We start from the raw sequence: 72,089 nt of genomic DNA, 5'->3' as shown, positions 1-72,089 counted from the left end.
CCCTCATATGTGCAGTGTGTATTGTGTGTGTGTGTGTGTGTGTGTGTGTGTGTGTGTGTGTGTGTGTGTGTAACATGAAAGAAGGAGATTACTTGAGAAACATAAAGACAGCATCAGGAAGGAAAAGGGTGGAACAAACAGACAAAAAGGTCAATGGGGTATAGGCTAATGTGATTGAAAAACATAATGTATATGTATGTGTATTAGTTACTTTTCTGTTGCTGTGATAAACACCAAGCCAAGGAAACTTAAAGAAGAAACAGTTTAGTTTGGCTTATCAGTCCACAAGGATAAAAGTCTCATGATGGGGAAACATGTCAGCAACCAAGCATAGTGGCAGGATTAAGAAGCTGGGAGCTCACATCCTTAACCACAAGTATGAAGCTAAGAGAGTGACATTGAACTGATGGAGGCTTTTAAACTCAAAATCTTGCCCCCAGTGATATACATCCTCCAACAAGACCACATCTCTTACACATCCTTAGACAGCATCATCAATTAATGACAAGTGTTCCAATATTTAATCTTATGGGGGACATTCTCATTCAAATCACTACACTATGAAAATGTTAAAATGAAACCTAATATTTTACTGATGGATGAATATACACTAATAAAATAACAAGTTGAAGACAAGTCTCAGAAGCTGAGAACATAAGGAATTTGAGTCACTTGTACCAACAGGGTGTCTGATTCCAAGCTGAAGAACTGAGGCTGGAGACTCATTGCAAAGTACCAGCAGGCCTCTGCCCTATGGTTCTGCAGGTCCATGAAGAGCAGAGAACACCTTCACATCTTGTGTGTCATGTACCTCAGGAGGGTGCAGAGGATGCCATGATAAGGGATGGTAGGTTCATGTGGGGGTGGTAATCCCAGAGTATGTAAAGATACACTAAATTCTCTACACATAAACTTGGAACATCTCTTCAAATCCCCAGGGGAGATAGAAAAATTCACGAACTGGGTGAGCTTATACTCATAACTTGTTTCAGCTCTTATAGAAACAGGAGGCTGATGTTCAGTCACAAATATAAAGCTGTATTTCTTTATGATGTGGAAGTTGTTGCCCATGAATTAGATGGCATCTTAGTTAGATCAGGGGAATTTGCTCATGGCTTTAGATTTCACTTGGAAAAGCAGAGGAGAAATTTCAGAGGAGTTGTCACATTGCTATGTCCTTCTAGTTGTCACTTAGCTTCTGTTTAGAATATAGGACAAAGAAAAGTCCACATGGCCTTATGAATTTACTACTGAGAAGGCAGAAAATATCATACAATAAGTATGCTGTGGAAAACATCTCACTCCTGAGTTCATTTCAGTGGGAAATCCTTCTCACTGCTTTGTTTGACTGTACTAATGTCTCCTGCTATGGTTTGGATATGAAGTGTCCCACCAAAGATTCATAAACTGAAGCCATATCTCCTGGTGCTACTATGAGAGATGTTGAAAACATTAGTAGTTGGGTTCCAGCTAAAGAAAGCAGAGAAGGTCCTTATATATCTTGTCCCTGGCACACCTTCCTTCTTCTGTTGGCCTTGAGGTGAGCATCCTCTGCATAGGCTACCACTGTCCTAGTATTGTTCCTCATCTTGGAACCAGAAACACAGAGTGAGTGCTTGCTGAACACTCTGGAACTGAGAGTCAAACTAAATTTCTGCCCATTTAGGTTGTTTATGCCAAGTATTTTGTCACAGATGAAAAATCTAATGGACACAGGTCCACATCTTTAGAACCTATCTCCTGTTCTGATTAACCAGCTGAAAATAAAAACTGATCTTACTAGCTATTCATTTGAATGTTTCCCTAAAATCATCTTGGGAACTGACCCCATCTTCTAACTGAATGACCTCTCACTTACTCTTTACATTTAAAAAGAAGATTTTTTAAATTTATATGTATGTATGTGCGCCTGAGTAAGTTTATGTGCATCATGTGCATGCAGGTTCCTCTAGTGTGTGTTGAATCTCCAGGAACTAGAGTTTTGGTAGTTGCAGTCACCTAATGCAAGTGCTTGGAATCAAACTCAGGCCCTCTGCAAATCAGTAAGTTCTCTACAGTCTCTTAACCACTGAGCAATCTCTTCATCCCCCTGCCTCTCACTCAAGGTGTCAGACAGTTCTGTCTGTCAGGTGTTAACAGAGTGTTAGATATGGAACTCACTTAGGCCTTTCAGATGAGTTAGTAATGATAAGGAAATTGAGACCCTAGTAGAAAAAGTTATTTCTTAAGGGTCACCTATCAAGTAAGATGGTAGAAATTGAGCGTGGAAAGACCAAGTGCTCATTGCCTCTATCTGTGGAATGTAGCAGTCACACTTGTATTTGAAGTAGGTGGTCTTATTCTAAGAACTTATTTATTGAACTATTTATCTGTCTAAAGTCAAAGGAATACTTAAGTTTAACTCACAAATCATAGATTAATCAGCCAATCCATTACAGGCCCAGACTTTCAAACAGAAGTAAGTTTTTTTGTACGTGGTTTTGGTGTGTCATGAAAAGAGGGGCATAATCAAAAAATGGTGGAGTCTTTGAAGGAAAGACCCTGAACTGCATGAGTATTGAGTCTTTGCACACTCCCTAGGGTACTCCCATCCTTGCCACTGAATCTTAGAGGTATAGAAAGGCATGTAAACCCTCCAAGTGTCACTCAAGTAGATAACACACACTGCAGGATGGACCTGTTTCTCTAACCCAGGTAATGCCACATAAAGAGGACTTCTCAGATAGGCAAACCCTCTGCCACTGAAAATTGCTTACCAGTGGTGACAATAATCAATACCTCAAGACTTTTCTCAGGTCTGTCCAACCCTTGTTATATAAACAACACTACTGTACTGAAAGAGATCCCATGGAACATGGTCAGTGATGCAGAGGCAGACATCAGTCCACCAACAGCATTTCTCAGCTGACATCTTTGCCAGCTTCTCCAACTCAGCCAAGGCAACTTTACATCCACAGCCCAACTCATGCATCCAGTAGAGATGTCTGGATCCTTTTCATTTCTGTGGCACAGAGAAGCTCAACCTAGTGTAGAATAAACTCACAAGGGATTGTGATGCAGGGTCCACATGCACAGAGTATCCAGCAGCTAGTCTACAGTTCACTGTGAGAATATCCAGAACTGACAGGGGTCATGCATGCTAACTGAGGAAGGAGACTGATACAGCCAGATGACAAGGACAACATTTCATCAGAGGCCAAGAGCTGGATTGATCATAGAAAATGCTTGGGAAGGAGAGGAGAAACTCTTACACCTCCAGCTGTTGCCTCCTCCCTTGAAGACCTTCACCAAGAAGTGGGACGAGTACTCAGGCCACATCAGGACAAGAAAAAAGCCTCAAGATGTTAATCATAAAAGCTGATATTTAATCTACTTAGATACATCAGTGATGTAATTTAAAGGTGAACTAGCCATCTCTGAACCTGTTGGATATACTCCTTTCAGCTTAGTTAAGACTCAGGTAACAAGGAGGACCCTAAGAGGGACACATGGAATGCCCTGGGAAGGGGAAATAGATAAGATCTCCTGAGTAAACTGGCTGGTGGTGAGGTGTGAGAATGAGGGTAGGGGATAGAGGATGGGAGCATGGGGGAATGGGATGGTCAAACTGGAACAGGGATGGAGTGGGAGAGCAATGAGGGAGATATCTTGTTAGAGGGAGACATCATGGGGATAGGGTGCTGTGGATGTCTTTCTGTATGCTGTGAATATGTGTTGCTCTGATTGGTTGATAAATAAAGCCATTTGGCCTATGGCAAGGCAGCTTAGGGGCAGGTGGGAAATTCAAAGAGAGAGACAGGAAGAAGGAGAGAGGAGAAGCCAGTGAGCCGCCCAAGGAGCAACATGTAATGGGACACAGGTAAAGCCATGGAACATGTGGTGATACATAGATTAATAGTTATGAGTTAATTTAAGATATAAGAGCTAGTTAGCAAAAGGCTTGAGCCATGGCCATATAGTTCATAAATAATATAAGCCTCTGTGTGTTTATTTGGGTCTGAGCAGCTGTGGACTGGGCAGGACACAGAAAAACTTCCAACTACAATAGGGAGAAACCTAGTGCAAGGGAAGTTCCCAGGAATCCACAGGGATGACCCCAGCTTACACTACTAGCAGTAGTGGAGAGGGTGCCTGAACTGGCCTACCCCAGTGATCAGATTGGTGAATGCCCTAACTGTCATCATAGAGCCTTCATCCAATAACTGATGGAAGCAGATGCAAAGAGCCACAGCCAAGCACTAGTCCAAGCTCTGGAAGTCCAGTTGATGAGAGGGAAGAGAGATTCTATGAGCAAGGGGCATCAAGACTATGATGGGGAAACTTGCAGATTCAACTGAACCAAGCTAGTGGGAACTCATGAACTGTGGATTGACAGCTGTGGAGCCTGAATGGGACTGGACTGGACTCTCTACAGGGGTGAGACAGTTGTGTAGCTTAGTCTATTTGAGGGGCCCCTGACAGTGGGAATAGTATCTATCCCTGGTGCATGAACTGGCTTTTTGGAGCCCATTGCTGATGGTGGGACACCTTGCACAGCCTTGATGCAGGGGGAGGGACTTGGACCTGCCTCAGCTGAATGTGCTAGGCTTTGCTGACTCCCCATGGGAGGCCATACCTTTTCAGAGGAGGGGGTGGGGGATAGCCTGGGAGAGAAGGCTAGGTGGGGGAGCTGGAGGAGGGATGGGGGGAAATCTGTGGTTGGTATGTGGAATGAATAAAAAAATTCTTAATTAAAAAAATAAAAACAAATAAAATTTAAAGTGAAAAGAAAAAAAAGGGCTCTAGCTTCTTACAAAAATCAGTGAGTCCTGCTGTGGATGATTGATTGATAAATAAAGTACTGATTGGCCAGTAGCCAGGCAGGAAGTATAGGCAGGACAAAAGGAGAGGAGAATTCTGGGAAGTAGAAGGCTGAAGAAGAGAGACACTGCCAGCCGCTGTGATGAGTACCAACATGTAAGATACTGGTAAGCCACAAGCCATGTGGCAAGGTATAGATTTATAGAAATGGGTTAATTTAAGATGTAAGAACTAGATAACAAGAAGCCTGCCACGGCCGTACAGTTTGTAAGCAATATAAATCTCTGTGTGTTTACTCGGTTGGGTCTGAGCAGCTGCGGTACTGGCGGGTGAGAGAGATTTGTCCTGACCATGGGCCAGGCTGGACTGGAGAAAACTTCAGCTACAGAGTCCTCCTTCTTCCAAGTCCTCCCTCCTTCCTTGGTTCCCAAATTTGGCTCCTTGCTCCTTCAACTTTAGCCTTGATCAGGCATTTTGTCCAGGGCCTTTGATACATTGACCTCTCTCTCCCCCAGTAAGTTCCAGGCATGTTCGTCTGTCTTAGAACTCTCTATGCCCTTGCCTGGGCTGGGCTGCTTAATTCCCACAGATCTTATAGATCTTTGAATGTCACTTCCTCTGAGGAAATGTTCCTTCTAGCTTGCTTTTGATTGATGTATGTCTCCCACATACAACACAAACACAGGCAGAACCCACTTGTGAATGTTTGGTGTCAAGATTCCCACCCCTTCTCACTTCACCATCCAACTCCCTCTGAAAGGATGGACATGAAAGAAGAACAACAAACAAACAAAAAAAGCACAGATGGGCAAGGGTACAAACTGAACCAAGGTGGGAGAGTGCGACCCATAGTGACTACTCTGGAGGCCTGTAGTGGCCTGTTAATTTTTTGACCCAGCATAGAGGTATGCTGTGCCACATGGAGTAGAGAGGAGGCAGGGCCCCAGCAGGGCTTTGATATGGTGGGGATAGCACCCTGCCTCCTAATTCACTCATGCACAGCTTCTTCTTGCAACAGAGTCAAGTCACTGCCTTATAGAGATAGAAGGCCACCCTGTTCAACAGAGAGGTAAGTCAGTGAGCACAGCAGGCCTAGGCTGGGAGCACCATGTAACAGGATGTACAGACTCTCTTTTTATCAGTGCTTTTCAGTAAGGTTGTAGCAAAGGGCCCTAAAAAAAGACGGGCAGCAGGCACTCCTCCCTCAACACCACCTGAGACTCGAACACTGTTCAGCCCACTTTCCTTCTACTTCCTGTCCCAAACCACCCCCCACCCCTGCCTTGCCTTGGCTTACTTCCCTAGACTCTGCACTTCATTAATTCCTTATCACCTGTCTCTAAATTCTAATCTAGGACTTTGTGAGGACAACTAATTAAAGTCAGAAGGTTCTTAAAAGGAGGAATTGACCTGCAATTCAGCCATTTCTCTAAACAGGATCAATCTTCAGATTCCTGGTCATGAAGAACTATATTTAAAAAAAAGAAAGTAAGTATGTCTGGTCAATCAGCAATCTGGATGTTCCGTACACTTATGCAGCTTCATTTAGCTGTTTATGGATCTTAATTGCACACCCTGGTTACCACCTGAGAAAAGCGTGCCTGACAGTGGCACACATGGGAATTGCAGCTTGTTTGAGGAATTTGTCGCTGTAGGGGGAAAAAAAAAAGCAAGAAAGAATTCATCTACTATCTAGTTTTCAGTGCCAAAGAAGGTCTCTGCTGCCTAAGTGAGCAAGGATGCCTATAGCTTCCAGTCCCCCACCCCACCCCACACACACACCCCTCATTAACCTGTCAGGAAGACTCACAAAGCTGAAAAGATGCCCCTCCCCTACCATGTGTACATGGAAGAATGGGGTAGGGCTGTGGTCAGCTGTCAGGCATGCTGATTTAGGAGCTCTGACATCATCCAGCCTGCTGTACAGACAAGAAAGCAGGGTCCTGAGAGACACGGCTAGTTCAGTCTTGATGAGTCTGGTTCACTGTACAACCACAACTGAAATTTAGGGCCAGTGAGGTCCAGGCAGCGTTCTGCTCAACACAAGCTGTTACCTTCCAGGAAAACTTTTCACACTCCCCATCTCTTCCGGACTGGTTCAGGTATCTATTTTCTAATCTCTTCTAAGGAAACTCCAGCATCTTCTCAGTCACTTTTGCAAAGAGAACAAAGAGAAAGAAAGATTTCCCCTGAGTTCGTGAGAAATACAAGGTGACAGGGAATACAAGACTGAAAGCATTTGTATGAAAGGGGACACGTAGCTCTCACTGAGCTGGCCATACCCATCAATGACTTTTACCTTCTCACACATATTAGCTCCTTCATAAAAAACATATCCCAGGCTTAAGAAGGTCAAGGGATTTCTCTACTCTCACAAAGATGGAGGTTAAGTTTGTGCAAAAAAAGAGAAAAAAAAGTTCAAATTAATTTGAATTCATTGAACCAAGCAGTGTAACTTGATTCTTGTTCTTCATAAAGATTTATGGGAGTGTTAACCTTTCAGGTGTCCTTAGCCAAGATCTGGAGGAGATGCAGATCATGGGACAAAAGAGAAGCATATGGCCAGTGTGCATGGTGAATGAGAGCTCCCTGTTATGGTAAAGAAGCGTGCAGTGGTTTTTCTGGCTCCTCTGCAGGAAAGTGGTGGAAGCTCCCTGGCCATCATTTTTTTTCTTCGTCACTACAATGGGCATAGCAATATCTACCATCCATAAATGAGAGGAATCTTGAATTAATTTATACAACTTTCTGGAAATATGCCAAGAACCTTAGCTTCTATAGCACTTGCTAAATGATGTCGACCATCGGGAATGTTAGTGATGTTTACTGGTGAAGATGCTGCTGTGACTGCAGTGCTAATGCAAAGTAACGTGACTCTGCCTGGTCCAAGGTTCATCCGCTACTCAGAAATGCCAAACTGGGGCTACTGGCTCCCTGGGGAAATTTTGGCGGACATTTCTGGTGGTCTTACTGTGGAGGGTATCTCATGAGTGGGTCCCAAAAATTCTCTTTAATATGCTAGACTAGACAGGAAACACCCACAATCAGTTATTCAGCCCCTGGTGTCAACAACATTCAATTTGAGAAGCCCTGATGTGGGAGGATATAAACACCACACAATGGGAACAAAAGATCAGAGCTTTCTCACTCTGTAGATTCCTCCTTTTAAAACTCATCTTTTAAAAAAGTCATATTATTGTGAACTCACAAATAAAAAAAAATCCCATAGCTAGATTAAGATATCCACTCAACACTTGCCCAGTCTTTTCCATGTATCTAAGTGAATTTCTGCACATTTAGAAGGGACATTCTGAAGCTATGGAGATTCAGTTAGGGTTTTACATTCTCACTTTAGTTGCATTTTCATGAATTTATCCACTGATTACTTAACACACATCCTTCAACCACTGTCTTGAGCTGAGAAGGACCTGAACCCTAAAGGAAGAGGAGAGACTCCAATGTTAGAACCATGATGAGATCACTCCTGAATATCAGCACCCAAGGTTTTGAACTTCCCTGTCTCTTGCAGGATAACCTGGTGCAGCCAATTCTCTGCATTCTCAAGTTCTCAACTAGAAACAATCCCCTTGTTTGGGGAGATGTGCCACAGGGTATCTCAGTGGTTCAGCTTTGTTTGGCTGAGCCTCTGCTCTGAGACTGGATGAACACAAGAAGGAGGGGTAGAAGGGTGAGAGGAGGAGAGTACCAATAAATGAAAGAATAATGGAACATTGATCAGCTCTTTACCACAGCGGGGGAGCTGCCTTGCTGAGCCCCAGAGCTGTCAGGCAGAGCCGCTCAACTGCCTGGATGGATTGTCCCATTTAGCATCCATCAGTAACTCTGCCAGAAAGGAAGAGGCACCACAGTGATTGCGTGTGGGTCTAGCAATCTTGGGTTACTATTGGGAAAGCTGGTGCCCTTTTCCCTCCACCAGAGCTAGCTGGAAACTGCATACTCCAGCAAGTGGTTTACTTTCTATAGGAGGAGGTGTTGGTTGGAGGGAGATCATGGAGAAAGGAATGGTCCCTGAGAAATTTCTGCTGCTGTTCTTACCCACAAACCTGGAGTACAGGGCTCAGACACGGGGCACATGCCCTTCCCAAGTTCCAAATGTCTCCAATAGGGAAGGGCTCAGTCTAGTAGCAAAATCTTTTTTTAGAATTCCCTTGGAAGACTTTTGAGTTTTCTTTCAAAGAAGTGAAGGATTTTTCTTTTCATATTTTCTTATTAAGAGATTTTCTATTCATTTTATATACCAACCACAGATTCCCCTGTCCTCCCTCCTTCCATCCCCAAGCCTTCCTCTCCAACCCACCCCCTATTCCTACCTCCTCCAAGGCAAGGTCTCCCATGGGGAGTCAGCAGAGCCTGGTACATTCAGTTGAGGCAGGTCAAAGCCCCTCCTCCCTGCACCAAGGCTTGTGGTGGTATTGTGTTTCCCAAAATATTGTGTACCTTAATAAACTTATCTGGGGTCAGAGAACAGACAGCCACTAGATACAGAGGCTAGAAAATGGTGGCACTCACGCCTTTAATCCTAGCATTCCAGAGACAGAAATCCTTCTGGATCTCTGTGAGTTCAAGGCCGCATTGGAAACAGCCAGGCATGGTGACTCACGCTTTTAATCCCAGAAAGCAGCCTTTAATCCCAGGGAGTGGTGGTAGAAAGCAGAAAGGTTTAAAGGCGTGAGGACCAGAAACTAGAAGCATTTGGCTGGTTAAGCTTTTAGCCGGTTAAGCTTCAGGCTTTTGAGCAGCAGTTCAGCTGAGAGCCATTGGGATGAGGACACAGAAGCTTCCAATCTGAGGAAACAAGACCAGCTGAGAAGTTGGCCAGGTGAGGTTAGCTGTGGCTTGTTCTGTCTCTCTGATCTTCCAGTGTTCACCCCAATAACTGGCCTCAGGTTTGATTTTATTAATAAGAACTGTTAAGATTCATGCTACAAAGGCTGAACAAAGTGTCTCACCATAGACACTGGGCTCCAAAAAGCCCACTCATGCACCGGGGACAGATCCTGATCCCACTGCCTGGGGACCCCCTAAACAGTTCAAGCTAAACAACTGTCTTGTTTATCCAGAGGAATTAGTCCAGTACCATGGGGACTTTTCAGCTATTGGTCCACAGTTCATGTGTTTCCACTAGTTTAGCTAGTTGTCTCTGTACTTTTTCTAAGCACACATGCTCAACTATGTTCATAGCAGAAGCATTTGTAATAGCCAGAACCTGGAAACAACCTAGATGCCCCTCAACTGAAGAATGGATAAAGAAAATGTGGTACATATACACAATGGAGAACTACTTAGCAGTAAAAAACAATGACATCATGAGGTTTGCAGGCAAATGGAACTAGAAAATATCATCCTGAGTGAGGTAACCCAGACTCAGAAGGAAAAACATGGTATGTACTTCCTGTAAATGGATACTAGATGTAAAGCAAAGGATAACCAGACTGCAACCCACAGCTCCATGGAGGCTGACTAGTAAAAAGGACCCTAGAAAGGACACATGGATCGCCCAGCAATGGAGAAATGGATGAGATCTACACGAGGATTTTTCTTTAAACGTGAAGTGCTGTGAACTTTTCTGAGTGAGGCCTGTGTGTATGATGAGCCATGAAGATTTGAAATCACTCATCATAGGCCAAGTCCTAGGCTTCCAAGGGTAGACATCAGAGTATGCTTGCAGGGAGGGCCTTCATGAGCACAAACAAAAATGAAGGGTAAAAGTGTAATGGAAAATTAGGCACTACAGGAAGCTGGCTGCTGAACCCACCCAAAGGGGAGCACTTTGTAGACAGGATTGAATTCTTAATCACAGCTTGGTATCAGAGTCATACACTACACCACACCTACACACATCTGAAAGGAAGAAAACACAAGTGCCCAGCAGTTTCTAGGAATGATATTTGTATCACTCACAGCCTTTGTTAAGCAGATGATGGAGGAGGAGAGGGAGAAGTCAGGGTAGAGCTGAACTACTGTACAAGAGAAAGAAAGGAAAAGTAAGAAAGAGGAGATTATGGTGCTGGGATAGGGTTGGAGGGTAGCAGAAAACATGAAATAATGGGTGAGAGTTGCCATGTCCACACTTTCCTGAGTCTCCCTGTTACAATTCAGTAAACAGATGGTGCTGCTGCTTTGGGAAAAGGGCTTGCCTTTAGGAGCTGTAAGGTTGATCCAGGCTCAACTGAGTACTCTCAAAGCAGCCTTATCCATTTAGGCTTCACGGAGAGAGAACATTCCTTTTTGTCCTTCACTCACAGAATAATCTTCCTGATTTAAACCCATAAAGTGATGGACTGCCAGATACAAGATCACATGTGACACCAACCCAAACCTCTTCTATACTGTTGTTTTTATTCTCACCCCCTTCCAAATTCATCATTCTATTGTACCCTTTGAGGAGGTGCATAATTCAAGGGAGACTGGACAGAGAATTCCAGTTACAATTCTGAATCTACACCGGATTTTCTCTTCAACCAAAGCCTAGTTGGTATTCAGTAGAAACTTTGAGTTTAGTGTTTGACATAATTTAATAGTATGCATTAATGACTGTAATTTTCCCCTGTAGTCAAGATACTAAGAAAACGAGGGGTGCCTCATTTACATCACACAGACTAGTAACCAGGGCAGACACACAAACTATGTATGGTGAAGAACAAAAATTGGGGAGGGCCATTCAAGGACCCTCAATACACACAGTACTCCACAGTTTGGAAAGGTGTCTGTTACACTTTCTCAGGCTGACAGCATTAATATGTAGTAATATTGCCCCATTATATGGAAACTGAAGCCAAGATCTAACAGGGATCATATCTGGGAGTCGGGAAATGAAAATTTTAAGTTTAATTTTTAAAAATGTATTACAGATATTTCCACCAAAGCTCTGTCAGAAATATATACACCATTCAGGGGATTAGGTAGTTTTTGTTGTTTGCTAATTTTGCTTTTTGATTTTTGTTTTGTTTCCTAAAACAGAGTCCCAAGGGACCTCAAACCGTGAGCCTCCTCAGTGGTGGGATCACAGGTGAGCACCCAGTGGCATCATTGTGAAGGAAAAAAAATCTGAGTTTTGATGTTCTTGTTTTCATCCATGGGGAGGCCTGGCATTAGGAAGTCATGAGATTGGGGGTGCTGGAGAGATGGCTCAGCAGTTAAGAGTACATACTAACCTCCCAGAAGATACAAGTTAAATTCTCAGCACACACATCAGATGGCTCACAACCACCTGTAACTCCAGCTCCAAGAAGATCTCAAATTTCCAGCCACTACAGACACCTGCACTCATGTGCACATAATTAAAAATAATAAAATATCATAATAAAAATAAATTTAAAAAAGAAGTTGTGGGTAATAATTTCCAGTTACAATGAGAATGTTAATTCCACAGCACAACCCACTTCCTCAGTATATTATTTTACCCCAGTTAATGAAAACATACTTACCTATGTTTACCTTCTGAAGTATACATTTTTAGAGGCACATGTGAATGCATGTGTGTTTGCACTTGTGTGAGTCTATGTGTGCATAAGATGTATTAGTACACATTGTGTGCCTTAGTGGTCAGGCACGTGTGGGTGCCTGCACTCAAGTGGGTGTACATCTGTATGCTCCTGAATGCATGTGTGAGTACACATAAGTACATAAGTCTGTGAGTGATTTTATGAGTATGTGTGAAAGTGAAAGAATGTGTATTCATGTGAGTGCATACATTCATGTGTGTTCCAATGTGTATGAATCTGTATGCATGCATGCATGTGATGCTATTGAGGTATAAGCACAAGTGCATGTGAGTGTGCATGTGTGTGTACACCTGTATATAAATCTCTGAATGTGCACATCTGTGTATGTATGCATACATGCAAGAATGCATTGTGTTTATATGCTCAAGTGTGTGTTTGCATGAGGTATTTACATGCATGTGTGTGCAAGTACATATGGGTTTGTGTACATGTGCATGAATGTGAGAAAAATCATGTATATGTGTATGAATATGTACACATTTTGTTTACAGGGGTGGACATATTAGTGTATTATGCATGTGAGTGTGCATATATGTCGGTGTGTATTTGTGTACATGTGTGTATCCATGTGTGTCTTGTGTGAAAGTATATATGTATTTCTCTGTGTATACATGGACAGATTTGTGCATTCGGTCTTGAATCTATGTACGTCTGTATGTGGGTTAATTATTAATTATCATTAATTCATTAGTAATGTGTGTATGTGTAGCATGTATGTATACAACTTACACCTGCATAAGCACATGTTTTTTGCCTATGTGTGCATGTGTATGCATATGTGTTTTTACTGGTATATTTTACAAGTTCCCATGAGCACATGTGTGCAATACACCACAAGCAAGCATATAAACATGATTTGATAATGTGCACATGCACATGTTTATGTATAGATATGTGAACAAACCTATGTGTACATTTGTGCACATTTGTTATCATGTCCAGGTTTGTATGTCAGAATGCATGTACTGTTCACACAGACTAGTGTGTGTATGTGCATATGGGCATTTGTGTGTGTGTGTTAACACAGTATTGTATGTGTCTCTATGCTTTTTGCATTCATCTGTGTATATATGCATGTGTATTATTGTATGGTTTTGAGTGTATGTTTATTTATGTGTGTACTTCTCTGTGTAGGTTGTTTGAATTGGTGTTTTTATATGCTTATCAGTGTGTATGCATTTTTGCACACATGCACAGGTGCATGTTTGTATAGGAGTGTGCATGAACATGTGCTATGGGATGACCCTTCTGCACCCTGTGAATATGCATTACTCTCATTGGTTAATAATAAAGCTGTTTGGCCTATGGCAATGCAGGATAAAGTTAGGCAGGACAATCAAACTGAGAACTCAGATGGAGAGAGCAGTGTTGGGAGAGATGCAAGTGAGCTGCCCAAGAAGCAAGATGCCAGAGGATAGGTAAAGCCACAGACATGTGGCAATACATAGATGAATAGAAATGGGTTAATTTAAACATAAGAGCTAGTTACAAATAAGCCTGAGCTAATGGCAGAGCATTTTCTAATTAATAAGCTTTTGTGTGTTTATTTGGGACCAGGCAGTCAGAAGAGAAAAGCTCCGTCTATATATGGTGCCCAATGTGGAGCATGTAATCCACCTAAAGCCTGAGAAAGCTTTAAAAAAGGTTCTAGACACACAAAAACAGAGCCAAGGGTAGCATCATAGTTCATATTTATCATGCAGGCCACAGTGCAGAGACGCACCCCCTGGCTGTGGCATGTCGGCTTGAGCTGCAGCATGGCGAATTCCTGCAGTCTCACATGGGCAGTCCAAGCATGTGCTGTGTGGCAGGCTTAGGGTTTTTGCTCATATAGACAAAAAGGATTAGAGATACACAGAAAGGACAGATTCAGACAAAAAGGCCTCTAAATGGGTCACAGTTTGTTTAAAAAAATATGCATAGGCTTGGGAGAGAGAAGAGAAAGGGTAGAAACAGTTGTAGATTAAAAAAATGATTTAAAAATAATAATAAAGTCCTTAAAAAGGGAATAGAGTAGCAAAAATTTATGATAAGCCACATAAAGATGGGAAATACACAGAGAATCCGGATTCTATATTTGATTGTGGTGTCTTTGGATTTTTTTTTTTGACTGTTAATGGGTGAACGGTAACTGCTGAGAGACATTTGGTTGTGAAAGCTACTAAATTAAACCAACCTATATATTTTAAAAATGTCTTGACTCCAAAATTTAAGTCAAAAGGTATGTCACTTTGGAAGAGAGGTGTTTTTGTCTCCACAGGAATGAGAGGCTATGGATTCATTTTGGGATAAGAAAAATCAGGTTTGATTGAGGAAGACCTCCTGAAATTGTTACTACAGACATGAGAAAATAAACCTAAAGTAAATACAAGACACATAACATATATTTTACCTGCTCAAACATAAAACAAAAAAATTATCTTTGCCTGGCTTGTGTACAATGCACAATGTATATTTACATTAATACAGATATGTACATTACCTTTAAAAGTTCATGTATTTTCAGAACAAGGGAACCAGACACCAGTAAAAACAGCCCAGTTGATCCAACATCCAAAACAGCTTCAAGGCTGCTGACTGAGATGATCTAGCCTCACAGAATATTCCAGCTAAGACTTAACAATTATCCTGATTTTCTCAGGGTCCCTCAAAGATTACCAGTGCCCACCAATCAAGAGGAAGTAGTATAGAAAACTTTGCCCACATTCCCAAAATATTGGTTATAAATGTTTGTTTTCATTTAAGGGGAGTTGGCTACAAATTGTTATTGGTCATAGTCAATCTCTTTCTAAAAGAAGAAAGGGGGGATATGGTATAGAAATGATGGGGAAAGGGTAGATTACTATTATGGGAAAAAGGGTAGATTATTGAATCTACTTTAATCCACAAAACAACTGTTAATCTTACATATTTTACATTGCTATGGATTCTAGTTTATTGATACAAATTTAAAATTATTTCTGTTATGTTTAAGGTATTGTGTTTATGCAGCTTAATTAAAAATGTAATGTATAATTAAAAAATACAGATTAGTAGTCATCTATAATAGTCAAACTTTTAGTCATGTTAGGTATGTTTTCAACGTCATACACACACACACACACACACACAAACACATATATATGATCTTCACACACTTCAAAGACCTACAGTATATGGTATTTAAAATGTCTAGTAACCTAAGGCTTTTCATGACAGTGAGACATGTCTGCTTCTGGCAGCAGCTATTACTTCAAAGAGGATAACGTGAATTGAAGAAACTCCATATGACATTTGTTTTCTTTACACCAAAAGCTAACCATGTGGGCAAAGAAACTGCCCTTGTCTCAGTTGCTGACAGATAATGTCTAAACTGGACAAGCAGGATGCAAAAAAAGTGACTGCCAAACTTTTCCAGGACAAGGAAGGACAGTCCTTCAGAATTCCTGCTTCACAGGAAAGTCTGTCAGATATTCTAGGCCTGTAGGCTGAAGATGGATGCCCCAACATTACAGAGGAACCATAGATGACTGTCCAGGCAGCCTGATGTCCCTGTCATTAGGTAACATTACATGCTTCTAGAATCTTTGATGGAGTTGAAGACAAAATAGTTATAGTTATAGTTTTCCTTAGTGATAATAGAAAGTAAATTAGATATAAAACTTTGGACTCACCAAGATAGGATGGATAATTGAGTATTTTCTCTGATTTTATCAAATATAAATAGACTAGCTATTGCAACTATAATTCTTAATTGATAACTGTTTTGTTATATGTAATTTTACTATGTTAAAGTTAAAACCTTCCTTTTTGATTGGACAGAAAAGGGGAAGTGCTGTGGATGTATTTCTCTTTGCTATGAATATGCGTTGCCCTCATTGGTTGATAATGAAGCTGTTTGGCCTGTTGCAAGGCAGGGTGAGATTAGGCAGACCAATCAAACTGAGGACTGGGATGAAGGAGGGTGGAGTTGGGAGAGACATGAGAGAGCTGCCCAAGAAAGAAGATGTCAGAAAACTGGTAAGTCATGGCCACATGGCAATACATAAATGAACAGAAATGGGTTAATTTAAAAATAAGAGCTAATTAATAATAAACCTGAGTCATCGGCCAAGTATTCTGTAATTAATGTAAACTTTTGTGTATTTATTTGGGACCAGGCAATTAAGACAGAAAAGCTCCACTTCCATTTATAGTCATACATTTGTGGGTTTGCATATGTGATGGGAATGCCGTTCTGTATGCTGTGAATGTGTTACTCTGATTGGTTGATAAATAAAATGCTGATTGGCCAGTAGCCAGGCAGGAAGTATGAGTGGGGCAAGTAGATGAGGAGAATTCTGGGAAGAGGAAGGTTGAGTCAGGAGACGCCAGCCCGCCGTCCAGGGAGCAGCATGTAATGACACACAGGTAAAGCCATGGAACACGTGGTGACATATAGATTAACAGAAATGGGCTGAGTTTAAGTATTAGAGCTAGTCAGTAGTAAGCCTGAGCTAATGGCTGAGCAGTTTTAATTACTATAAGCCTCTGTGTGTGTTTACTTGGGTCTGAGCAGCTGCAGACCAGGCGGGACACAGAAAAACATCAGCTACACATATGTGTGTGTTCCAGTCTTATCAATATATGTGTATTCATATGTGCCTTTTCTGTGAGGATTTGCATCAGTGAATGTGGTTTTTCCATGACTGTGTGTGCATGTGTCTTTGTGTACTTGTGTGAATATTTTCTACTTGCTTGTGTGCTTGTATGTGCTTGTGTATTGTTCTATCTCTGTTAAATTCTGATGTGTACACATGTATACATATGTTTGCATGTGTGTGCAAGTGCATGTACGTGCATGTTTATGTGTCCTTAAATGTGTGTTGGTGTATGTCTGCAGGGAGCTGTACACATGTGTATACCTCTGTTGATAAGTAGACATGTGTGCATGTGCTTGTGTGTATGCACATTAATGTATATATGTGTTTCTCAGGCATTGTGGGATACTTATTGGTAGATAGATATGTTTGTGTTTGTATGTTTCTATATTTTTTGCAGGTGTGTGTGACTGTGCATTAGTGCTTAAGTTTATGTGTATATATGCACATCTTTGACTATGAATGTGTACATAAACACACATTTGTTACTATGTTTTCATATGTGTTCAGGTTTGTACAAGTTTTCATGAATATATGTGAATCTCTGTGTGCATGGGTTTGTGAATCTTTTTTTGCAAGTGTGTGTTACTATTTGTATGTTTTTTTGAGCCTTGTGTCCATTCATATGTGTGTGACTGTGTGTCTATATCCTTGTGTATATTCAAATGTTCTTGGTCATATATTGTTTGACTGCATTGTATATTACCATTTTTGTATGAGTGCATGCACATGCATGTGCATGAGAGATGTTTATATACACATGTATGTTCATATGTGCCTTTGTGTGTTGTGAGTGCATTTTTGTATGTATTTATGATTGAGTATATGTGCAGGAGTGAGCATTTGTTTCTTCATGTATGTACACCTGTATAATAGTCTATGTATGAATGACTGTATGTGTATTATTGCATGGATGCATGCACTTGAAAAAGGATGAATTTTCTTGTGTGCATTTGTGTATATATATTCATACATGGGGCTGTGTACTTGGCATGTGTCTTTGTGTTTTTACATGTAGGTGCATTTATATATTCATGTGCTTGTTTGTATTTGTGTGGTTGCCTGTTTTGTGTCCCTTTTTCTTCCCACATCTATATGTGCTTCTACATGTTATTTATATACCATTGCATATGTGCAAGCATGCATGTACATGCATCTGTGTGTGCACATGCATTCTGCATTTGCACATGTATCTTTGTACATCTGTGTGGGTTCATGTGTGTCATTTTGCCTGCCTATGTATGTTTCTATGTGTGTACATGTGTGCATGTGCGTGATTTTGCATTCATGTGTGTGCATATACATGTTTATGCAAATGTTTGTTTGTATATCTATGTATACATATATCTGCATGCTCTCATAAGTATGTGAGCATGCCTATGTGTGTGTACATGCATGTTTTTATATCTCTGTGTGTTATCATTTGTGTATCTGTGTTGTTTCTGAACATTTGTGTATTTGTATGCTTGAGTGTGTATGTATGAGATTTGTGTATGCATTTTGTCTTTGTATGTGCATTCACATGCATACATCCTCATGTATATTTATAAGTATGTATGTGCATATGTGTTGTACGGGTGCTTTTGTATGTATGAATGTGTGTGTGTGTGTTAGGGGTTCTATACTTTCTACTGTACTAAACTTTGAGACCTGGCTTGACCAGTGACCAAAGGTGAACACCTAGAGTTACTTTTTCTTTTTAAGAAGGAACACACTTTGAATTAAAAGCTTCTTTTAGTTTCCTGTTTGATCTTCATCCTTACATAACTGACAGATCTGACCCTTTTCTGTCTGAACTTGGACTACATACATGACTCCACAGGATTAGAAGTCTCCGTGCCTGTAGTTTTGTTCATCCCTCAAGAGTTTTGCCTCTATAAACCACTGTTTCTATGTTGCCATCTCAGTCTTTAAAGACTAAATTCGAAAAGAGTAATGAAACCCCCACTTGTGGTTACAAGTATTCTGATCCCATAACCTGCAGGAGTGAGTCTCCCTCCAGGTCGACATTCAAATGTGATTGAATAACAAAGAATAAGAACAAGACTTGGTGAAATGTTTTAAGTATATTTCACTAAAAGCTACCAAGTACTTAGATATTTTACAGTAATTTTCCATCTCTGGCAACAGTACATGTCTACTCAGCAGCCACACAGCACAATACCGATAATGTCTTTCCAAATGTCCTTCCTGTGTGTTTTCCAGAGCATTTTGTGCCATAAGTGGGTATTTCTAATGTGCTTCACTCTTTATTGTGGCCTCTCTCAGGCTAATAGCAAATCTGCTGCCCAGTTTGCATAACAACACAAGCCTAGAGGGCTGAGTGCCCTAATTCTCTGTGGTGGTGTACACTAACACTACAGAACATTTTCTTGAACCACACTGGATTGTCCTTGCTCAGCATGGTCCTGAAATCTTAGGCAGCCTGTGTGTTGTACAGAGGTGGAGGACAGGTGATGGCCCAGGGCTGATAAACACTGAGCCTGTATAGAGTCCTGTTAATGAATTGGGATTACTTCTTCCTACTCACCACAAAGGTAGAAGTGGGCAAACATATATAATTTGTTTATAGTGAGCCTAGGCCCACAGCTCAGGTGTGACTAGGTGCCCTGGAAACCTGGAAGAATGTATAAACCTGTAAGGAGCCATGGTCTTGAAGGATTAACCCAACATGTTCCTTTAGCATTGTGACACTAACTACAGAAATTACCTTGAGAACAACTTTAAACAATGAGGGTAAATTTCAGGTCATAGTTTCAGAAAGCTCAGCCCATTGTTCTTCGCTCCATTTTTTTAAAAACACTTTGTTTGTTTTTAATTATGTGTATATGTTTGTGTATAGGTGCGGGGACTTTTGCATGTGAATGCAGTGCCTACTGAGGCCAGAAGAGGGCATCAGATCCTCTGGTGCTGGAGGCACAGACTGTTGTGAGCTGCTTTGTGGGAAAGGAGACCTAGGCTAGTAACTGCTGTGACCATCCAGGCTGCATCAGTGATACCTGCTTCAATCCCTCCCCTATGGGCAAGCTCCTCTGACACCTCAAACTTACTGTCAGTCCTATGGTGACAGAGCTGGGGTCACTGAACCCATTTATCTCTTCTTCCCAAGATGGCCACACTGGTTAAATGTCATTTCTACCTTACACTCGTGCTCAGCTCTTTGATGTATTAAAGGGTGGCTGCGTCTAGTCCACTGGTACTCCTAGAGCTGGGACTTTGGTGTTTAAATTCTAGTTACAAAAACACATGGTCCTGTATTCATAAATAATTGTAGACAACTAAGAGCTGCCCACTACTAACAGTAAATGGAGATGCAGCAGAGAATAAAATATGAGCAAAGGCAGGGGTTAATGACAGGACTTCAGAAACACCAGACCTGTGTTACACCACTGAGCTGAACCTTCAACCTAATTCACAGCACCTAGCTTACGTTGGGAGCTTTGCTCAGTATTTTACACATGTTAACGGAACACACTTTGAGGTGGTTTCTTCATATGAAAAAGCCGAACTACTATGAAGAACCCAGGAGACATTAAGTCAAAATTCGGCACATACAGAGTACCCAGAGATCCAGGGATTTAGCTACGTCAGGCATGGGATGTCTGAGGGAAAAAAATTACACACACTATGTTCTTATGTCTGTTAACTTTATTCCTCTAAGGCAATCCAGCTATAGCTCCACCAGGCATTCAAGGCAGGAATAACTCTAGACATACCAAGCTCTTTATCCATCTACTTTATTTCTCTGGGATGAAATCCTGTTTCCACAGCTTCAGTTCGGTTCAGTTCCCTAGCTCATAGTCCTGCTAACGACTAAATTCCTATGCTTCCAGCCTCATCTTTGTCCTCTGTTGTAGCAGGAGTCTTAAAAGTTTTAAATAAGTAATGAAAAATTTTTGTATGAGTTTATCAAATGTTACTGGACTGGACATTGTTAATATATATAATGGAGTTTTTTTATCTGAATCTGTCAAATGTTAATGGACTAGACATCGTTAATGTAATCTTGACTGTGTATATTGTATATACTCATTGGATATAACTTTTCTTGTAATAGTTATAAGCCTTTTTTAATTTTAGACAAAAAGAGAGAAAATGTGGTGGTATTGTGTTCCCCAAAATATTGTGTACCCTAATAAACTTATCTGGTATCAGAGAACAGAAAAGCCACAAGATACTTAGGCTAGAAAATGTTAGCACTTGCCTTTAATCCTAGCATTCCAGCGGCAGAAATCCATCTGTTCAAGCATGGTGACTCACGCCTTTAATCCCAGAAAGGGAGTCTTTAATCCCAGGGAGTGATGGCAGAAAGGAAAGATATATAAGGCGTGAAGACCAGGAACTAGAAGCATTTGGCTGGTTAAGCATTCAGGCTTTCGAGCAGCAGTTCAGCTGAAAGTCATTGGGATGAGAACAGAAGCTTCCAGTCTGAGGAAACAAGACCAGCTGAGAAAGTTGGCCAGGTGAGGTTAGCTGTGGCTTGTTCTGTCTCTCTGATCTTCCAGTGTTTAACCCAATACCTGGCTCAGGTTTGATTTTATTAATAAGAACTTTTAAGATTCCTGCTACACTCTGTATCTTCTTTCTCCATCTCTGCTACTCTCTACTCCTGGCACTTAGAAAACTCTACCAGAGATCTGCTTACCCTCTACAGAATCTCTGTCTTCTGCTCTTCTTTCACACCATGCCATTCTGTCTGTTTCTACAGAGAATATCTGCCCTTTCTTTCCCTGGGCAGATATTTTCTGCCTCCTCAGGAATGTTGTTTTACTTCCCACCTTGATATGTAAAAACCTTTTGTTCTCAGTCAATTGCTCTCAGAACCACTAGTCCTCCTCAAGGAGAGGGGATGGCCTGAGCTTCATTAGCACATGAAACAAAGCTATGCATCTTCCCGCCAGCTTGTCTCCTAGGCTCAGCAGGAGAGTTAGTAACTTAGTAGTTCAGCAAGTCTGGGGAGCTGAACTGTTTACCAATTGGTCTGGGAATGCAAGGATTTCATAGCAGAAGACAGCTGGATACTAAAGGCTGGATAACACCAAATATTAATAATAAATGGCTTTGCCTTTTGACAGACCCTTGGCCAGTCAAAGTTTAGCTTTAATACACAGCTGAATCTCTATGATATATTCTTGTGGCCCACAAGAGGCACATGTCACAGCACAGCAAGGAATTCAAGTTCTCAACACAGTGACTGGGTCTGTCATGAGCAATGGTGCCTGTACAGGGAGGGGATGATCCAACTGGGGGGACATAAGGGAGGAGACTTCACTTCCTTTATAGAAATTCCAGGTGTCCAATCTTTATTCATCCCCTCGTCTCTCATGCACGCCTACTATGCAAAACAAATAATGCAAAATTAAGGATAAATCATTAAAGCTTGGCTTAGTGGCACTTGCCTGAAATCCTGGCACTGAATTCGAAGGCAGGAGAATTGCTAGTTTAAAGGTAGCCTGATTTACACTGTGGGACTGTCTCAAAACAAACATACAAAAACTGTTGAACTTTGAAAATACACTGGCCAAAGAAAGAATGGAATTTAAAATATCGGAGAAGTCAACAAATTACTAAAATATAGACTAAAAACCAAAAATAAAAAAGTTAAAAGAAAGTTTAAGAAGCACTGGGGAGAGGGGGACCTGAAGCGATAGCTCCCCAGTTCAGAGCACTGGCACACCAGTAGCCCCACCTGAAAACTTACAACCTCCTGTGACTCCACCTCCAGAGGAATCTGATGTCCTCTTCTGGCGTACACACATAGATGCAGACACATAAAATTAAATCTAAGGGGTTTGGAGAGAGAAAGAAATTAGCAGTTTATAGCATATATTACTTTGGAGAGAGAGAAATCAGCAGTTAATTGCATATATTACTCTTTCAGAGGACCTGAGTTTGATTCCCAGCACCAATGTTAGGGGCCTCACAACCACCTGTAATTTCAGCTCCAGGGGATTCATGCCATCTGATAACTTCTGTTGGCACTTACACACACACACACACACACACACACACACACACACACACACACACACACACACGAGTAAATCCTTAAAAACAAATCTTTAAAAAAAGAGCAGAAATGTGAGAACAGGCCTCTCTAGAGGGTAACAACCATTTAGTAAAGGTTCTAGAAGGCAGAGTGTAAACATAAGAGAGTTGATAAAATGTTATCTGTAGCCTGCCTGAATTGCTCAGATTGAAAGTGTCCACTGAGCCCTTGCTGATGTGACTATAAGATACCATGTACATGAGTTACCACCATGAAATTTCAAAACACCAAATATCAAGAGAAGCTTTTCAAAATCCCCACTAGTGAAGAAAAAAATTTAGGTTGCCACACCAGTCTTTGGGCTCTTATTCACATAGTCCTCAGTGCTTCCCTGCCCTCCTGGTCCCCTCTGTCTTCCCTTCTGCCTCACACAACCTGTACCTCCTTGCCCTCCAGCTGTTCCTAACCATGAGGAGCATCAGCAAGAGACTAAGGAGAGGAAGTCAGGATATTTATCCCTACCACACTTCTTTTCCAAACCCCAGATCCTGTGAGCAAGCAACTGTATGCACCCACACTCTTCTTGAGTCTGGAGTGGATATTATACCATCCTCTAAATTTTCCTAAACCTTGCTCACAATTTATAGTAATCACTTTGTCTACTTCCCTCAATTACGTGATTCTGAGGGATCATTCATTTCAGATAGTACACAGAATTTCAAAGCTAGAGATTCACACTCTTCTCAATTACCAGGAAGACAAGAAAGAGATTTATATATTATCTATGATTACACAAGTAACTAACAGTATAACTAGAAATGAAATTATAGTTGTCAGGACATTTGTAGAGGAGAGGGGACTAGAAAAAGATGAGAAATCTTTTTTTTTTTATGCTGGAGAGACATCAAATGCATACAATTTACATAGGAAATAATCAATAGCCAATACTAAAACTTTATATAATCCCAACCAAATACTTTCATCAGAAAATTATGGTTGAAGGCCTGGAGAGATGGCTCAGCAGTTAAGAGTGCTTGCTGCTCTTGTAGAGGACCCAGGTTCCCAACACCACATAGCAGCTCACTACAATCTATAACTCAGTTCCAAGGAAACAGAAGCCTCTGGCCTCCTTGGGCATATGCAATCATGTGCATATATCTACACATGTCTATACATAGTTAAAAATAACAAAAATAAACATTTTTAAAAGAAAAGTTATGGTTGAATTAACAGATTCATTATTAATTTTTGGAGGTAGAACAGGGCTCAAACCTGGAGCCTTGTTCATGCCAAGCAAGTATTCTACCATCATGCTACACCCAAGCCCTTAGATCTGTTCAGGCAGGATCTTACTCTGTTGCCCTAAAATTCCTCAAATTCATGATCCCTCTGTCTCCAGGATTATAAGCAGGCAGCACCATGCCTGGCTTGCCGATGCATTCATAATCAGTAAAAATGACACCTAAACCATATTCCATTTTTTAGATACTTGTCTATTCCCTTTACTAAATTATTCTAAAATGGTTATATCATCTCCCCAGGATACATCAACAGTGTTTAACTAAAACTGTGTAAAGCAGCAGTTCTCTGCTGCCTGAAGTGAGGCTGTGGAAGACACTGGAAGGATGCAGGCAGTGAATGGGTGCACAGGAAGGGACTCAAATTCAGAATATTCCTGAATCCCAATCACTGGAGGGCAGCTTTGCTAAGTATTTGATGAAGAATTCCAGAAGATAACATCAGCTTGACATCCTCCTAGCCTCAGTGCAATGGCATTTCCCTATCTCCAGACTTCTTCTGTGTCAAAGCTACATCAGTTGAACAACTCCATATCAATCCAGTTCTTTAAAAGGCAGTGTTTTGGTCAGATGTGGTGATACACACCTCTAATCCCAGCACTTCTGAGGCAGAGATGAGTGACCTCTGAGTTCAAGAATAGCCAGGTATATATATATGGTGAGTTTCAGGCCAGCTAGGGCTATACAGTGAGACACTGTTTGGAAAAACAAAACCAGGCAGTGTTCTATTGGGGCTGAAAAACTGGCTAAGTGATTATGATCTCTTTCTGAGGCCCTGAGCCCAGTTCCCAGCACCTAAATCAGGTGGCTCACAACCACCAATAACTCCTTCTCCAGGGATCCAATGGCCTCTTCTTGACTCCAAGGCCACACTCATTCACACACAGACACACAAAATTGAAAAATCATGCAAAAGATAGATAAAAACTAAAACTAAGCAGTGTTCCTAACTACAGAATTCAAATTGAAATCCTTGTGTCTGTCAGACCTCAGACTATGCCCTTTCAGCATTCAAATATTTCATTTGAAAGGAAAATGTATGTCAATAAATAAGAGTTTCTCCCTTTGAGCCACTAAATCAGAAGAAAGGCCTAGGTTTCCACCTTCACAGCCATACATTTTCATGCTGGCCTGTTCCTGCCCATCTCTCCACAGCCAGCCTCTATTCCAGATGTGTAGGGCACAGCCTGAAAGACCCTAACCCTTCAGGCTTACACCCTTCAAGACCCAGGAGAATGAGGAACTAGAAAGCTAGTTCCAAGGGCAGACTGACTCAGCCACTACTCAACCACCCTTACCACAATGTATGGAGATTTCTGTTAAGATATGTTGCTCAACTGTGACTGGGATAATTGCAAGTGTTCCAGGAAAGACCACTGTAACCTTTGTGTAACCTTCACTCCGCCCTGATAGCCCCCTTGAAGTTCAGGGGGGGGGGGAATGTGCATATGGACATGATTGTACCTACCCTATGATTAGGCCATGATCTTGTAAAATTAGCCCCTAGACATGAACCAATCGGAACAAAATTGCATGGGAATTGTAATCATATGGCTTTTGTGGGTTTTTTCCTTTAAAAGTACCTATGTGGCTGCAGTAGGGCACGACTCTTGCTCTTGGGAGGAGAGGAGCCCGACTGTACTGCTGCATCAATAAACCTCTTGCTGTTTGCATCAACTGGACTGGAGTCTGGGTTCTTGGGGCGCCCACCCGAGAAGGTAGTACCCTGCGTCTGGGGTCTATCAAGCCCAGAATTCCATCTAAGTCCCTTCTTAGATAGTCCTCATTTCTTTCCTTACTATCTAGTATGTCAAGGTAAGGTATTCATTCTAGTAAAGTGATTTTTCCTTCTTGTTAGCCCACCCCTTGTCTCCAGTTCTGACCAAGAACTCAGAAAAGAGGGAACTTATTTTTCCTCTTTTGTAATAACCAACAGCATTATGATTAATACTTAATGTATTCCCAGGGAAACTTCTGCCAACATTTCAGGGCTAGAGTGTCTGCCTCATGTGTGAGGCTCTGGACTTCATCATGGGCATAGAAAAATACAAGATTCAATCACAGAATCAAAACTTTAGAAATGTGCCCAACCATTAACAGAAATTTTAGTATGCAATAAAAGAAATACTTCAAATAAGTACAGAAAGATAAAGTTACTGAAAAGTAATATTGGTGCCTCATGGAAATTTGGTAGGGAACTTCTGTAATCCCAACACTCGGGAGACCGAGGCAGGAGGATTCTGAGTTTGAGGCCAGCCTAAAAGACATAGCAAGACAGATCCTGTCCCAGAATAGAAGAGAGAGGGAGATGGGGAAAGAGAGGGAGAAAGGAAAAGTGATTTGGAAAACTATACAGCAATAAAGAAAACAGCTAAATTGCAGTCACTTATCACTGCGTGTACCAGAAAATTCTAGATAGAACAAATATTTAAGTGTGAAAAATGTAGCAACATAACTAGAAAAATATCAAGTTGATTTCTTTACTATCTAGAAATTGGACCATTTTCCCTAGCAATAGAAATATAGAAACATGGGTGGACATTTAATAAATGTAAATAAACAAAGGTTTTTAATGTTTGCAGAAAGGTCCTGAGGCTGGCAAGGTACTCTACCCGATGACTGATGGAAAGGAGGTAAGAAAAGATTTTACAACTCTGAGTGACCATGGTCCAGGGACGTGGATTCAAGTTCTCCTGGTGTGGGGCCTTCTCCTGCTGTGGAAAATGTGACCATGCATGATCACAGAGGAGAAGGTCCTACACCTGTGTGCTTGCTCCAGGTAGAAGGCCACAGCAATGTGGGGGAAGCTTAATCCATGGAATCAGCATTAATAGTAACAGTGATATGGCAAATGGTAACTGGTGGGAATACACAGACTATGTCAATATAGCTGAGAACCACTTAGAACTATATGGAGTGATCTTAAAGATATATTTACAAGATTTCCAAATGAGGCTGGGATGTAGCTCAGTTGGTAAAGTGCTTGCTTAGCATTTGTGACAACCTGGGATCGATGAATCCCCAGTACACCTACAATGATGCATACCTGTAATCCCAGCATTTAGAAGATAGAGGTAGGGGGATCATGGTTATACTTGACTACATAGAAAGTTCCAGGCTAGTTTTTCACAAAAAGAACAAAAAAAAAAAAAAGAAAAGAAAAATGAAAATACAACATTCTTTGCCTGACTTATTATACTTAATAATAATCTCTTCAGGTTCCACAAATAACAGAATGTCTCCTTTTCCAGTGCTATAGACTATTCTATTAAAGGCACGTGCATATCTGTGTATATTGGATTTTCTCCATCCATTTATGTGTTGATGGGAGTAGAATAGGAACATGATTTCAGGAGGCTACTGAGAGGGGTAAAAGGAGGAAGGCTGATCAAAAGAGAGAGTTTCAGTTAAAAGGGAAGGAAACTGTAATGATCTACCACACAATACAGTGATCAAGTTAGTAGCAATACAGTATATATTACAGAATTACTAAAATAGATGTTAATTTTTTCACCCTCCAAAATAAATTGAAGTGACAGAGATGTTAATTACTTCAACTGAATCTTTCTATAATGTTTGCACAGATCAAAACTCATGTTGTACTCCATAAATGTATCCAATTACTTGTCAGCTAAAATAGAAATACAATAATAAAACCTAGGACTTTGTGTAATTAATCTGTGTTAATTAAAACCTTTAAAGCTTTTACTTTTTAATTATGTATATATATACATATACTTTTTAATTTATGTATATATGGTTATGTGCATACGTGTACAGTACCCCAAATGGCCAGAAGATGGTGTCAGATTCCCGTGGAGCTAGAATTATAGGTGGTTGTGAACTCCAAGCATAGATGCTTGGGAACTGAACTCAGGCCCTCTGCAAGAGCAGTCTAGTTCTTAACCACTGAGCAATATCTCTCCAGCCCTAAGAAAAGGTTTGGTAAGCACTTGTTCTAGAAACACGTTGCTGTGACCAAATGCCTGACAAGAGACAATATAAAGAAGAAAGGGTTTATTTTGGCTCACAGTTTGAAGGCTCAAGTCTATGCAGGGAAGGCAATAGTATTGGAAGCTTGAAGCAACTTTTCACATCACCTCCTTAGTCAGGAGTTAGAAAGACATAGATGCTGATGGTTAGCTTGAGTTCTCCTTTTAATGTGGTCCAGGATCTCCTCCTGTGGGATGGTGCCACCCAAGGCAGATCTTTCTCCTCAGTTGAACCTTTCTGAAAACACTCTCATAGACACACCTAGAGGTCTTGCTTCTAAATCACATCAGGTTGCCAATGTAGACTAGCCACCAAAGTGCCTGTATGATTGTGAAGAAAATGTGGATCCTGACTAGTACTCAGTGTTACTAAGGAATTTGTGTTCAAATATTTAGGTGTAAAAATTATACTTTGGCTATAATTATCAAATCAAGTCTTTTCAAAAATTTGCAGATATAAGCTGTAAATAAGTTCAAATAAAATTGCAGGAATCTGAGAATTGTTGTAAAATCATCTGGAGTGGAATATAGAAAGGAAATTGGTACAGAGCTGAAATAAAAGAGGTCTTTTGACAATTATTGTTGAAGCTGAGAGATTATTGTGTGGGAAATTGCTATACTAGTTTCTGCTTTCCTATGTATTTGAAACACTTGTACAATGTTTTAGAATAAATTAATTAATCAATGCAATATAGTCCATATAGGCATCTCCAAGATTCCCATATCCTAGAATTGGGGAGCTAGTTACTTACAGAGACCACAGTGGGCATCCCATCCTACTTTTTGGACCTGGGCACATCTGGAGTCTTCTCAACCTTGTTTCATCAGAGATGTTATTGAACAAAGAGCTCTCTAGTAGCAAGAAATCACTTCTTAGGAGCAAAATGATGTCATACTTCCCATTCACTGTTCTTCCTATGTTAGAAACATTTTTGGTGAAAGTGAAAACTGACTGACAGGGAACTTGCCCAGACAGCATGTCTCTGTGTCTCTGTACATTATTTATCACATCCCCCACCCCTCCCTCCTTTGTTTCTCCCTCTCTCTTTACTCCCCGTCTTTCTCTCAAATGGCTTTGAACTCATAACCCTCCTGCCTCAGCCTCTCTAACATTGCAATTCCAGTCATGAACCATCATATTTGGCTGCCATTATCTATTTCAAACTTTGCAATATGATTGGACATTTGGAATAAATTTGACTTATCATAGACAAGAAGTTCATGTAGCAGCAGTCCACCCAACTAAGAACAAAACAGTGGCACTTCTTCAGTATTTAGGAACAAGGAAACAAAATAAAGAAAATACCACTCTGTGGGCTCCACCAAGTCCCAATTGAGAGGGAAGCTGGCCTTTTCGAAAGAAACAGGAGGTGCAGGGTTTTGCGATCCTGTGAGGCTTGCCGCCAAATGATGGCAATTGAGGGATGAAGACAGGGTGTGGTAAGTTTGCCAGTAAGTTGCACAAGTTTTGCAGTGAATGAATAGAGTTCATTTCGAACAATCTGAGCTGCATGCAGGAAGTCCCAATGGATAAGCGGTATACACCCACAATCTGAAACAGCCTTGAGGGCATCTACATGTGGCTGTGAACTGTGCCAATAACAGCTGGCTAGGTGCAACAACCTAGCGCTCCTTCCAGCCCTCAGCTCAGCTCCCTGACATGAAGAGTTCAGTTGCCATCCAGCAGCCCAGGGTCAGTTTCCCTGACTCAAGTCAATGAGGACTCTCAGACCCCTTTTCCATTTCCCTGTGGAAATCACATTTCTCCAATTTGACAAGAGGAAAGATATGCAAGGGGGTAAGGTGTGGGAATAAAGAGAAGAGCAGGAGAACCGACAACATATTTTGATTGAAAATTCTATAATGAAACCTAATATTTTATAATTAAAATTATAGATAGATGATAGATAGATAGATAGATAGATAGATAGATAGATAGATAGATAGATAGATGATTGAAAAATAGATGATAGACAGATACATAGATACAGGGATAGACACAGAGATGATAGGTAGATAGGTGATAGGTGATAGACAGACTGATCAATGATAAGCAGCACTCTCTAGCCATCCCAGCCACCCAAGTTGAGCAGGGACCTCTGGAGATGCTGCTTTCATGGATTGTTACCCAGCTGGGGTACACTCAGCAGTGATGCATGCTCCTGAAAAAAGCCCCTCTTCCAAGGAACCCCAGTACACTCACTGTTTCACCAGACTATATGTAAGTAGACTTATTTCTCTGCCATATTGTTGGTACCCTATCTGGGGTGAATAGACATTTGTTCACATTTCCCTAGAAAATGTCACAGGACAACAAAAGCTGGTCATATGTAGATTTTGTCACTGACAGGGAGTGACAGCTTTGATGTTGAGGTCTTAGAAGCTCCCATAGGCCTCACAAGTCTGAGTCTGTTTCTACTCCCTCACAGAAGGCGATTAGCAAACAGCCCAGTATCTCAAAAGCCATGGTGTAGATACAGTGGGCTGAGCCCTGGCTGGTGCTGAGGAACCCAGGCTTACCCATGCTGGATGCTCAGACCACTTACTTTACTGAAAATTGGACCCAGCAGGATCATTCCCAACCATTTTCCTCTCCCCAGTCATTCTTTAGTTCCATCCAAAGGGTCAGTTTAGGGCATAATTAAAGTCAATTACTTTTTGAAAAGCCATTGTGATGACTATTACAGATAATGATAGCAGGCCCCACTCACCCACTGATGCTGTAGGAATTACTGTCCTGTGAGCCTCAAGCTTCTTGGATATAGAGTCAAAAAGATAGACTGCTGGGTTTCAGTTCAAAGGGAGAGTGCTTACTGTAAGAAGTATATTGTTATGACCATTTTCAGTATGGGGCTTGTTTGGAATTGGTGAGACTCACAGATAAGCAGGAGGCACTGGCCCCTCTCTTTCTCTCCTCTACTGGCTACTGGTGCCTGCTTATGTCAGAATTCTGAGAGCTAGACAGTTGGAGGTGATCTGCTTTGTGACTGACCCCAGGATCAGAAAACAGGGGTGGAGTTTTGAGTCCCAAGTTATTAATTGGATAAAGGTTTGTATTTTCCACCAATGAGATGGGAAATTGGGAAGGGTACAAGTCCCAGCCTGTGAAGAGGACAGGAATATCTCTCTCTCTCTCTCTCTCTCTCTCTCTCTCTCTCTCTCTCTCTCTCTCTCTCTCTCTCTCTCTCAGAGAATTTTAAAAACCACCATCTTCTAACAAATCAGCTTACAGCTCTTTTTGCCTTTACTCTATGGTGCCACCCCTTTCAGAAGAGTAGTGTATTCAAAACTGCTTCATTTTCATGAATCTCTTGACTTTGCAATTATCTTATTTCCAACATAGTCTAGAATGAACAAGGCCTGGAATTTGATCCCCAGCATTAGAAAAATAAATCCAACTGTTTATCTGTTCATTCATTTATTCTTTTATAATCTTGCATATGTGTGTGTGGAATTTCTAATGAGTCAGAGTGTATGGGGTTTGAAATTCAGTAACTACAGGATAGTCTGACCCCTGCCTTCAGGAGCTTTGCAACTCAGCAGAGGGCACAAATGAACCCAGTGGCTATACTAGTAAATGTACTGCCACAGACAAAAGCCCCTCAGTGGGGGATTCTAGGCAGGGGCTCTATTGATGAGATACAGCACTAACCCTTGGTTTCTGAGACAAACTCTCTATATTATCCAGGTTATCCTTGAAGTCACTGTCCTCTCAACCTGGCTTCCAACTCCTAATCCTCATGCTTCTGCCTTTTGAGCACCAGAATTAAATGACTGTACCACCAGACCTATAGAATGGACTCTTTGAACCTAAGGCAGAAAAAATGAGGAGTCAGTCCGGCAGAGATGGCAAGAAGGGTGTCAACTCAGAACCACTAGCCACACTGTCTCCTTCTTTCAGCCCATGTGGGTTTTCAGGATCCAGAATGAGATTGTGCTGTGTATGTTTTGGGTGGGTGTCATCTTCACACTTCAGGACAAAGTTACAGAACTAGGGAGAGGAGATGGAGGTGAGGAAAAAAGCAGACAATGACTTCATGAGCACAGCCCCTGATGTCCAGAGAGGATCTTATGCCCCACACCCCTTGAATGGCAGTCAGTCTTGGTACACCTTGGTCTACTTAACAGCCCCAGCTCCCTGGGCCTTGGTAACTTTTAGAAAGGTAAACTCCAATCACTGCTGATGAATGCCATCTCCTAACATTCACAGGACAAACTTCTCTTGGTTCTGTGCTGTCTCTGTGCTTGCTGTGTGCATAGGATCCCCTCAATGGGACTCATGGAGGCTTTAGTCTCTTCTGTGCAGCCCAGAACACCCAGGTCAGTTAATATAGTTGGCACAACCCCCACAAACAGAGACACAGCTCATACAGGACTTGGGCCACCAAGGGACAGGGAATGGATAGACCTGAGCAAGTGAGAGCTCGTTTTTCCTCCTTGGAGGGAGCCCAGGCAGCCTGTGCAGCCTGCTGTACTTCTCAGGAAGCCAGAACATCTTGACAACATATCCCCTCTCCTTCCTTGCTGCACTGCTCTGGAATATTCCTTATCGCTTGCTGAAATCCAGGCTCTCACATAGCAAGAGTCTGTCAGCTCTACTTAGGGATCTGTCTCCCAAGACTAAGAAGCCTCCTCTTAGGTGCTGAGGCAACTTAGAGGAGTGTGAGCTGGAACCCAGGCCTGCCTGTGGATGAAAGTGCCCTCCCTACTGTTCTGCATCAGCATTCCCTAAACTAGGGTATGAAATAGGAAAGAAACTTTGGTTCTGGGAAGACCAGCACTAATTGCAGATTAGGTGATTATCCTGAAAACTCAGCATGCATGTGGCAGAGGCTGAAACAAAAAAGCAGGGACTTGGCTTGTGAGGCGATAATGCTGTGTGGAGATGTCTCAAAGAAACCTGTTATTTTGAATATGAACTAAAAATTAATTTAAAGAATAAAACATAACAATCAGCTACTGGGTGACAGACAGGGTGCCAAGATCTGCACACATTTCATCTCATTTAATCATTATGGCATTATAAGAAGGTTTTTATAAAGCCTCATTTTATGAAGGTTGAATAACAAGATTCAGAAAGGTTGAGTAACTTGTCCACAGTCACAAAGTTAAAACATAGCAGAGATAGTCTTTACTTATTTTCTTAAACAGGCTCTGACTGTATAGACTTTGGCTGGACTAGAACTCAGGATGTAGATCAGGCTGGCCTCAGACTCACAGAGATCCACTTGCCTCTGCCTCCCCAGTGCTAGAATTAAAGATGTGCAACAGTTCACCCAGCAGGAATAGTCCTTGACCTAGGCAGCCTGGTTCAGGGATTCCTTGCCTCTAGTCCAAGCACTACATGCCACTTGGGGGCGCTCTATCAGCAGACAAACACCATCTCTCAGCAGAAACAAACACTGCCAAGATGGTGGGCTTGTTCCTAGGGCTGGTACCACAGCCGGACATTGAGTTTTCTTACACCTTGTCCTTCTGTGGCTTGTGACCAGAACCCTGAGTAAGATGTAGATGCTGACCCTCTTAAGAAACCAAATTCTAGAGAACCAGAGAGTTGTTGCTCTCTGAAATCAATGCTTCCAGTGTCAACCATCAGCTCCAGGTCACCTAGAAGTTGTTCCTCAGCACTTAATTGGCCACTTCCCAAGCTTAACTGGTCCAATTCTCCAAACAGGGGCTTCTATAGAAAAGGAAACATCTAGGGCCTTAGGCATCAATAAGGACTCCTCGGGTCATAGAACCACCCTTACCTACACAGGTCAGAGCTGTCAGTGGCATCAGCAGTTTTCATGTCAGTAAAATGAAGAGACTGGAGGAGGCACTCCCCAGCATGGTCCATGCACTGGGAGGAAGATGGTAGCCTCCAGCCAGGACAGACCTTCCATGGTTAATTTCTCACCTCTGTTGTTGCTTATTAACATGGGACTCTGCATAGAAATTAGATTCTCAGTGAGAGATCCCACTTATAATTTACGAACTTTTGCCGTACAACATTCGCAAAATAATTACATAAAGATTAATTAGCAAATTCCCGAAACAGTAGTAAACAGCAAAGTAGTTTAATTAAAACCATTATCTCCAAATCTGAACGTTAATAACAGATGTAGCGCAGGGCGGATTAGGGTGGCAACAGGGGAGAATGCCCTTCCATACCAGCACACAGCCTGCCAAGGGCCTGGTACTCGATATCCTGGCTAGTTCCTCTGAGGACTCTCTGGCCATTGTCTTCAGTGTGTCCAGAATCTTTTGAGGGGCTTCTGTGACTGTGGCTGTGGCTGTGACTGTGGAGACCACTGCAGACATTCTGTTACAATTGCCTGCCTCCAACAAAAGGCCTTTCATCTTCAAAAAAGGCAGCAGGTGGTTCAAACAATAAGACTTTATAGAGGAGAAGCTATGAAATCTGGAATTATGGGAAAATACCAGCAACAATGGCTCTTGTCTTTCAGAAGATACTGTTACTGTTATCCTGAACTGTGAATTAAGGGTTTAGTTTAGGAGCTGATTAGCTTAGGAGGTGATTTAATAGCAGTGACTACACTGCCAGGTCCCATGTTTCTGCAGGAGCCTTGCAGAGACTCCATCTTTATTCCTAAGCAGAAGGAACTGAGTAGCTCATGAGAGGTCTGTTCTCTCACTCCAAGGTCCTTCTGCTTTCCTTTTTATTCTTAGATCCCCTTGGGTGGTCTGACAAGGACAAACATTAAACCCACTTAAGTAGAAGAATGTGGTCAGTGTGAGCTCAGCATGAATCATACAGACAGGACTGATTCTCTGCTTTGAATGGATGAATCCCGTCAGAGGCTACATCCTCAACCCAGACAGTCAATGGCTATGGGACTCCAACCCCAAGCAGCAGTGTCTAGTAAGAGGCAGACCAGCCAGAAGACCTTGCATAGGCTGAGCTGCCCTTCTGCCCTGTGCCTCTGTGCATGCATGCATCTGTGTGTTTGTACATGCATGCATGTGCATGCAGAGACCAGAGAATATAGAGAATCTTCCTCTATCACCCCACTCGGCACCTTATTAAATTAAATTCAATTAATTAATTAATTTTTGAGACAGGTCTCACTGTTGGCTGGCTTGGAACTTGCTATGTAGACAAGGCTGGTCTCCAACTCACAGAGGTCTACCTGCCTCTGCTTTCCAAGCACTGGGATTAAAGACATGTGCCACCACATCTGATGTGTCCACATTAGTTTTGAGACAGAGTCTCTCACTGAGCCTGTAGTTTGCCTTTTAGGCTAGGATACCTGGCCAGAGAGCTCCTGGAATCTGCCTGCCTCCATTCCCCCATACATAGGTTACAAGCATGCATAGCCATGTTTGACTTTTACATGAGTGCTGGGGATTTAAACTCATCATCTTGCCTCCACAGCAGGTGCTCTTACCCAATGAGCCATCTCCCCAGGCCCCTGTCCCAGCCCCCAGTCCAAATTTAAACATGTTGTATGTGAAGCCACCTTCTGACTCGCCCATTCACTCGACCTCATCCTGCATAAGCAATCAGGACCCTGAATATTTATTTGCTTTCTCCTAACACAGGGCCTTGCCCTGAACAGCAGAGGCAGACTGTCTGCCTGCAGCCTGGCTCTTTATTCTGCTGCACTCCAAAAATTATGCAAATCACAGCTATTAGTGTAACAGCTTCTGCAGATTTCAGAAGGAAAAGGGGGAAATGCAACCACAAAAATCCCTGTGCTTGGTTAAAAGACCATGAATTTCCCCATTCTCCTTGTTCTTTCTCTTGTCAATATGATATTTATGCATCAGAAGCCTGTTTTTGCAGTCAGATGAATAACTATAAAAGAGACATCAGTCAGTCATCAGAAACCTTGGGAAGTGCAGTTGTGAAAGTGAAAAGCCCAGCTAGGACCAGGGTGGAGGGGCAGGAAACAGGAGGAGATACAGACCTCAGGTCCCCAAAGATCCCTCAGCAGAGATACACTGTGGAGGACCTGTGGCTGACATGGGCTCCCATGGATGTGGGACAAGTGGGGCCTAGATCCATTCTAAAGGCTCAGTTGTCCTTGTATGTGCCACATCTTCCCCCATTCTTTCATCCTGCTTACTACACTGGAAGTTTACAGAGGGCAGGGCTGCATAAACCTTCCCCACACAGCCTCAGCCCCACACAGTTACAGACCTGGTGCCGAGAGACAGTGTGGCAAAATCAGAACCATGGTACATTAGCATCCACATTTAAGTCGGGGATGCTTTGCAAACATGTAGGTGGAGCTGTGGCTTCCCTTGCCTAAAAGGAAGAGGTACATTTGTGATTGCTCGCTTTCAGAAGGACAGGAGCTCCACCAGCTTGACGTCACCCTAGAGGGAGAAGCAGATGTGAAGACTGTGATTCCTCCCCCTCTACCTTTACTCTCCTCCTGAGGGATCCTTGTGAGAAAAGGCAATGAAGTCTGAAATATCACCCATTTGGTTGCCTCTTGAAACACAGAGCAAGGGTGAGAGGCTTCTGTGAGTCTATGGACAGGAAGGACCTTTGGAAGAGCCCTTGATGTCCACCTCATGGCCTACTCTAGAGTTCCATGCAGCTTATTCTCCTGGTTCTGGTCTGGGCCTCTGCAAATCAGGCTTAGTCCAATTTCACAGCACAGAGCATATGCCTGACACTCCTAGGGACAGATCTCAGATAGGAGAAGATACATGGTGAGACCCATTATCTTAGAAGATACTCTGTTCATATCATTTCAGGACCTGGGCCTGAGTCCTATGGTCCACAGGAGTGATTGTATTAGTATGTCTTTTCTACTCTCTCACTCTATATCCTTCATGCTTGTTTCTTACAAGACCTTCCCCAATAACCTGTACCCAGAATATTATCCAAGGTGCTGATCATGGAAATCTCAACCAAGAGAGATGGACAATGTAGCAAATAATGCCCACACCTAATGCCACACACAAAATCAAATCCTGGTGGATTAGAGACTTCAATATAAAAAGTCAAAGCTTGAAATGTTCAGAAATGTATTTTTATGATCTTTGAATAGGGAAGAGTTTTGCTGTGGGATGTTCTGTATGGCAAATGTGTTGCTCTGATTGGTTGGTAAATAAAACACTGATTGGCCATTGGCTAGGCAGGAAGTATAGGCGGGACAAGGAGGAGAATAAAGCTGGGAAGTGAAAGGCTGAGTCAGAGAGATACTGCCAACTGCCATGATGAGAAACAGCATGTGAAGATGCCGGTAAACCACGTGCCACGTGGCAAGGTATAGATTAATGGAGATGGATTAATTTAAGCTGTAAGAACAGTTAGCAAGAAGCCTGCCACGGCCATACAGTTTGTAACCAATATAAGTCTGTGTGTTTACTTGGTTGGGTCTGAGCGTCTGTGGGACTGGCAGGTGAGAGAGTTTGTCCTGACTGTGGGCCAGGCAGGAAAACTTTAGCAACAAATGGCGTCCAACGTGGTGGCAAGAGTTTCCACCTAAAACCTGAGAAAAGATTCTAAAACGGAGCTAAAAACAGCTTCCTAATTGTCTCTCTCAAATGAGCGGCAGCTGCCGGTTTGAGCTACTGGTGGGTTCCTGGTGTGCCGCTCAACCTGCCATATGGCGGGAATGAGGCCTCTGCAAGTGGCACTTTAAGCTGCATGGTGGATTTAGCCTTTTCTAGCACAAAACAAAAAAAAAAAAAAAAGAGGTTTCTGGGCTACACGCTGCTTGGATAAAAGCACAGACCCACAATAGCTCCCAGAGCTGGCGGTAAACCACCGCCATGTTGGGAAGCTGAGGTGGGCGGAGCCAGCAGCCACAGCTGCTGCAGTTTAAAGCAATAGATTCACAATAAGACAGATTCAGATGTAATAGTTTACAATGTGTGTAAAAGATACGTAGGCTTGAAAGAGACAAAAAAGGTGATATATAGAGTTATAGAAACAAATACATAGTTTTAAAAAATAAAGTCTTTAAAGAGACAGTAAAGGTAGTATAAAAAATAAGCCACATAAAAATGGATATTACACAGAGAATCTGGATTGTGTTGTCTTTGGGATTTTTAACTGCAGAAAAACATTTGATCATAAAAGATGTTGAGTTAAACCAATATGTATATTTTAAAGATACCATGACTTCAAAATTTGGATATAAGGATATGTTGCTTTGGAAAGGAGACTCTGCTTTTGTTCCCACAGAAAGCCAGAGGCTATGGATTTGTTGCAGGTTAAGATACATCAGGTTTGACCAGCCAAGATCCCCTGAAAGGTCTCCGATGACACCATGGCCCAGATGATCCAACATCCAGAATGATTTGAAGGCAACTGGCTCAGACAATACAGCCTCATGGACTATTCCATAATCCTAAAATTTTCTTTGTGTCCCCATAAGATACAGCGCCCCCCTCCAGCAGGAAGTAGTAAGAGAAGCTACGCCCCAATTCCCAAATTATATGTAATTTTACTTTGTTAAGGTTAAAACCTTCCTTTTTGAAAAAAAGAAAGGGGGAAGTGCTGTGGGATGTTCTGTATGGCAAATGTGTTGCTCTGATTGGTTGGTAAATAAAACACTGATTGGCCATTGGCTAGGCAGGAAGTATAGGCGGGACAAGGAGGAGAATAAAGCTGGGAAGTGAAAGGCTGAGTCAGAGAGATACTGCCAACTGCCACGATGAGAAACAGCATGTGAAGATGCCGGTAAACCACGTGCCACGTGGCAAGGTATAGATTAATGGAGATGGATTAATTTAAGCTGTAAGAACAGTTAGCAAGAAGCCTGCCACGGCCATACAGTTTGTAACCAATATAAGTCTGTGTGTTTACTTGGTCGGGTCTGAGCGTCTGTGGGACTGGCAGGTGAGAGAGTTTGTCCTGACTGTGGGCCAGGCAGGAAAACTTTAGCAACAGAGTTTCTTGAGTAAAATATGAAATTGTTATCCACTGAAATTTGATTATTATTATTGTATTATAATTAAGAACTTCAGGCTGAAGAGATGATTCAGATCCTTGCAGAGGATCTAAATTGGTTCCCAACATCCACATTGGACACAACCACTATAATTCCTGTGAGGGCTACCCATGAGCCCTCCCACATCAATCATCTATCAAGACAATTTCTCATAGCACAGTCACCTGTCAATCTGATCCAGATAATTCCCTAATTGAGGTTCTCTCTTCCCAGTGACTACAGGTTAAGTCAAGATGACAAGAAAAACTAACCAGAACAGGAGTTAAGTGTGGTGGCATACATCTGTAGTCCTAGCTACTCTATAGTAAGGCAGAGAATTACTTGAATCCAGGAGTTTTAAGGTTAGCCTGGGTAACATAGTGAAATTCTTTCTTTGTTTTGTTTCCTTCCAAAACATTCTTACATAGAGCAGGCTATCCTCAAATGGATTGTGTAGCTGAGGTGAGGCTGACCTTGAACTCCTGACCTGCCTTTTTTGTCTCATAGGTGCTATGTTTACAGGAGAATGCCCCCATGCCTCGTGAGGCAAAATAGCTTAAGAAATAGCAATAAGGGGGAGGAGTAATTTTAAATATAGGTCGCTGAAGACACACAAACAGCAATAAATAAAAGACTCTCAACCAAATTATGAGTTAGAAAAATGCAAATTAAGACTGAATATGACTAGCAAGGAAGGCAATAAAACACAGTAGTTGACTCAAAGTCAAAACGCCCAGTAGGCTCATGTCCAACTTTAGGCACCAGTTGCCACTCACCCATGGAAGCTTCCTATGCACACAGTAGGTATGATGGTTGATCTTCAGTGCCAGCTTGACTGGGTAAAGTGATGCCTAAGAGATTAGAAAAACACATGCCTAGGATTATCTGTAATCCTGTGATCCAGGCATGTTAGATTTCAGGCACTATTACTTAACTAATGATTTCATTAATTGTGTCTCTGTGAGTATGTTTCTGGAGGTGATTAGATCATGAGGAATCTGACCTCCTGAATGAAAACCATTCATTCACTGATAGATTCAAAGTTTGAACAGGCTCTGGGTCTCCATCCTAGGCCAAAACCTCTGAACCCTTGCACAAAATACATCTTTTCTCCTTTTGAATTGTTTGTGTTGAGTATTTTGTCATATAGATGATGAAAATCAACACATTTCTGCCATGATTAACACAGATTGCTGCTTAAAATGAAATAATAGAAGCAAATCACTTAGCACAGTGTTCCACAAACAGCAAATCTGAAAGCTAGTCTTTAAACAAGCCCCAGGCTACTTGGAGATCACATAATTGATGCTTAACAGGACTACTATTTTGCAGGTCTTTATGTGGTGCAATCCAAAATACCATCTTCAAGTAATACTGGTGTGACTTACATGGGCAGGAATGGTTTCTTCAAGCAGTAGATCTGTTTGCTGTAGTACAGTCATAAACACAGGATGTGTCAGCTGAGTATAAGCCAACATGACCAAAGATATGCAATTAAATGCAGTAGAGCAGCTTTGGAGACTGCAGCAGAGATCTTAGGAAAAACCTAGGTTTCAGGTGTTAACATCTTTATCACTTCTGTTCACAAAGGGTGGAGTGTTCCGAGGTCTATGGGACCCAGCAAGGTGAGACAGGCAGTATAAGTGTGGTGACCCTTGGTGTAGTTGTCCTCACAGGCTGGTCACATGGAAGGCACAACAGACCAGATCCCTGGTGGCCTCTCAAGGACCCAGGAAAGTGGAAGACATATTCATGGATCCAACAACATTCATGCTCACTGTGATATTCATAGGGATATCAAAGTCCTCAACTGTAAGAAAGTCCAAGTTAATATGGCTACCCTATCACAAGCTCCTCAGCTAGAACTAGAGGCCCATCTCTAATCCTTCCCATGAAGCCCCAAGCCTATGCTAAGCAGGCTCCACATGCCAGGCACTGCTCTCAGCTATTTATACATACTCTCTAATTCAATGCAACATGCAGAAAAGAGGACCATCTGGGTAAGACTGGTAGTCAGACTAAGACTAAGTGAAATCATGTTTAAAAAGGTACATTGCAACCTGTGTGAAATTGTTTCCAAAGTTAGACCCAAGAAGGCTTATAAAAATAGACATTGTTTTATGTACTGGCTGGTTTTGTATGTCAACTTGACACAAGCTAGAGACATCAGAGAAGAAGGAGCCTCTGTTGAGATCCAGCTGAAAGGCATTTTCTCAATTAGTGATCAGTGGGGGAAGACATAGCCCATAGTAGGTGGTGCCATCCCTGGGCTGCTGATCCTGGGTTCAATATGAAGGTGGACTGAGCAAGCTGTGAGAAGCAAGCCAGTAAGCAGTACCCTCCATGGCCTCTGCATCAGCTTCTGCCTCCAGGTTCCAGCACAGCTTGAATTCCTGTTCTGACTTCCTCTGGTGATGGACTAAAATCTGGAAGCATAAACCAAATAAACCCTTTCCTCCCCAACTTGCTTTTTGGTCATGGTGTTTCGTTGCAGCAATAGACACCCTAAGATATCTGGCAGGGTGGTTCTCACCTTTGATTCTTACCCTTGGAAGTCAGAGGCAAGTGGATCTCAGTGAGTTTGAGGTTACCCTACTCTACATAGTGAATTCCAGAGATTACATTGAGAGACCCCATCTCAAATAAAACAAAAACAAATGTTCTCACTTAGAAACAGAGAAAGAAAATGCCAGTACATGTATGTGTGTGTGTGTGTGTGTGTGTGTGTGTGTGTGTGAGAGAGAGAGAGAGAGAGAGAGAGAGAGAGAGAGAGAGAGAGAGAATATGTATATACATCTTTGGTTGAGGGTGGCAGCCCAGTTGTGACGTTTGAAATGGCTTATGAAATAGTTACTATAGAGCCTAGCTATCTCTAGAAAAAGCAATCACAACCACCTCAGTCATAATTTAGCAATTACTGCCTGCCTTGCACTTCCCTAAATACATCACACATACCCAATTCATTTGCTTTTTCCAACAAACCTATGAGCTAAGTGCTATGCTTAAACTGGTTTGAGTTATGGAGAGGTGAAGTGATAGAGATTTAGTATCTATCCAAGATTCTATGCTAAGAAGTGTGCAGAGCTGAAATCTGAACCCTACCAGTCTGGCTCCAGAGACTATTACCAAAGTGGTAGAGTCTCTTTCACCTACCCTCTTAGCCTGAGGAAGGAGTAAATATCGGAAGTATGGGGGCCTAATTTTGAGTCTGATTATATTACAGTGACTAAAGTACTTACCAGCATTACAGGAACTCAACTGAATGTGGAAAGCACATACTGGAACTTTACTGGGGCATCATGCATTAAGGAAGAGACAAGACACAGATGCTGCCTTTGGGAGACTTTGAAACACAACTAGCCATGTGAATCCAGTCCCCAGATGACTCCAGAAACCTCCTGAGAATGAAACCACCCCTGGCTCCCAGGCCCTGGGTCTCTAGAGCTCAGTGCAATTCTACTCCTGAAAGGCTGCAAACATCCAAGGTTAGGATAAATTTAAAGAAGGGAGTTTGAATGCCTGAGCAGTCATGCAGCCAAGCATTTGTTATGGCTGCTGCTGGGAAGTCTCCAAGGAGACACACAAGCACCTTTGGGACTGAATTCCAGGAATCACTTGTAATAAAAGGAGATTCTATAGAGAGGGAGGCATGATAAGAACCTGAGGTGAGCATCCAACTTTGAGAATAGAGCTTGAGGAGGAACAACATGCTCATTCTTCAGGTCTCTGCTGAACATCCCCAACACTCTGAGAGTTGAGAGTAAGTTTGCCTTAAAATCAGCAAGCCATGCCGGGCGGTGGTGGCGCACGCCTTTAATCCCAGCACTCGGGAGGCAGAGCCAGGCGGATCTCTGTGAGTTCGAGGCCAGCCTGGGCTACCAAGTGAGTTCCAGGAAAGGCGCAAAGCTACACAGAGAAACCCTGTCTCGAAAAACAAAAAAACAAAAAAAAAAAAAAAAAAAAAAAAAATCAGCAAGCCACAGGCCAGAGAGAAGACCCTGCACTTAAGAGCATTTTTTGCTGTCTAAGAGGACCTTTGTTCAGTTCTCACCACCCACACCAGGCATCTCAGAACTTCCTGTAACTCTAGTTCCAGAAGATCCATTGTCCTTTGGCCTCCAAAGGTACCTGCATGTACATGGTGCACATAAACTCACACAGGCACATACACATACACATACGCATACACATAAATAACTTATTTTAAATGGGAAACTCTCTCCTTTGCATGGAATTAACATTCTAGTAAAGGCAGATAGGAAGACATTTTTAAAATGTTCAGCCTGCCAGAGTCCCATATTCTTTTCTAACTTCCTCATCTATTCCTCTCTCTGAAGGTCAAAGACTCCTGTGGGTACACAGCCCAGCAGGAAGTGACAGAGTAGACACTCTAGGTTCTTGTTCTACAGTAGAGAAGGAGACATGGATAGATCCAGGGACACATTCTGCTTAGAGGTAAATGATTTCATGTTCTATGCTGTTCAAAGAAACATTTTAACTGCATGCTATTTGCCTAGATATCCTGTACTTCCAAGAAAACCTTATATTGCTCAGGTTACAGCAGACTACAGATTAGTTCCCTGGTGTAAAACATCCCTGTGGTTAGGGCTCTGGGCTGAGCATAAGTATGAGGGTTTATCTTCATGTAGCCAGGAACATGGTACGAAGTCAGATCCACTCTCACTTTTAGATGCCTGTGCCATGGGGGTTGCCAAGCATGCTTCATATTACTTTTATTATACTCCAGGTTTCCATAGAAATGGTCAGAGCAAATTTAAAAGGTGAGTGAGCAGTGGCAATGAGGCAAAGTTGTGTTTTTTTACTGCTAGAATTTGACTTCTACTGTGCAGTAAAATACTGGAGCAGAGCTAAGAAGACCTATAGTCTGGAAAGAAATATGAGTCTTCCTCTTAAGAAAGCTCTGGGCCCTGGACTTCTCTTTTGGAACAGAGGTGAGTGCCCTTGCTTGCCCCGGACCCCATCCCTGGGCACCAGCCACTCCAGGGAAGACCTGCCCAACTTGGTCCCAGATTCTGGCCCCAGATCCCATCTTGCCCTGGACTTCCCTTTTGGAACACCGGTGAGTGCCCTTGCTTGCCCCGGACCCCATCCCTGGGCACCAGTCACTCCAGGGAAGACCTGCCCAACTTGGTCCCAGGTTCTGGCCACTGGGCAGGTTCCCTTCTAGCCCCACCAGGAAGGATCCCCTTCTCCAAGACCCCTGGCAGACCCTGCAGTCTCCACGCCCTGCCCCCATGCACATCCGCCTGAACCCCAAGCCTCTTCCTGAGACTTAGAGGCCGGCCCCCAGCTCCCATCTTGCCCCGGACTTCCCTTCTGGAGAGAGAGAGAGAGAGAGAGAGAGAGAGAGAGAGACAGAGACAGAGAGAGAGAGGGAGAGAGAGAGGGAGAGAGAGGGAGAGAGGAGCTCCCATCCTGCCCTGGACTTCCAATTTGGACAAGAGAGCTTCCATCTGGACAAAAGAGAGAGACTTCCTGAATCTGTCAGCTCTGTCTGAACCAAGTGTGCGGATACGGCCAAGAACGAACCACAAGGAGATGGGCAGATGTCAAGGCAGAAACATATACAACAAAATGAATACAGCATCACCAGGCCCTAGCCCTCCTCCAACACCTAGACCTGAACATCAGAAATTGGAAGAAGCAGAAGAAAACAGCCTTATGAATGACATCATGAAGAAGCTAGAGGCTTGTGTAGAGGAAAAGACAAAAAAAAATGTGAAGAACGCTGTAAACAACTAGAGGAAAGGGCAAACAAATTAGAAGAAATCAATAAAGTCCTGGAAGAAAACAATAAAGTACTGAGAGAAAATCAAGAAAAATCAATGAAACAAATGAAGGAAACAGTCCAAGACCTGAAAAGGGAAATAGAAAAAATGAAGAAGACACAAACAGAGGGAATGCTGGAAATAGAAAATCTGAGTAAACAATTGGGAACTTCAGATGCAAGCATAATCAACAGAATGCAAGAGATGGAAGAGAGGATCTCTAGCGTTGAAGATATAGTAGAAGAAATACATTCATCAGTCAAAGAAAACACTAAAGCCAACAAAGTCATGAACCAAAATGTCCAAGAAATTTGGGACACCATGAAAAGACCAAACCTACGAATAATAGGGGTCGAAGAAGGAGAAGAATACCAACTCAAGGGCACAGAAAATATATTCAACAAGATCATAGAAGAAAACTTTCCCAACTTAAAGAAGGAAATGCCTATGAAGATACAAGAAGCTTATAGAACACCAAACAGACTAGACCCCACAAAAAAGTCCCCTCGCCACATAATAGTTAAACAACTAAACGTACAGAATAAAGAAAGAATATTAAGAGCAGCAAAGGAAAAAGGCCAAGTGACATATAAAGGCAAACCCATCAGAATAACACCCGATTTCTCAATGGAGACTTTGAAAGCCAGAAGGACCTGGACAGATGTAATGCAGACACTAAGAGACCATGGATGTCAGCCTAGACTAATATACCCAGCAAAATTTTCAATCACCATAGATGGAGTGAACAAGACATTCCATGACAAAGCCAGATTTAAACAATACTTATCCACAAACCCAGCCCTACAGAAAGCACTAGAAGGAAAATTCCAACCTAAGGAAGTCAGATACACCCTCGAAAACACAGGCAACAGATAAAGCCACAGCACTAAACCCCAACGTATAGAAGTACACACACATCACCACCAAAAAATAACAGGAATGAACAATCACTGGTCATTAATTTCCCTCAATACCAATGGACTTAATTCACCCATAAAAAGACATAGGCTTACAGAATGGATATGACAGCAGGACCCATCTTTCTGCTTCATACAAGAAACACATCTCAAATTCAAAGATAGACACTACCTAAAAATAAAAGGCTGGGAAAAGACTTTCCAATCAAACGGTCTTAAGAAACAAGCGGGTGTAGCCATCCTGATATCCAGCAAAATAGACTTCAAACTAAAATCAATCAAAAGAGATCAAGAAGGGCATTACATACTCATCACAGGAAAGATCCACTAAGATGAAGTCTCAATTCTGAATATTTATGCCCCAAACACAAGGGCACCCACATATGTAAAAGAAACATTACTAAAGCTTAAATCACATATAAAACCCCACACATTAATAGTGGGAGACCTCAACACCCCACTTTCACCACTGGACAGATCTCCCAAATTGAAACTTAACAGAGAAATAAAGGACTTAACTGATGTCATGACTCAAATGAACTTAATCGATATCTACAGAACATTCCATCCTAACAAAAAAGAATATACCTTCTTCTCAGCACCCCATGGAACCTTCTCTAAAATCGACTACATACTTGGCCACAAAACAAATCTAAACAGATACAAAACAATTGGAATAACCTCCTGTGTTCTATCAGACCACCATGGTCTAAAGTTGGATTTCAACAACAACAAAAACTACAGAAATCCTACAATCTCATGGAAACTGAATAATACCCAACTGAATCAGCAATGGGTTAAGGAAGAAATAAAGAAAGAAATTAAAGACTTCCTAGAGATCAATGAAAATGAAGACACCACATATCCAAATTTATGGGACACTATGAAAGCAGTACTAAGAGGGAAATTCATAGCACTAAATGCCCACATAAATAAGTTGGAGAAATCTCACACTAGTGACTTAACAGCACACCTGAAAGCTCTAGAACAAGAAGAAGCACAGTCTCCCCGGAAAAACAGACGCCAGGAAATTATCAAAGTGAGAGCTGAAATCAATAAAATAGAAACAAAGAGAACAATACAAAAAATTAATCAAACAAAGAGTTGGTTCTTTGAGAAAATCAACAAGATAGACAAGCCCTTATCCAAACTAACCAAAAGACAGAGAGAGAGCATTCAAATCAACAAAATCAGAAATGAAAAGGGGGACATAACAACAGACATTGAGGAAATCCAGAGAATCATCAGGTCATACTTCAAAAACCTCTATTCAACAAAACTGGAAAACCTAAAAGAAATGGATAACTTTCTGGATAGGTACCACATACCTAAGTTAAATCAAGACCAGATAAACTATTTAAATAGTCCAATAACCCCTAAGGAAATAGAATCAGTCATTAAAAGTCTCCCAACCAAAAAAAGCCAGGCCCAGATGGTTTCAGTGCAGAATTCTACCAGATCTTCAAAGAAGAGTTAATACCAATACTCTCTAAATTGTTCCACACAATAGAAACAGAAGGAACATTACCAAACTCCTTCTGCGAGGCTACAATTACCCTAATTCCTAAACCAAACAGGGATACAACAAAGAAAGAGAACTACAGACCGATCTCCCTCATGAACATTGATGCAAAAATACTCAATAAAATACTGGCAAACAGACTCCAAGAACACATCAAAACAATTATCCACCATGATCAAGTAGGATTCATTCCAGGGATGCAAGGGTGGTTCAACATACGAAAGTCCATCAATGTAATACACCGTATAAACAAATTCAAAGAAAAAAACCACATGATCATCTCACTGGATGCAGAAAAGGCATTTGACAAAATCCAACACCCCTTCATGATAAAGGTCTTGGAGCGATCAGGAATACAGGGAACATACCTAAACATAGCAAAGGCAATTTACAGCAAGCCAACAGCCAACATCAAATTAAATGGAGAGAAACTCAAAGCAATTCCACTAAAATCAGGAACGAGGCAAGGCTGTCTGCTCTCCCCATACTTATTCAATATAGTACTTGAAGTTCTAGCCAGAGCAATAAGACAACATAAGGAGATTAAGGGGATACAAATTGGAAAGGAAGAAGTCAAGCTTTCCCTATTTGCAGATGACATGATAGTATACTTGAGCGACCCCAAAGATTCCACCAAGGAACTGATACAGCTTATAAACACCTTCAGCAACATAGCAGGATACAAGATCAACTCAAAAAAATCAGTAGCCCTCCTATATACAAGGGACAAAGAAGTGGAGAAGGAAATCAGAGATACATCATCCTTTACTATAGCCACAAATAACATAAAATACCTTGGGGTAACACTAACCAAGCAAGTGAAGGACCTATATGACAAGAACTTTAAGTCCCTGAAAAAAGAAATTGAAGAAGATGTCAGAAAATGGAAAGATCTCCCATGCTCATGGATAGGCAGGACTAACATAGTAAAAATGGCAGTCTTACCAAAAGCAATCTACAGATTCAATGCAATCCCCATCAAAATACCAACACAATTCTTCACAGACCTGGAAAGAATAATACTCAACTTCATATGGAAAAACAAAAAACCCAGGAAAGCCAAAGGAATCCTGTACAATAACACAACTTCTGGAGGCATCACAATCCCTGACATCAAGCTCTACTATAGAGCTACAGTAATAAAAACAGCTTGGTACTGGCATAAAAACCAACATGTGGACCAATGGAATCAAATTGAAGACCCTGACATTAATCCGCACACCTATGAACATATAATTTTTGACAAAGAAGCCAAAAGTGCACAATGGAAAAAAGAAAGGATCTTCAACAAATGGTGCTGGCAAAACTGGATATCAACATGTAGAAGGCTACAAAGAGATCCATATCTATCACCGTGCACAAAACTTAAGTCCAAGTGGATCAAGGACCTCAACATAAATCCAGCTACTCTGAACCTGCTAGAAGAGAAAGTAGGAAGTAGTCTTGAACGCGTTGGCATAGCAGACCACTTGCTAAATAGAACACCAGTAGCACAGACTCTGAGAGAAACAATCAATCAATGGGACCTCTTGAAACTGAGAAGCTTTTGTAGAGCAAAGGATACAGTCAACAAGGCAAAGCGACAGCCTACAGAATGGGAAAAGATCTTCATCAACCCCACATCTGACAGAGGACTGATATCCAGAATATATAAGGAACTCAAGAAATTAGACATCAAAATGCCCAACAGTCCAATTAAGAAATGGGCTATAGAACTAAACAGAGAATTCTCAACAGAGGAAACTCAAATGGCCGAAAGACATTTAAGGAATTGCTCAACAACCCTAATCATCAGGGAAATGCAAATCAAAAAAACTCTGAGATACCACCTTAAGCCTGTCAGAATGGCTAAGATCAAAAACACTGAAGACACCTTATGCTGGAGAGGATGTGGAGCTAGGGGAACTCTCCTCCACTGCTGGTAGGAATGCAAGCTTGTACAAACACTTTGGAAATCAATATGGCGCTTTCTTAGAAAATTGGGAATCAATCTCCCCCAAGATCCAGCTATACCACTCTTGGTCATATACCCAAGGAATGCTCAACCACACCATAAGAGCACTTGTTCAGCTATGTTCATATCAGCATTGTTTGTAATAACCAGAACATGGAAACAACCTAGATGCCCTTCAACTGAAGAATGGATAAACAAAATGTGGTACATATACACAATGGAATACTACTCAGCAGAGAAAAACAATGACATCATGAGGTTTGCAGACAAATGGATGGATCTAGAAAAAATCATCCTGAGTGAGGTAACCCAGACTCAGAAAGACAAACATGGTATGTACTCACTCATAGCAGGATACTAGACATGGAACAAGGATGACTTGTCTGCTACTCACATCACCAGGGAGGCTACCCGGAAAACAGGACCCCAAGAAAGACACAGGGATCGCCCAATGACATAGAAATGGAATGAGATCTACATGAACAGCCTGGTCATGAGTGGGGGTAGTGAAAGGCGAGGGTCGAGGGAAAGAGAGCTTGGGGGAGCGGGAGATCCCAGCTGGATCAACAACAGAGAGGGAGAACAAGGAATAGGAGACCATGATAAATGAAGACCACATGAGAATAGGAAGAAGCAAAGTGCTAGAGAGGCCCACAGAAATCCACAAAGATACCCACACAACAGACTGCTGGCAATGGTAGAGAGACCGCCCGAACTGACCTACTCTGGTGATGGGATGGCCAAACACCCTAATTGTTGTGCTAGAAACCTCATCCAACTACTGAGGGATCTGGATGCAGAGATCCATGACTAGGCCCTGGGTGGATCTCTGGGAGTCCAATTAGCGAGAAAGAGGAGGGTTTATATGAGTGAGAATTGTTGAGACCAAGGTTGGATAAAGCACAGGGACAAATAGCCAAATGAATGGAAACACATGAACTATGAACCAATGGCTGAGGGGTCCCCACTGGATCAGGCCCTCCAAATGGGTGAGACAGTTGATTGGCTTGATCTGTTTGGGAGGCATCCAGGCAGTGGAACTAGGTCCTGTGCTCATTGCATGAGTTGGCTGTTTGAAACCTGGGGCCTATGCAGGATCGCTTGGCTCAGCCTGGGAGGAGGGGACTAGACCTACCTGGACTGAGTCTACCAGGTTGACCTCAGTCTGTGGGGAAGGCTTTGCCCTGGAGGAGATGGGAATGGAGGGGGTGGCTGGGGGGAAGGTGAGGGGGACGGGAGGGGGGAGAACAAGGGAATCCGTGGCTGATATGTAGAACTGAATGGTATTGCAAAATAAAAAAATTAAAAAAAAAATCAAAGGCTAATAATTTATTTGCCCAAATAAATGTTACTAAATTAATAAAAAAATAAAATAAAATAAATTGATAAATAAATAAGTTTTGTAGCTAAAGTTTACAATGCATAAAAAATACTCTGGATTTAATTTCAATAAATTGCAGAAAGTGTCAAAAAAAAAAAAAGAAAGCTCTGAAGGAAGGAAGCATGTACTATAAGAAGATATCATGGCTGACTCTCCCAACTCCAATAAGCAAGGAAGACCGCTAGAAAGACCTTGCTCCCTGAGATCAGGGGTGTCAAGGACAATATCCCAGAGTGAGCCTTGGAAGGTGAAAAACTTAAGGTGGTAAGTGTCCTTTATCACCTTAAATAAGGAATTTAGAGAGAAAATTGTTTGATGAGCATTATGGCTTGAATATGGAATGCTACCCATAGGCTCATACACAGAACACTTATTTTCTAACAAGTGTCACCACTGTTTTGGAAGATTCTGGAAACTTTAAAGTGGAGATAGTGTATCATGGATTCAGTCTGCAGTATTGTCCTCCATTTCTCCTTCCTTTCTACCATGTGATAAAGCATCTGCCACACCACATGCCCCTGCCACCTCACTCTGCCTCACTACAGGCCCATGCTGCCATGATGCTCTGCCTCACCATAGACCTGGAATTGATGGATCCAATGACTTGGGCTGAACCCTCTAAAAACATGAGCCAACATAAATAGTTCACTGTTAGAGCAATGAGAAAGCTATCACAGGCAGAAGACTCTGTAGTTTACAAAGAGGAGGACTGAGAGAAATGAACAATCCATGAAATAAATCAGTGCAATAAACCATATTTTCTTTTTCCTATAATGTGTCACATGAGTAAAACTACAGTACAATATTTTTTTAGAAAGGAGAAGAGGAGGAGGAAGGAGAAGAGGAGGAAGAGGAAGAGAGAAAGATGAAGAAGAGGAGGAGGAGGAAGAGGAGGAGAAAGAAGAGGAGGAAGAGGAGGAGGAGGAGGAGGAGGAGGAGGAGGAAGAAGAAGAAGAAGAAGAAGAAGAAGAAGAAGAAGAAGAAGAAGAAGAAGAAGAAGACTTCTTCTAGAAGTGCTCCTGTCATGAGGTAATCTTGATTGCCAACTTTATAGGCTTGGGAAACACCTAGGAGTAGTGAAGCACAGCCCTGTATGTGTCTGCAAGGGTATTTACAGAAATTAGATCATCGGGTCTCTGACCTGGCTATAGAAACCACTCATTGGTGGATTCAGTGTTTCATAAGATTGTTGAGAGGTAGTGGAGCTGGGAATGATGAGGCATGTAGGAGAAAGTGGTTCACTTAAAGGATAGTATGCCTCCTAAGAGTATACTGGCCACTTCCTGTTTCCTTATTGCCATGAAGTCATCAGCTCTTATCCACCAGGCCCTCCTTACCACAATTCTCTGCCTCACCACAGGCTCAGAAAAAAATGCATTTTGTTTACCATAGTCTTTCACCACTAAAACCGTAAGTCAAAATAAATGCTTCCTCCCTTGAGTTGTTTTCTCCTGTATCTTGTCACCACAATGAAGATGGAAACACCTTTCTCTCTGTGATGTGTTTTGGTTGAATTCTCTCTTGTTTTAATAGTCCTATCCAGTGTGAGGCCTATGGATAACAAAACTGACCAGCATGGCAAGATATCTCTCTAATGGAACAGTAGTGGTACTCATATATAGGCAGTAACCAACATTTGTCAAATTGGACTTAAAGCCCACTCAACAGGAGGAAAATCATGCCTGGTTATTGAAACCTAGACTGGGCTAAATAAGTCATGGATCTTAGAAGAGAATACACTATTGCTACTTTACTAGATAAGCATAATTCCTAACTATATCAAAACTTATACTTACACCCAAAGGTAAATGTGGCCCTCAACCCTCATCAAAGAAGCTTTTCTTTAAAGCAAATGGAAAGCATTATAGAAAACCACAACTGGACACAGGGCAAAGATCAATGAGTGGGAAGCCTGGCCCTAATGGATATGTCTATGACACAACTCCTACACCTAATGCTCATCTCAGAGGAAAGAGTATAAGATTAAAAGATTAGAGAAGCCAGAGGACCAGGAAGCCTTCTGTGAGATAGTGTCTCCTAGAAATGGCTGCCTAAGCAAGACTTGAAAAATGACAATATCAATAGACATGCTAATATGGACGGACGAAAATCTCACAGGGTTCCACTTTTAGACAAAGAACTACACGAAACTGACTGAAGAGAGGGAGAATTACTCCCAGGGATAATCCCCTTAAATGGTTATATAATACAACATGGTCAGCCCTGAAATCATATACAAATAACAAACACAGACTAGGCAGGTCCCCCCCCCCCCCCGTGTGTGTGTGTGTGTGTGTGTGTGTGTGTGTATACATGCATATGAGTGCAGTACTTGAAGAGGCCAGAAGAGGGAACCAGATTCTCTTGAGTGGGCATTAAAGGCAGTTTTTGCCACTGATGTGATTCCTGGGAATCAAACTGGATCCTCTGCAACAGCAGAAAGCTCAACCACTGAACTCTCTTTAGCCCCTATTGTAGTATCTCAATTTTTACTTCCAGGGCAATTTTCTGGCCTGTTCTGGCTTTTAGGCTGTCAATGTTGTCCTCAACAACCCCCTTTGAATTCCTCTGTTTTGGCACTTTTGATTCCTGGTTAACCCCCAATTCTGAATCTTTGTATGTGCAGTTTTCACTGCCAGGGAAATCACTGCTCCACTTAGCAAGCAGCCTGCTGGCTTGTTTCCTTGATCATTGAACTAGTGACATTCTTGGTAATGGTACAAGACACTTAACAGAAAAACCTAAAAGGAAGAAGTATTTATTTTATCTCATGGTTTCTTTGCCCTTCTTTGCATACAGTATCATGACAATGAGAGCACATAGGAGAGGAGAGCTGTTCATAGCAGGAAGCAGAAAGAGTGGCTGAATACAGGATCAGGCTTTAACCTGCAAAGCCTGTGGGGTAAAAAGGGCCAGGGAAAGAAGACAAAACCAGAGTCAAGGAAACACACCCTGCCCCTAATCAACTTAAGACTTGAAATCCAACCAATCCCTGAGCATGAAAACTAACCAATTCCTAAGCATGAAAACCAACCAATCCCTGAGTACAAATCCAACCAATCTCTGAGCTTGTCCTAAGCTCAGGACTTGAGATCCTACCAGTCCCCACCCTGAAAATCTTCACCCTGGAAAGTTCTGCCCCTAAAACCCCTATATAAACTCTGTACCTGTTCGATTTGGGGCTGCCTTTTTCCACCCTGGCAGAGGCAGCCACTCTCCTGGATTCATCCCTCACAATAAATCTCTTGAGTGAGGTTTGTTGTAATGACTTTATTTTGCCAGAGTGGAGGAGAGCAGAGAAGAGCTGTAACAACTTTTGCTGAAGCAGAACAGAGCACTAATGGCTCTTGCTTGAGCAGAGCAGAGCAACCACACTTCCACAGGGAAACTTACCCTTAGCAGAACAGAGCTGTAATGACCTCCACTGGAGTGGAGTAGAGCAAGAGCAGAGCAGAACTGTAACACTTTGGCTGGGGAAACTTTCCCTTTCTGGAGCAGAGCTGCTACACTCCTGGGAAGCAGAGCAGAGCTGTAACAACCTCACTGGGGAAACCCTCCTCTGCTGAACCAGAGTTGCATTAGGGAAACCTTTCCTGGAGCGAGGACTGTAATACTTTGCTAGGGAAACCATCCCCACCCTGAAAACAGAGCTGTAATACTTCTGTTGGGATACCTTTCCCTTCAGAACTGTAAGTATTTCTTGGCTCCTGGCTGCCAGGATACCTTTCCATTTACAGCTATAGGTATTTCTTGGCCTCTGACTGCCCAGCATACCTTTTCCTTCAGAGCTGTAGGTATTCCTTGGCTTCCAATTGCCAGAACACCTTTTTTATCAGTGCTGTCACACTTATATTTTGGTGCCAAAACCCAGGATAGACTCCCTTGGTGATTGTACTCTTCCTTGTTGTCTGAGCCACACTGGGACCCTACCTCTTATCTCCAGTCCACCCACAATGGATTTACCTTTCAGCTCACTGATCGTTCAGCAGTCCATCTACCAGTGGCAATTAGGTGAGTTTCCCTTTTGGTTGGTGTATTTGTTTCCCTGAGTTTAAGGAAGTGAGCATTTAGTGTCCAGCATTCCTCTAGTACTCTTGGACGTGGAGGTACCCACAGCCAGTCTATAAGGCTATGGCTGCCCTTCTTCACTGAACCCATCCCTCCACCCTTGGAAGTGCTCTCCTTCTAGGCCAAACTGGGTTATTGCACACTTCCTGTCCTCTTCTGTCTTCACCCGAGAGCTGCCTGTAATCCTACAGCTCTTTTAGACCCCTGTGGATTTTGTGACCCTATTCCTTGACCCTTTGCTGTGGATGAGACCCCTCCTCCTAGAGCTCAGTTTTTGTTCTCACTTTCTTGCCTCTATGAAAGCTCTGGTACCAGGCACTGAGTCTGTCTGCTGGCTTAGCTGGGCTAAGCCCCTGACCTCTGTTGAGTATGGTGATGACCCACTGAAAGTTTGGTCCTCTTGTTTGATCCTTCCTGGGTCCTGGAGATAATGGTGACTACAAGCTGCAGTGACATTTTCCTTCCCCTCTCGCATACACGGGAATGGTGTCTTCCATACCTTCCCATTCTCCCTTGGGATGCCTCTTAGGCTCCCTTGGGATGCCTCTTTAGGCTCTATACCTGGCACCTGACTTAAAGCACTCTAAACTTTGTTTGCCTTTGCAATAAAATTTGGCCTCAATACCCCTTAGACAATCAATCTAAATGGCCACATAATGGCACCCTAGATCCCAACATTATTTGGGACCTTTACAACTACTGTAAGAGATTGGAGAAATGGAAAGAAACTCTCTGTGTTCAAGCTTTCTCTGACCTCTGCTCCAAGCCTTTCCTCTGTACTTCCTGTTCCCCCACTCAGCTCCTCTTAACTCTAAAGTCAGAACAAGATGATTCTTCTATTACCTTCAATCCAGCTAATGAGCCTCCCTGCTATCAACCAAGGCCCACAACTTCCCCTCTTCTGGTCCCTCCACTTTCCCTTTCTCCCTCCTCAGGGACAGGTCATCCTGGTCAGCTCTCACTGGCATTCACTTTCATCCCACTGTTAGCCCCTAGAACTCCTTCTACTTGATCCTGCTCTGCCATGGGACTCCCTTTACCTCTTCCTACCAGACCTAAATCAGCCTCAGTTCTCCCTTTATGAGAGGTTGCTGGGATAGGTGGCTTAGTCAGGGTACATGTCCCCTTCTCATTAACTGAACTCTCTCAAATAGAAAAAATATTGGGGTCCTACACTGCCAATTTTTCCATTTTTTTAAAGAATTACAGTATATTATCCAATCTTATAAACTTACCTTCCATGATGTTTATATGACTCTTGCCAACAATCTTCTCCCATAGGAGCACAGGTGAGTCTGGGATCAGGCTAAGGCTCATGCAGATAAAATCCACCAAACTGATGACACCTACCCAGTTTGGGCTAGGACAGTCCCCGATCAGGACTCTGAATGGGATTACAATACCCCAGAGGACATCCTAGCTAGAAATTGATTTATAACTTGCTTCCTGTCTGGTCTCTGAAGGGCTACCCTTAAGGCAGTAAATTATGAAAAAGTTCAAGAGGTCATCCAGGAAAGACATGAAAACCTGTCTCAATTCCTCAACTGCCTTACAAAACCAAAATTAAATTCTAAAATACTTATCCCTTGTTCTTGCTTTCTCTATGATCAAACTAGAGTTTACTGTCAGTGCTGGCCAGAAGCTTATGGAGGTTGTCCTTACTGGTTCTGTAGGAGGCATAATGCATATTCAGGAAGGCACTCTGCCTTTTATGAAGAATGGGGATTTTTTTTTATACCTAATTAAGGACCACGTCTCCCCAAATGGGAAACGTGAGTTATTGGTAAGCTTTACTGTAGCGTTTATTACAGCCACTCATCAGACATACTCAAGATACAGAAGGTGCACATCTCATTCGCTCGACTCTTAGGTATAGGCACAGTAGAAGAAGTGGTCCAAAGCTCCTCGAAGGTTCTTATATCCCTAATATCACTCCTTTTTGACAATATTGATTCCACCTCCCTGTCATACCATCTCTTGTTTTAGACTTTAACCACTTCATATCAGCTATTGAATAATGCTCTGCCTGACCACTTTGGAGATTGCTGGTTGTGTGTCCCTCCTGGGTCAAACTCATGACCACCTTTTGTGACCTCATCCATTGTCCTATTAAATTCTCTCACTTCACTGCTTGTTAATTGTTAAGAGCCAAATATCACTACTACCCCTTATCTCTTTCATATTTCCCTCTCTCTTTGGTATCACAGACTGCTTTAGCTCCTTAGGAACACACCTTGTGGGCACACTGGATTCCACAAGTTCACAATACTTAGTACTACCACCATGCCTCAATTCTTTGCAGCACTCAAGTTTATCACTGCCTACCTGCTAGGTGGTCTGGTACTTGTGCCCTGGTGTTCCTTTTTCCTAAATTAAGGGTGGTACCCAGTGAAGAACCCTTGCCAATTCTCATCAGTAGGTTCATAGTGGCATAGCATTACAAATGAGCACTTCAGGTCACACCTTTTCTAGCAGCCATGGGCATAACTGCTGGTGTCCCCACTGGAGCAACCAGACCGACTACTTTCCTAGTTATTTACCACTGACTTTCCTTACAGTTTATCCAGGATTTCCAATGGGTGGCTTAAACAATCCTTACCCTTCAGGGTCAAATAGACTTGCTGGCTGCCATAGTAGTACAAAATTAGAAAGGATTAGATTTACTAACAGCAGAGAGAGGCGGTCTTTCAGGAAGGAAATGTTGTTTCTTTGTTAACCAATCTGGTATAGTGAAAGACAGCAACCAAAAATTCCAGATGAATCTTCAAAAACATAAGAAACAGCCTGATACCATTGGCCAGTGGATCACTGATGGTGTTCCTGTTGTGTTTTTTTTTTTTTTTTTTCGTTGTTTGAGACAGGGTTTCTCTGTGTAGCTTTGCACCTTTCCTGGAACCCACTTGGTAGCCCAGGCTGGCCTCGAACTCACAGAGATTTACCTGGCTCTGCCTCCCGAGTGCTGGGATTAAAGGTGTGTGCCACCACGCCTGGCTTCCTGTTGTGGTTTAAATAAGAATGTCCCCCTAGGCTCATATACTTGAATGCTTGGTCCACAGTTGCTTGGAAAAAATTAGGAAGTGTGGCCTTGTTGGAGGAGGTATGAGATTCAAAAGCCCACATCATCCCCAGCTCTCTCCCTGTCCCCATGCTTGTAGATCAGATGTAAGCTCTCACCTACTGTTCTAGCACCATGCCTGCCTGTTGGCTGTCATGCTCCCTGCATAATGGTTGTCCTCTTTAGGTTTCTATTGCTGTGAAGAGACACCATGACCATGGCAACTATTACAAAGAAAACATTTAATTGGAGTGGATTACTTATAGTTTCCAAGGTTCTGCCAATTATCATAATGATGGAGAGCATGGCAACATGCAGGCAGACATGGTGCTGGGATAGTAGCTGAGAGTCCTACATCTTGCAAACAATAGGAAGTGAACTGAGACACTGGGCAGTGTCCTGAGCATAGGAAACCTCAAAGCCCGCCCCCCACAGTGACACACTTCCTCCAACAAGGACATACACACTCCAACAAAGCCACACCTCCTAGTAGTGCCACTCCTTATGAATTATGGGGGCTGGTTACATTCAAACTACCACAATGGCCATGGACTCACCCTCTGAAACTGTAAGCCCCCAGTAAATGCTTTCTTCTATTAGTTGCCTTGGTCATAGTGTTTTATAATGGCATCAAAACCTAATCAAGACAGCCCCACAAACAAACATAGTGATACGCTTCTGCCAGCTAAGCTACACTTATGCTTCTACAGGTTTTTATGTTTCCTATCTGGGAAGGGCATTAGACACTGGAACATGTAGGGAAACAGTCAAGGAAATAGCTATCGAATTGGGAAGCATCAGACTTCTTATCAAAATAATAAACCAAAAACAACTAATATGCTCCACCTAATCACCCTAGTCCCTCTCTTTTCCTGTCTCCTTTCATTTATTTCTTTATTAGGGAAGGTGCTTTTGCTTTATTGTTTGTGGTATTTGGTTTTGTTTCAAAACAGGTTCTTACTATGTAATATAGGTGTCGTACTATGTAATCTAAGTGTCACTTCCCTCTCTTTTGGCTAAGATCATGATTAGTCTAAGCTGCCTGGGAACTCACAGTCCTCCTGCCTCAGCCATTTATCAAGTGCTTGGATAGCAAGCATGGATTAGAATTGGGCTTTTTTCATATTCTTCAATCAGTTTCACACCATTTGTTGCTAATACAATTGCCTGCCTCTCTGTGGCAGAACTTAAGCTCGGTAAGAACAGAGCCTCTGTTTTGTTACACTGGGATTCATGGTTCTAGAACCATACCCCCCAAAAGTCCCTATCATTCCAGCAGCCAAGTGAGTGAAGATTAGTCTCAATAAATATCTGTTGGATGAATTGTAAACAGAATGACTGAACTTTTATACACTCATGGTCAAATTCAATCTGGGTTTAAGATCCTGAAAGGAAGAATATTCAGCAGCCCCTATCAGGGTTCACGATTGGAAATACTACCTTTAAATCCCATTCTATAACCCAGACCACAAAGGTGGAGAGAACAAAGGAAATCTGTGTATGTATGTACAATAGATACACTGATTTTTGTTTCCTTCTTTTTTGTTGTTGTTATTGTTGAGAGAATGTCTTACTATGTAGCACACTTGCCAGAAACTCATGACCTTCCTGCAACAGCCTCCCTCCCAAGTGTTAAGAATACAGGTGTCCATCACCATTCCCAGCTCAATGAAATCTTTTTAATGTTAGACTTATTTGACTTTGTAAAATAATAATGGAAAAGTACTGTGGTTGGAGGTACACATTTTTAATTCCAGTGTCTTAGATAGGGTTTCTATTGCTGTGAAGAGACACCATGACCATGGCAACTCTTGTAAAGGAAAAACATTTAATTGGGGTGGCTTACATTTTCAGAGGTTTAGTCCATTATCATCATGATAGGACATGGTGGCATGCAGGCAGACATGGTACTGAAGAAGTATCCAAGTGTCCTACATCTTGACTTGCAGGCAACAGGAAGTGGTGCTGTGGGATGGTCTGTATGTCAAATGTGTTGCTGATTGGTCAATACATAAATCACTGATTGGTCAGTGGCCAGGCAGGAAGTATAGGCGGGACAAGGAGGAGAAAAAACTGGGAAGTGGAAGGCTGAGTCAGAGAGACACTGCCAGCCGCCATGATGACAAGCCGCATGTGAAGATGCCGGTAAGCCACGAGCCATGTGGCAAGGTATAGATTAATGGGAATGAATTAATTTAAGCTGTAAGAAGAGTTAGCAAGAAGCCTGCCACGGCCATACAGTTTGTAACCAATATAAGTCTCTGTGTTTACTTGGTTGGGTCTGAGTGGCTGTGGGACTGGTGGGTGAGAGAGATTTGTCCTGACTGTGGGCCAGGCAGGAAAACTCTAGCAACAAGTGGTCTCAGACACTGGGTTTGGCTTGAGCATATATGAAACCTCAATGCCCACCACAGTGCCACAATTCCTCCAACAAGGCACACCTACTCCAATAAAGCCACACCTCCTAATATCCCCATTCCTTTTAGGGGCCATTTTCTTTCAAAACACCGCCACACCCAATATTCAGGAAACAGAAGCAGGAAGATCTCTGTGAGTTCAAGACCAGCCTGGTCTACATAATGTTCCAGGACAGCCAGGTCTATGCAAAGAGAACCTGTCTCGAAAAAAGAAGAAAAGAATGGTGAAAATGGAAGGAAGGTTTAGAAAGCTGAAAAAGTCCTTAACTTAGAAGTTAAACTAGAACAGAAAAATGTAGCAGTAACATTGAAATCTTACTAATCAGAAGCAAAACTTCACTGAGCTGAAGAAACTCAAATTGGTTTAAGTGGAAGGCTTTGCTGAGATTAAGGGAGTAAGGAATGGCTACTTTCTGGGTTTAGGGTTTAGAATGTTTCTACTGGCTCTGCTCTCCATGAGTCTTTGAATAAAGGAGACTTGGTCAGCTCAGTGCCTGTCAGAATGATCATGGGTGGGTGCTGCCATGGCTGCAGGTAATAGTCATCTGGACCAAATGTCAGAACTTTAGTGACAATGAGAATGCTGGTGCACATCCATGGAGGAGCACACAAGGGACAGTAGTCTGTATGATCTCAGATTTCCCTGCCATACTGAGGCAGAACGGCCATGGTCTTACTCTTGAGAACAGACACAGAGCTGTGGCCAGACAGTGATGGCTGCATGGGACATAAGCACCACTCTGAAACAAACACAAGGCAGGTGTGTGAGGAAATCAGGGCAGCAGCAGCTATTGAACAAGAAGCTCACAAATTTGAAGGGAAAACATGAATATTATTTAAGAACTTTGAGACTTGACCTTGGGGAGAACCCAGTGATATAGAAAACTTTTATAAATCTAATTAAGAAAAATAGAGGAATAAAGAAAATTATAATTAAGAAAAGGGACATAACATATGCTGATAAAGTAATTATAATTAGGAGATAATATTATGCACAGTTATATGCTAATGAATTCCATCAACATGTAAAAATATAGTACTGAAATTAATACATTAGGAAACCAGACCAAGAGGAAGCAACATCCTGGAATGGACTGAAAGTTGTGAAGAAGACAGGGGAGTGCTGTCCACACCCTGCTTTGGAAGGTACTGAGGGCTGTGTGATGACTGGGGAATGCTTTTTGAACTTCAAGAAACATATAAGTGCCGACCTATGAAAAGGATAACAAGACAGAGGAAAGTAGAAAGTCATTCGGTGTATCTCATAAATTCTATTAACTAAATATGTTCCAAAAGCATGAAAATAGATCTGCTAACATTTATAAAAATATAGCTGGACAAAGAATATTTTTAATATAATGATAAAACAAGAAATCCCTGTTTGGGGGCTAGAGAGATGGCTCAGTGGCTAAGAGCACTTACTGATCTTGAAGAGGACCCAGGTTTCATTCCCATCACCCACATGGAGGCTCACAACCAACTATAATTCCAGTTTCAGGAGCTCCATCACCTTCTCTGGTCTCTATAGGTACTGAACACATGTGGCACACATGCACACATGTAGTACACATACACCCATGTAGGCAATCATTCATACATATAAAATAAATAAATCTAAAATAAATCATTGGAAACAACAATATGAATTTGTGTAGTTATGCTTTACTGTGAATACTGCAGTCAGAAACATAGAGGAATTAGAAAGGAATTGTAATCCAAAGCCTTTTTAAGAAATACTGGTAGGATCAATTTCATAACACATTAAAAAATGTTCTAATAATTGTAAAAATATTAAATAGCCATAATAGAAAAAAGACATTATGAGATAATTCTGTAAGAAACACAAATAGGAAATAAGCTTGGAAGATAGAAAAATTTCCAACCTCACCACAAGGGAAAAAATTGCAAGTTAAAATCTGTATGGTGTACTTTTTGCTTATTAAGTTGGCTAAAATGTGATGGATTCTCTGCCATGGGCAGAACTGTGCAGGGATATGATAATGGAAAATGAAATTGAGGTGATGTTTTGGGGAAGTGATGTGTCATATTTAGAAAGATTTTTCAATGTGTGAGGAACACCTTTGACCTAGTAGTTCCACAAGTAGGAATCCGTTCTAAAGAAATGATCAAAGGTGGATGGAAAATATCTGCTCTCTGGCACATCTTTCAGTCTTTCTTCTAAGTCAGGAACCCAGCACTCACACTCACACTCACAAACTCAGTCTTATTGGAAAAGAATAATCTCAGATTCACACAGAGAAATGCATGAACAAACCAACAGTAACCAAGCAAGGCAATTCCTTTTTGCAATAAGGGTGCTCCACAATCTAAACGGAGCTAGAAAGCACACCAGAGCAGGGAGTTCACTTAGATTTTATTAAAATTAAGGTGATGGGATCAGGACATCACAGTCCCATGTGATTAGCCAATTCATAACAGACACATGAAAGGAGGAGTAAGGAATTAGCTCTTCCTAGCCATCACACTGGGAATGCAGCAGAGCTCTTACTAAACAAAAGTTGTACCACGTAAAGAGATGTGCATAAAGCTTTACAAAGTGAAAAAGATTAAAAGATTTTTGCATAAAAAGTCTTACAAGGTGGGAAGAGTCGCATAATATTGACCCTTAGTGGGGTAGTCACCTTTGATGGAAGAAACAAAATAAAGCAAAGCATTGCTCACATCCCTTTTCATCTGGTAAATATTAGAGAGGGAGCAGAATCTATTACTATTCCATAGTTTTTTTTTTTTTTGGTGTCTCTGTGTGTTGTGTACATGTTTGTGAATGCCCATAAATGTGCAAATGTATGTGGAGGCCAAACGTCAGTCTTGTGTATTGTTCCTCAGGCACTCTTCACCTTGTTTCTTGGAGTTGGGTCTCTTACTGGCCTGGAGCTTGCCAAGAGCTAGGCTAGCTGGCCAGTGAGGCCCAGGGGTCCACACAGCCCCACACTTCTAGAAATGGAGTTACAGGTGTACACACCACTCCTGGCTTTTTATATAGGTGCTGGAGATCAAACTCAGGTCCTCTTGCTTCCACAGCAAGTATTTTAGTGACTAACCCATCTCTCCATCCCCTGCTGCAGAGTTTTAAAGGCCATCTAAACTCTGATGACTTCTAAACTCTCTCCTGCACTCTGTACTCAAATATCAAACCCTTCTCTGAATATCCAATATTTACCCATACATTTAATAAACATCTTCAAATTTCAAATCAAAATCCTGGACCCCTCCCGAGCCATGCTGTAGTCATGTCAGTCAATGGCATCACCATTGCTTACACAAAAGATCCACAGGTTGCTGTGGGATGTTCTGTATGGCAAATGTGTTGCTCTGATTGGTTAGTAAATAAAACACTGATTGGCCAGTAGTCAGGCAGGAGGAAGTATAGGCAGGACAAGGAGGAGAATAATTCTGGGAAGTGGAAGGCTGAGTCAGAGACACTGCCAGCCGCCGCCATGATTAGCAGCATGTGAATATGCCGGTAAGCCACGAGCCACGTGGCAAGGTATAGATTTATAGAGATGGATTAATTTAAGCTATAAGAACAGTAGCAAGAAGCCTGCCACGGCCATACAGTTTGTAACCAGTATAAGTCTCTGTGTTTACTTGGTCGGGTCTGAGCGGCTGTGGGACTGGCAGGTGAGAGAGTTTGTCCTGACTGTGGGCCAGGCAGGAAAACTCTAGCTACAACAGGTAACTGTTACGTTCTTTTGTCCTTATGCTTCATCTCCAACCACCAGGGAACTCATTCTGCTTCCTTCAAGGTTGGTTCTAAGTACAGGCATCCATTTCTCAATTTTCTATGACTATCAGCACCAGAGACATTGACTTATGTCTGAAGCATTCTGTAACTCCCTCTTCTCTTCCCTCCTTCTTACTTCCGTTCCTCCCTCTCAACTTCTACAGTCTTCCTCCTATGACTGACTATGTTGCTATCTGTCTGTAACTACCGAGGTTATTAATAACACACAAATCAAACTTCCAACACACTTAAAAGTCTAAGGCCTTTATATTGACTCACAAGATTTCATGTAGGCCCAAGTGTGACTCTGTTAACTGGAGCAAATATCTTCCACCTGGCCTCGCTCCAACTCTTTCTATAGCTGCCCACTTCCCACCAGCCTTTCTTTCCCACCTTAGTCTGTCTGCACTGTCCAGAACAATCCTTTTAGATTTCCCAAGGTTTCATCTGCTTTGAGAGGGCATTCCTAGTCCAAATTACCCACTTTTCTCTACTACCCCTAATTCACCCATCTTCCAGTTCCTTAATTCATTTTATTTTTCTTTATAATGTTCATCACAACCTAAGATTATACATTTGATGCATTTCTTCCTTATTGTTTGGCCTGTCCAAGGACAGGATCATAACAGTTCCCACCACTCTCACTCCTGGGCTCCACCTGTCTCACACAGAATAGACAGCAATAGAAATGAAAAGTGAAAACTACTCTCACATCTAAAATAGTGCAATTATCTTTTCAATCTACAGTAAAATCACGATGAACCTCTAAAACCATACTTTTTTGGGGGGAAGTAAGCTTGAAGAAGAGGAAAAATTTCACTATTATACAAATAATACAGTGAAAAAGGAAAGTACAAAATGATGTAGTTTGGAGACTCAAATTCTGAAAAATTATCCTGTTCAGTATTAAAAACTTTTAAAGTATATGAAAATGGTAAAAATGGTTCTATTGTGTAATGAAATAGCAGGTAACTTCTTATTTTTTTATTTATAGTTTAAGAATTTGAAAGTTTTATTGAAAGAAATTTATACATATATTTATACATATACATATACATATATGTGTGTAATATATTCAAATTAACAATTACACATATATACATATTGTCTTAATTAGGGTTTCTACTGCTGAAGTAAAGTTTCTATTCTGTGGTGAAGAGACACCATGACCACGACAACTCTTATAAAGAAAAACATTTGAGGTGACTCACTTACAGTTCAGAGCTTCAGTCCATTGTCATCATGGTGGACATGGTGGCATGCTGGCAGACACGGTGATGGAGAAGGAGCTAAGAGTCTTACATCTTACAGGCAACAGGAAGTGGACTGAGTGTCACACTGAATAAAGCTCTAGCATACATGAATCCTCAAAGCCCACCTCCCCAGTGACACGTTTCCTCCAATAAGGCCATACCTTCCAATAGTTCTACTCCCTTTGAGGGGCATTTTCTTTGAAGCCACCACACATGAATATTTATTTACACACACATGTTGGTACATATTAAGAAAGGATTTTTCGCTAGCAGGAAACAAGGTAGGTAAAAACATCACTTTGAGGGTGGATGATGGAGGTGGTCAAGATTTGACTAAAAGATGGAGGGTGGCAAAAAGGGGGAGTCTCTGACTTGGCTCTGGCAGGAGGAGGCCCTTCAGTCTTCCCATTAGAGACCCCAGATCTTTAGACTTGATTGCGTCTTCAAATCAATAAACTGCAACTACATACCATATTGGGGTGTTTATCAAATATTTAAATGGTAGAATGAAAAGGTGGGGTTACACTAGCTGCAACTGGGGGCAATTCAGGAAGCACAGGCAATATGGGCAAGCCGGTGTGCTTTCCTTCAGTTTCAGGGGGTTATATGGCCCCTTCTGGCCTCCTGGGGCATTGCATGCACATGGTATACATACGTGCAGACAAAACACCCATACACATAAAATAAATCTTTTATGGAAAAGAGATTTTCATGTGGAGGCATGGGTCAGGGAGAGATGCCCTTCCCCTGCCCAACAACACCTGAGGCAGGTGGAAGAGATGGCCCTAAGGTCAGAAGGGTAGGAGACCTCCCCCTGCCTGCCACCAACTGCAACCCTCCCTGAACCTAGTGTGGGCAGCACAATAGAGCCAACCCCATTGACAGAAGTGTGGGCCCCAAGCCCCATATTGTGAGCATGGAAGAGCTTTCCCCATTACTAATATGTTCATGTGGTAGCATGGGCGGAGGAGAGATGCCCCCCACCCTGCCCATCAATGCCTGAAGCAGGTGGGAGAACTGGCCCTGAGGTCATAGGAGCATAAGAGGGAGAGCTAGTCCTGCCCCTCATCAGCCTCAGCACTTGGGAGAGTGGCCCCTACACCACTCCTGGGCAACACAGTAGAGCTGGCCCTGAAGGTATAGGTGTGGGAGATCAGACCCAGAGGACATGAAAGCAGGAGAATTGGCCCCACCCCTTTGCTCATCTTGGCCGCGGTGAACTCATCAGGACAATGCAGGAGAGCTCATCTTGTTGGTGTAGACAAGGGAGAGCTGGCAGGCTGACCAACCCTGCAACTAGCCAGGCCCAGAACCAGGGTTATGGGTTGGCCCATTCCAATATCCATCCCAGCTATGATATGCTGGAGCACATAAGGGACCAAAGTTGCAGGATCTCCACAACACATGGTGCAGCAAGATAACCAAGAGGAGTTCCAGTGAGGGCCCAGCATCAATAGTGTAGAAACGAGAGGTTTGGAACAAGACCAATGACTCTTTGCTATGAACACTTGGAAGTAAAGATATATGGACACAGTGAGTCACGCAGTAAACCCCTTTGTCCAGCAGATCACAGCTTCCATGACCAGATTTTTTTCCTTTCTTTTTTCTCTTAAATTTTATTGTGGGCAGTGGGGGTGCAGGGGGGCTGCAAGAGCAGAGGGCAGATACTAAGGGATGGGAAATGAATGGGATCGAGATGCATGATGTGAAAGACACAAAGAATAAATAAAAAGAAAGTTTAAAAAGAAAGAAAGAAAAGGGGACTTTCTAAGCCTACTTGAACCAGAGTAATAGGACGTCCTCTTGGCTTTAACTCTTACAAAAACAGAGCAAGAAGCAACTTCCTATTAACCAATTAGCTTACCCCCAACCTCTATTGTTCCAATTTCATGTTCCTACCTTGCAACACCCACTGTTCTGCCTCTTCCCTGTGGGAGTTTTCATCCTTGCTTAAAGAATAGTAGCTGCCCTGATCCATGAATCTCTAAAAAAAACCAATTGTGACTTAAACTTGTAATTTTGTCTTTTGGTAAACTCCTTCTGAGAGCAAGGTGGGAAGAAGGCAAGATAAAGGCAGAAAATAAGAAAGAGAAGAAGGGATGGATGGAGGGAGGAGGGAGGAGGGAGAGAGAGAGAGAGAGAGAGAGAGAGAGAGAGAGAGAGAGAGAGAGAGAGAGAGAGAGACTCACCAAACAAACTATTACAGTACAAAACATCCACAGGCCTGCCTCAACTGTCAGAGAGAAATTGAGGATGGGAGGGTTTCCGTACATCCCAGTCACACTCAGCCTTACACAGTGTGATCCTGTGACCCTAAAAGTGTGTTCTCAAACCCTGTCTTTACAGATGAGTTCTGAGAGTATAGAGGACAAAAAGATGTGAAGGAGTTGCATGGGGTAGAGCCAGCATCTGCTGCTCCAGATGCCCATGGGTACAGAAGGAGAAGAGATGGCCAACTAGGTTGAGACACACTTGGGAGATTGGTAATAGAGGCATTTCCAGAGATGATTGTCATGTGGGCTGCAACTGAGGGGGAAAATTCATGGGTGCCTATGGAACCATGTAATAGGTTGGCACCAGATGGAGTAAAAGTAGAAAAAGAGGAAGCCAAACAGCATACAAGCTCCAACCTTTCTGATTGAATATATCTGTTGCTACTGCCATGGCCTGTGGAAGTCAGACTCCAGCTTCATTAGCCTTTTGCTAGCTACAGACTCACACCAGTATCTCTTCAGGAAGCTTCCAGGCCTTCAGCCTCAGGCTGGGGCTATATCATTGGTCCATTCTGCAGCTTTCAGTTTCTTAAATCCAACAGCTGCTGCATTCTCTATCTCTCCAGCATACAAGTGGATGCCAATGTAAGCCAGTCTAATAAATTCCTTTGTAATCATATATTCCATTGGCTCTGTTCCCCTAAAGAGCATTGAGTAACAAAGAGATGAGGCACCTACCAGGAACACACAGAGCCTATGCAGATCAGGCTTGCTTCCCAGAGTCAGAAGGGCAACAGGAGTGAAAGGTCACTGCCTAATGGCAGAATGAGCAGGTACAGTTTGGATGGGGAAGAAAGGTTTTTGTTTTTAATTATTTTTTTAATTAAAATTCTTTATTTTATTTATGTCTATGGGTGTTTTGCCTGCATGTGTGTATGTGCATATGCACGCTTGCTATCTATGGAGTCCAGAAAAGGACACTAGATGCCCCCAGAACCAAAGGTACAGAGAGCCATCAGCCATCTATGGGGTGCTGGGAATTCAACCCAGGTAGAAGAGCAGCCAGTGTTCTTAACCACTTAGCCATCTCTCCAGGCCCCAAGGGAAGGATTTTCTTTTTTTCTCCAAAGTGTGCTACAACCTCCATTCTTACAACCCCACAGAAACTCAAGACCTGGAAAGATGAGCTGTGCTTTGTGGCACACACTTTAAATCCTAGCACTCCAGAGGCAGAGTTCAAGGCCATCCTGATCTATATAGTGACTTTTAGGCTGGCCAGAGCTACATAGTAAAACCGCATCTTTTTTTTTAAAAAAAAAAGGCATTCTGTGCAGATACCTATATTCTGTTATCCCCAAATGCCATACCAGCCAGCTTGGGCACCCAAACAGCTGAGCTCGCTCTTTGATGAAACACTATTTGACAGAAAAATGGGCTGCCCAATAGTCTGTTCAGAAAGACAGGGTTCATGAATATGCATAACGTCCTTTTACTAGAGACAATTGCTCCAAAGGTTACCGGAGCAGAGCAGGCTTGGAGAGCAAAGCTCATCAAAGCCCTTTTCCCTCCCTACAGGAAGGTTCTGGAAAGTTAAAGGTACTTCCTGGATCCTTGGGATGTTTTCTCAGTGCTGGCTTGACTCACAGGGCTTCTCTCATACCTCAGTCAGAATAACAAAAAGAGCTCAGAAGTGTTCAGGCCAAGATACTACAGCATTTTCACAGGGCCACCAGGCAAAGTGGATCCCACCCCACAGGCCTCAGAAAGCTCACAGGAGATACAAGGCTCATCAGGCATTCAGAAGCTCTGAGGAAGGAGACCTCCTAATCACTGGAACTCAAAGTAGTGGTAAGGAGCTAGGCAGGGGACTTGGCTTCTGACTGTACTACACCCTGCCCCTTTGGTGTTCAGTCCCTTTAGGAGAGATACATTTTTTCTCTCTGTGCTACAGTTAAGGTGAGGCAAGACAGGTTAGTTGTTTTTTAAGAAAAATATCCTGGCAATGTAAAGAGCTAAGTCAGGAGTAGTGGGTTGGGGATATGGTATTCCAAAAGTCAACCAAATATACTACATGTTCCCCAGGAGAGACCACCCAAAGACCAGGTGGCCATGGCAATACCACCATGTAACTTGACCCTCAAACAGCCTCCACAGCACAGTTAAAGGAGAGATATGGGTAGCCAAGCATTATGCAAAGAAGGTGAGCTATGCTCAGACAGCAGAATCCAGTGACACTAACACTTAGTGGCCTGTGCTCTGAAGTCTGCAGGGGCTGCTGGGCAGGACTCAGGCTGACTGGTGGGTTCTCAAAGTGAACAGGCAATAGCTTCCTTTGAAGGACTGGGTAGATAGAGGTTGCTGGAAGCAGCAACCCAGTTTCTTCCTGCTTTTGAAGGGGTCTGAGATAGACGGCTGAATCGTGTTGATCACAAGAGCTCTACTTTACAGAGATGGCTGGGAAGTGGAGAGGCAAACTTACTTTTTCTGAAGAAATTGACTGGAGGAGAGTCATCTGTAGTTCACCATTCTTTATGTGCCAAAGTAGGCAGATGACAACACGTGCATGAACATGTTCTGAACCAAAGCTCCAGGGACCTAAGTGGCAACTCCAGGACTGCCACCATGGACAATTTGTGTCAAGTCTCAGTTTACCCTCTCTGGAAAAGAGGTTAAGAATATCAACATCACAGAATCCCTGAAGGGACCAGACATGGCAATGACAAGTGGTGTCTCTCTATGGTGTCCGTAAATGAGACTCTGTGGTGATGACTAGAGTTTGAAGACAAGGCTGAAGAGTCCTTGTCCTGGTTTCCTTTCTGTTGCTGTGACAAACGCCATGAGCCAAAACAACTCATGGAGGAAAGGGTTTATTTGGCTTACAGTTCATCAGTGAGGGAAGTCAGGGTAGGAACTCGAGCAGAAGCCCAGGCAGGAACCATGGAGCAATGCTGCTTACTGGCTTGTTCCTCGTAGATTGTTCAGCCTGCTTTCTGATAGATCCAGAGGCCACTGTCCACAGGTGGCACTGTATTGGTGAAATTATTAAGGCCACTCCACGTAGTTAAAAGGAGATTTATTTAATGGCGTAACTTACAAATTAAGGGATAGGTAGGTCGCGGGGTCTGGGGAAGGTGTATCGCAGTCCAGCAGTGTTCTCTGGAGCTCTGCTTGGCCCACCTCTCCCGTCCAGGGTCCCGGAACCGAGAGAGAGCCCACCGATCCAGATCTCCAGTCTCCAGGTGTCTCCCTTGGCCCCGCCTTGTAGGCGTGACAGTTGCCGAAGTCTCAATGGGGGTTGGAACTTCCAGATCAAAGCTGGAATGGCTACCCACTACAGCACTGCCCACATCAATCACTAACCAAAGCCACACAAATATGCCTACAGGCAATCTGATGGAAACATTTTCTCAGTTGAGTTTCCAGAGCTTGTGTCAGTTTGACACATGGTATTCAAATCCTGAAGGAGATACAACACGGATAAACACAGTAGCTGGAGTCTGAACATGCAGAAGATATGAGGGGAGATAAGCTCTAAAGGGGAGACAGCTTTTGCATGGAGCACGAAAGGACAAGTAAGTTCTTCATAAGGACAAATGGAGAGGGCATCTGGGACCAAGGAAGCTTTATAGGCCAAGGAATGGTTCCTTTCACCATTGTTACATACAGGTCAACCATCTTCAACTGGGACACAAAAAAGCCCTCAGACAACTCACAGGCATGAGAGAAAGACCATACAATCTTCATACAGTGGGAAATACCATCACAGAAATGTTTCAGGAGCCCCAATCCCATCTAAGGAGGCCTGGCAAGTACCCCAGAACAACTCGAAGTATAGGAAGAACATTAATATCAACCAGAACTGTGCATAAGGTTGAGAAAGGAAAGCAGAGGACACAAAAGTGGTTTGAAAAAAATACAACAAAGCCCTCCACTGACACACAGGGATGGACCCCTGTAGTAGCTCCATGAGTGGGCGCTCCTGGCCCTGGCTGGATATCTATTTGGGATGCAGCTATGCACATGGGAAACTCCTTCATTATAAACGTTATGTCAAAGGCAGCAGCTCATGACAGACCCCAGGTAACCAGACAAAGGCCTTTCAAAGGTAGATGGAGGCCTGATCCTTTACAGGCATGAGTACATACCATTCCTTCTGAAATGCTGAAATGAGATGCAGAAAATTTCCAGATTCCTGGAGACTGAACTTAGGGTGATCTGGTGGGCCTTACAGACCACATGCCCCACCATGACTAGCAGGCTGTCTGTTCAAGGTCATTGAAATATGCAAACCCAGCACCTCTAAGGCAACCCAGGCAATCAACAGATTCTGACTTCTTAGAGCACACTGTTGGATTTTCTCTGCTCCAGTATATGCAACTGGGTGATGCTGAACCAGTTGAACCACTTGTTTCGATGAGTGAGTAGCTGCTGGGTACCTCCCCAGTGTGATTTCCTCCTTAAAATGGAGACCCTTCCCTCCTCTCCTCTTACTTGGAGGGAAGACAACACTAAACAAGCACATAAATAAACCTACAGTTGTGGAGTAGTATGTTCTTTGGAGATATTGCAAAAAGGAAGAGGGATAGAGGGGGGCCACAAAGCCAATATTGAAAAACTTTAGCCTGACTCTGCTGGCTAATTATGATTTTCAAC

The sequence above is a fragment of the Peromyscus californicus genome, unplaced genomic scaffold (genome assembly GCF_007827085.1).
Source record: "Peromyscus californicus insignis strain IS unplaced genomic scaffold, ASM782708v3 Scaffold_4__1_contigs__length_199733344, whole genome shotgun sequence".
In the NCBI taxonomy this organism is placed as follows: domain Eukaryota; kingdom Metazoa; phylum Chordata; class Mammalia; order Rodentia; family Cricetidae; genus Peromyscus; species Peromyscus californicus.
Note: the sequence above shows the minus strand (reverse complement) of the source record.